The 61,531-nt window shown below is 38.1% G+C and overlaps 1 protein-coding gene across 2 annotated transcripts; it reads left to right on the top strand.

Moving 5' to 3' along the window:
• Positions 1-2,130: 2,130 nt before the first annotated feature.
• abcc6 (ATP binding cassette subfamily C member 6) lies at positions 2,131-58,526 on the top strand. Of its 2 annotated transcripts, none has more exons than XM_002932218.5 (32): positions 2,131-2,696; positions 16,458-16,772; positions 19,578-19,754; positions 23,311-23,436; positions 24,716-24,853; positions 27,183-27,308; positions 28,340-28,401; positions 29,690-29,821; positions 30,590-30,817; positions 33,039-33,216; positions 33,662-33,823; positions 36,044-36,136; positions 36,484-36,687; positions 38,366-38,512; positions 38,605-38,692; positions 40,588-40,654; positions 40,755-40,881; positions 42,188-42,364; positions 42,444-42,611; positions 43,894-44,080; positions 44,498-44,552; positions 44,642-44,735; positions 46,142-46,349; positions 46,573-46,883; positions 47,715-47,914; positions 48,900-49,026; positions 49,391-49,492; positions 50,594-50,740; positions 52,069-52,227; positions 52,346-52,512; positions 54,060-54,254; positions 56,220-58,526. In XM_002932218.5, the coding sequence occupies exons 2-32, from the start codon at positions 16,731-16,733 to the stop codon at positions 56,326-56,328; spliced, it is 4,503 nt and encodes a 1,500-aa protein (XP_002932264.3). In that variant the 5' UTR covers positions 2,131-2,696; positions 16,458-16,730; the 3' UTR covers positions 56,329-58,526. The 2 variants fall into 2 exon arrangements, with proteins under 2 accessions (XP_002932264.3, XP_012826371.2); XM_012970917.3 differs by lacking the exon at positions 2,131-2,696 and adding an exon at positions 8,737-8,891.
• Positions 58,527-61,531: the final 3,005 nt, after the last annotated feature.

Below are 61,531 nucleotides of genomic sequence, written 5' to 3'. Positions count from 1 at the left end.
GGCACTCTGCAGCTCCAACCCGGCCCAAGGAAAGTCTCCCATAGGGCTCAATGGTACTCTGCAGCTCCAACCTGGCCCAAGGAAAGTCTCCCATAGGGCTCAATGGCACTCTGCAGCTCCAACCTGGCCCAAGGAAAGTCTCCCATAGGGCTCAATGGTACTCTGCAGCTCCAACCTGGCCCAAGGAAAGTCTCCCATAGGGCTCAATGGTACTCTGCAGCTCCAACCTGGCCCAAGGAAAGTCTCCCATAGGGCTCAATGGTACTCTGCAGCTCCAACCTGGCCCAAGGAAAGCCTCCCATAGGACTCAATGGCACTCTGCAGCTCCAACCCGGCCCAAGGAAAGTCTCCCATAGGAATCAATGGCACTCTGCAGCTCCAACCCGGCCCAAGGAAAGTCTCCCATAGGGCTCAATGGCACTCTGCAGCTCCAACCCGGCCCAAGGAAAGTCTCCCATAGGGCTCAATGGCACTCTGCAGCTCCAACCCGGCCCAAGGAAAGTCTCCCATAGGGCTCAATGGCACTCTGCAGCTCCAACCCGGCCCAAGGAAAGTCTCCCATAGGGCTCAATGGCACTCTGCAGCTCCAACCCGGCCCAAGGAAAGTCTCCCATAGGGCTCAATGGCACTCTGCAGCTCCAACCTGGCCCAAGGAAAGTCTCCCATAGGACTCAATGGCACTCTGCAGCTCCAACCTGGCCCAAGGAAAGTCTCCCATAGGGCTCAATGGCACTCTGCAGCTCCAACCTGGCCCAAGGAAAGTCTCCCATAGGGCTCAATGGCACTCTGCAGCTCCAACCCGGCCCAAGGAATGTCTCCCATAGGACTCAATGGCACTCTGCAGCTCCAACCTGGCCCAAGGAAAGTCTCCCATAGGACTCAATGGCACTCTGCAGCTCCAACCCGGCCCAAGGAAAGTCTCCCATAGGGCTCAATGGCACTCTGCAGCGTTTTTTTTACGCACAGTATGAAAAAGTTGCGTTAAATAACTAAAAAATCGGCGAAAATACGCAAGGTACGAAAAAATCGCTGAAAATATGAACGGTCTGATCGACTGGATTGATAAATCTCCCCCATGGTGTTTCTGCACACTTTAAAAAGATACACAATTGTGATCCTTCCCTTCTCACATTTATAGGGATCTGTCAAAATAAACCCCAGCGGAGAGGAGGAAATATGATACAAATGATATCCAGGGAGGAGAATTTTTGGATACATAAATTACAGACACTGACACCTAAGGGGTTAAACATAGATACAGATTTACAATGCTTCCTAAAAGATTGATGTTTTATGCAACTCATGAAATCAAAGTTTAGAATATGGATGTAATATAGTTTAAACTATGCATGTATTTAATGTGAAGTATGTGTGTTTTTTGAGGTATACAATGAATTTATATAATTAATTGATGACAACCTAAAAGGGTGACAGAAGTGGCATCTGGTAACCCCCCTGATGAAGTACAGTATGTTGATATGAAATGCTTTGGGCCATTTTATGTAGTTAATAAATACTTGAGGGCTGATTCACTAAAGTGCGTTAAAACGTGCGCTATTTATAGCATGTGTTAAAATTTTTATCGCGTCTAATTTTTCGTGTCTTAGCGCACGATTCACTTAAAGCATACGTTAATTTACGCACGATGATGCTTGTGTTATTTTAGTCGCGAAGACTATTTTTGTGCAGTATTTGACGGAACAAGCGCTAATCAACGCACGCGCGCTAATTAACGCGTTTAACGATTTAGGTGCTTTTGTGAATCATGCGTTAGTATTCTTTTCATTCGCTAAATACCGTGTTGCGTTAAAATGAATGCATGCGGTTACGCGTAAAGGAACGCATGCGATACGTGACTTAATGCATGCGGTAATACTGTAGCGAATTGCGCGTTAATTTTCGCGTCTATTTTACCACAAAAAAGCGTGCGATAAAAATTAACGCACTTTAGTGAATCTGCCCGTTGGTTTTAAACAGATAGATTGAATCATTGAATCAGTCCTGCTTCTGCTTGCTAAAAACCTCCAGCTCCCCCCTCCCACCTCCTTGCTCTGTTGTGACTATCCTGGTAGGAAAAGGAACAGTGTGATTGGCTGTAGGTGATCACATGGTACCAGGAATCCCCAGGGCAGGAAGAGCTGAACTGCTGCACGGAGGTGAAAGTTACTGCTGACAGAACTGAACAGTGGAGAAGGGATGATATGCATGCAAGCTTGGACACACTGAGTTTAAGTGGAGGAGTGGATCCACGTTTTGCTGGTGCTACTGGGCTATTTTATTATTATTATAGTGCAGTGTTATATTAATCTTTTCCCTTTAGGCTTCTTTGTGAACAAAAGGGTGGTGCCATGTTGCCTGGCTCTTCCTATTGGCCACTATGTGCTTTCCTTAGCCTGTTTCAAAGCTCCTCCCTCTTCTCCTCCGCAAGAGTAGGATGTTCCCAGCTGCTTTATAAGTAATGGGTAAAATGTGGTCAATTTCTGGCTGTGCTCCATGATCAGGGGGTGGAGGGGTTTGTGGGAGCTTCCAAGGTTACCTCAAGGCTCTGGGATGTGAGTGACCTGCGGCTGATCCACAGACACGCGATACTGTCACCCAAGGGCGGACACAAGGCTGGAAGTTCTCCTATTTCATAGCAGCGACTTCTGCCTGCACTCATGGGACTCTCCAGCTGAGTGGCTAATATTGCACACACAGTAAGTGCATGATGTTATGGCATCTCCACAGCATGTGTCTTTGCTATAAGGGTAAATTAGAATCATGTACAACTCTTTGGAATTTGTTGGTGCTTTAGAAAGACTTGTTCATTATAATAATGACTTAGGGGCACATTTACAAAAGCACGAACACTCGAGCGTTCATGCGAACGCTCTGAGCACATTTTCGCCGATTTTTTCGGGCGTCCACACGATTTTTTCGTACGGCGCACGACTTTTTCGGACGTTTGCACGAAAAAATCAGAAAGGTTTTACCGCTGTTTACAATTGTTCGGTACGAAAATTTCGTGACTTTCGGATCGCCAATACGATATTATCGTGACTAATACGATTTTTCCGTAAGCATTTTCGTGATATTTTCGATCTTCCGAAATTTTCGTTTCCAATACGATTTTTTCCCATTCGTGATTCGGATTCGTGGATTAGTAAATGTGCCCCTTAGCATAGCTTTTCCTCTTTCCAGCTTGCAGTTTAATTTGTTTTGTAGTTGTACAAGTCACTGACCCTAGCAACCAAAAATGATTGCTCTGTAAGGCTTTGGTTGTGTTGTTAATTGTCTTTTGTTGCTTTTACTTCTGTTCAGGCACATTGCCATTCAGCTTCCAGTCTGTCATTAAAACCCATACATAGTTGCTAGGGAATGTGGAACTGTTTCCCAGTCTGCATGTTGTCATGCGACTTTGTGACATTACAGCATCACCATTAGAGCATAGTACTGTTGCTCTCTGGAATACAGTATTATAAAGAAATTGGTGTCTAGTTGTAGGTGTATCGATGGAATGCTGGGAACCTGTTTCAATGCTGTTGGTGCAGTAATAAAAATGTTATGAAGGTGTGTGTTATTTAAAGTTAACTGGATTTGGGCAACAATCAGAATTTTTAAAAAATTGTTACCCTTTTTCATAAAATGCTTGCATCCTATGGGGATCACCTCTGTTGCCTGAGGGCCCTTCATATACTGTAAGCAGAAAGATTCCCAAAATGTTAGATGAGAAGCAGTGATGTGCAGGTTGGCCCACAATCCGCAGGACTCACAAGTTTACCCTCAGGTCAGGCAGGTTAGGGATGAAATTAGCTTTTTGCCTTTAAAAGACCTCTGAGGAAGAAGGTGGCCATTATAGCAACCTAATAGATGGTCTCAGATTTCAATATGTCACACATTGAACATGCCTGGATACCCAGTCAAGGTTGTTTTACTCATGTGGATCCTAACTGGTTGTCATACTTGGTCCAGTTTGCAAAAGCAATTGAGATAAGAGAACCAAGCCAAAGGCACAAAGATATCTCTGCAGTTTTTCACTTTTCTTACAGTTTCTATGTTGATTAAGTCAGAATACTATAATTATTCTCATGGATGTTCTGTAGTATAATGGCTGACCTGCTCAAAGAATTGATGGCTGATATGATATGCGGCAAGTCAGACAACTGTGGCCCTTAAAGAGTGGGTTTGTTTATTTTTGCTGTGGAATAATGTATGTAAAGCTCTTCACATAAAGCCTCAGAAAAAACACCATTCTTGCTATGGAGTTCAAAACGCTATATTTTTCCACACAAATTCTATTTTACTAGCTATTATTCATATACTATAAAGGGCCACTAAAACAACTCTTGTTACTTTCCATATTATTTAACTAATATAATGGTCAAGAGAAAAATAGAATTAGTTTTTTGGAGGACTCCCCTAACTTCTGTAAAATCGAAGTGAAATACCTGCCACTAATATGGAACTATAGCAGTTTAAAGCATTGCCATCTAAGTTTATAGAACTGCCACTGTGAAAAAAAATAATAACCAGTTTTTTACCACTGTTAGCATAGCAATCAATTAAAAGTTGATGTATGAATGAAAACCGTACGCTTAATAATGGAGAACTACCCCTTTAATATCTCATGCCTGCTGTTTATTGTTACCTGCTCGACAGCACCATTGTACTCTACTCAAACCTGAGCTGATTAAAGGTGGCCATACACATTAAGAGGTCACCAAGTGAGTGGATTTTCTGGGGCCAAACGATCGAATTATAACGGCGGCAATGGGCACAGTCAGTTCGGGGACCGCATCAACGAGCCGTTATCATTTTTAGTGACAGAGAGGCATAGAAGGAGCTACATTTCCCATCTGGCCTAATTCTGTCATTGGTTAAGGGCAACATTTATGTTTGGAATAAAATGTTGCCGAGTCTCCTGCTGCCTGCAAAACATTTTCATGATTTAAACCATAAGTTTGGTCTTAAGGTGCTAGATAACTTTTGTACATCTTTTTTTTAATAGTCAACTTTTATTGATTTGCTTATAAACAAGGGAAATGATAGATAGAAGAAAGTGAGAAGGAGGGAGGAAGGTGGTGGGGGGGAGTATGGAATGTAGAGCGTATTATGGTGCTTTAGACAGCTGTTGCTGAAGACTCCAACCATGTGTGGGCATCCTCTGGCTAGATTTGTTAACTTTTATCCATCTTTAACAGGTAATTACTTATATGAAAAGAAGATGTATTTCTTCAGGTCTCTCCTGAACAGATTCATATTTTTTTCTCTTTTTCAAAAATGTCACTAGCTAGGTTGGGAGAATATGGTGATATATTACCTCGGTTAGACAAAATTTATTCTTAGGTTGAAACTATTTATTTTTTGCTAAGTTATATTATTCTTTAATCTCTTACAGAATGCTATTTTCTTTAGCAATTTGTTTTGTTTGTTTGTTTTTTGTAACTATATTGAATATAATAATGGTATTTGTAAAGAACTTTAAAAATAAAAGTTTTAAATTATAATGATTCCCCTGTTATAGTTTTGTGTATTTCCTTTGAAATTTATTAACAGTTGGTAATTTTTACTGAACCATAATGAAAAACTGTTTTGTTTTGGGTTTTTTTGAGCCACGATATCATTAGAAGTACTAAGATCTAACATCAGTTAAATATATAGGCACCTTTATTACCACACTCAGCAATACAAATGTATTCAACCAGTGATGGACTAGATCTGAGAGCCAAGAAAACCTGATACCCTGGGCCCACTCTCAAAGCAATTAGATATAGACAGTGCCAAATGATACAGGATTTAATATAGGCCCACAGTAAATATTCTCCTGGGCCCACCAGTACTGTCAGACCAGTCCAACCTTGATTGGCTTACTGTTATGGCAAATTCAACCCCCACAAAGGATGATGTTTTTCCCCATCACACTTAAGCATAATGCAGCCCCATACCTTAGTAACTTTCTGTTATGATAGTGGGCCTAAAATATACTCTTTATTCTCCACCAAACTCCTTCAGTACAGTACACGTACTTCTATACCCAAAAGGTGGTGCCAGAAAACTCCCATACTATAACCTAAATCTTAATTTCTAACAAGCTAAGATAATATATAACATTAATTGCTTTCAGGTGCAGTTATTCAACCAAAATGTCCTCTGTACCTTACAGAGGTTATTTTGGAGGAAAAATAGCAAACTGTTTGGTAACCTTACCAAACAAGTGGATCTTTTTAATCTATAACCAGCTTTAGATCTTATGTAATATTATTAAAGCTTTCCTGAATCTTAAGAACATTTTCCTTTTTCTAAGTCAAAAATTAACAAAAACGGAAACGGTTTGCTAGTTTGACTACTTGGAACAAACAAGCACCATTGAGCCGAATATTATACTAACTACTTCTACGCACTGACTGACAGAGTGAAGAAGTTATTGAATTGAGTTTCTGTGTAAACATTCTTCTTGTAAAAATCAGAATGGCTGTAAGTTTAAAGCCAACCTTACAGGGCAGGGAAATTCCTTCTGTATAATTTCCCCTTATTTTAAATATGTATCTTACAAGTAGGGATGAGCAAAACTTTTGGGCAAGTTTCGCCGCAGAAAAACGCCCATAGACTCATTTACAAATTCCTGCTAGGGGGGAAAAAAACATGCTATTTGCCCAGAGTGTAACTTGACACATTGATTTACATGGTGGTCATAGAATGTGAACTTCAGTCATATTCATTTGTCGATTTTAAAATAAATCTGCATTTTTTTGGGTTTATCCGGATGAAGGGAGGGTGTATCCCCCAAAACGTTGATCAGAGGTGGTCACAATAAATGGGGTAAGTTCCCCAACTGCATATATTGTGTGTGTGGCTCCTTTACAACTTTGTCTGCTGGGCATAGAATGTGCCCATCATGTAAGGGGCTGGAAACGAGGGTCCCCAAACGCAAGGCCCTTCAACTAAGCATGTAACCATGTTTGGGCCAAGGCTGTTTTGATAAATCAGCAAAGGGAGCATTTGCCTACAGCCCATTAGATCATTAGATTTTGTTCAGCTATAACCTGGGCAAAAAGCATCTCCCAAAAATGGCATATCCCTCATTTTAATTTACTGAGCTATAATAATTTATAAAATACTGTATTTTTCTTTTTATTTTGTTTTGAAATTTGGTAATTATGGTATTTTACACCCTTATGGCTGTTGGTGTCAGGTGGTACACCTGGACCCCACTTCTAATTTGGTAAACACAGAAAATAGGGGACATTTAGGAAACCCCTGAGCACAAGTGCAAGAGCATTAAGGGATGAAAGAGGGTGTCCCTTAGTTCTCATCTACGAATCACTTATGCCCAGGGGTGTGCTGTTCTTTGTATGGAGCACCGGACCCCAGCATCCAGACAGCATTTCCAGTTGCAGGCCGAAAGTTACAAAACAGAACAAAAAATCCTAAAGATAAAATAAAAAGTTGCTTAGTATTAGCCCATCTATAACATAGTAATGGTTAATATAAAGATTAAAACACAGAAGACCATATATTCCCACCTCCTATCAAGGGCTCCATGTATTTATACTGTACACTATTAGATGGGATAATATCCCTTTTAGTGCACATTGTAAAACCTGGTGGTGGGGTTATTTCCAAACATCACAAGAAAGAAGAGTTGGAGAACTTTTGTTTAGTGCATTTCCTTCTGGCATACAAATAATAGCTAAGAAACTATATTTTAGCTAAGTATAATCATTCTTACATCTCAGGGGAACAATACATTAACAATAGGTTATAAAATTCCGAATCACTACATTTTCCTTCCTTTTAAATTTGCTCTTTGTGTTTATTAGCCTTGGGAAAGATATTCCCGCAAATTGGGCCTACCAGCCTATGGTAAGTCAAACAAGTGACCAGTAGTAATTACAGGGCCAGCACTGTCACAAATGTTATATTAGTGGGCATCTAATATTTCAGTTCTATTCATGTAATTTATTGATCTGGTCCTGTTAGTTTATTGCAGTGCAGTAAACTGGAATCATTTTAGCATATTTTCATGTGTTGCTTTTAAAGTGTCAGTAACATTGAATCTGGATGTTTCATGCACATTTACTTATGTAAAGATTGCTTTTCTCTGTACACTTTGCCTCAGCAATCTTACTGCTGAACATAAAAATTATGCCTCAAGCCCTTCTTTTGATGGTGAAGGCAGGGCGGAAGGGTGCAGGGTTAGGGTCCTTACTCAGGTTCTGCTTATATGAAGTTGCACCCACTGCTGAAGGGTTTTGGTCCTGCTGCCCCGATGTTGCCTCCCGCTCGTCCCCCCTCTTACCTTAACTGCACGCAGAAAGGGTCAGACTGGGTGCATCTTTAGTAGAAACAGTGCCATTTTTATAGAACCACATTTCAGGAAAACTTTTGCATGTGGCTTCTTATTGTGAAAGCACCAGACTGACTATTATTTTTATATATTAACACTTTTTATCCACAAACTACAGTCAACAGAGATGTTTTTAAATATTAATATTGTCATTACATAATATGCCAAAGTGCAAAGACCCGATCAGCAGTGTTCCCAAATGGCACATAGAATAGTCTTATTAGATTCAAAGTTGCTTTAACTCTAAACCCCCCCCAAGAACTATTAGAAACCCCAGATTCTATTCCTAATAATGCAATGTTTGACTAGTTCTGCATTCTCTCACGCAAACACTGCCTTACATACACAGCAGGGGGCGGGCAGGAAAGTGCAATTCCTTCCCAGGAGAGACACTCAGTCACAGAGAAAAACACGAGGGTGAGATAGAGTTGCAGAGTACGGAGGATTCTACTAATACTGGGTTTGTCGGAAAGGAGGTGGCGCAGAGAATACCAGGTGTCCTCATATCAGAAGGTCAGAGTTTGCCAAGAAGTGCTTGTTACAAGCGGATACAACTTAAATAGCAGTAAGTATAGGTCTATACATACTCCAGCTGTTATTGCTTTCCCTACAACTGTGTCAAACTATTGACAAACTCCCGTTATATGTCAAGCTGGAATTCTGAAGTTCTTGTTTGTGTTAATATGTATATTATTCTATATTATTCTACATATTCGTGAGTAGTTATAAGCAGGTTACAGGTGCAGTTGTTTAACATGTAATCCAAAGGCTATTCCTTTGTTATTTTTGATGCTTCCACTTTGACTGTAACCTTTTTCACTTATATAGGGTGAAGATACACAGAGCTACTAGTAGCAGCTATTTGTCGTGGCTACTAAAAAAGATAATGCTGATCATTTACTGATAATTGTCTCTACGTGTGTTTTAGCAGAGGCAATTCTCCTTATTGTCTATGGCAGGGTTTTTCTTGAAAAAAAAGTAGCAGCTACTAGTAGCTCAGTGTGTCTTCCCCCTTAACAATGAACATGCAAGAGATATGGAGGCATGGCTGATAGAATTCCAAGTTATCCATTGAAACTGTATTAACATGTGACATGTGAACCTCTAATGTAACAAAATAAATGAATACCTTCATAAATGTTCAGTGATATTATAAGAAAAGGAGGTAAATATGTGATGACACTATCCCATCAGAGAAAAGGTTAACCTCTCCTCGGCATCCACCATTTGGTCTTTGTTTGAAGCAGGCCATACATTTAATTAGAACAGAATTATTTATCTTTCCCTGGTGTAAAGGAATAAAATGATGCAGAGCTCATTGGAAACCAAATGTAGCTTAACAATTCTGTGTCGCTCACTTAACTGAAATGAGCAGAAGTAGTGGTTCCAGAACAAAATACCAATAGAGCTTCACCCTAATAAACAAAAAAAAAAAATAATAATAAATAATTATTATTATTTATATAATTAGGGCTATGGGCAGGAACTGAATACCCTACATGGGACTAGATAGCATACAGATATAACAATGCTATTCCTGAATATCTGTCACTTTCTAGCACTTGGCTGTCTGATAATTACCTAGCTAAACCTGCTAAACCACATGGCGAGGGCTCTATGTTACAGCTTGGGATCTGCTTTCATTCTCATTTCTAGTGTAAGGTGCAGGGATTTAAAGTTTCAGACTGAAGGGTAATTATGATGCCAGTTGGTAGCAGAAAGCTGTGTGCTACTCATGGTTATACTATCAGTAACTATATGAGCCTACAGAAGGGTTGCATAACCAGCTTTTTAAAACTGCAGCTCCGAGAACCTCTTGACTGCTTTGAGCAGATGTTAGTAAATGCTGAGATAGTAGTTCATCAGCTGGTGGGCTGTCAGTTATACCATATTCTAAAATGTATTTTGATTTGTACAGGTATTGGATCCCTTATCCGAAAACCTGTTATCCAGAAAGCTCCAAATTACGGAAAGCCCATCTCCCATAGGCTCCATTTTAATCAAATAATTCAGAATTTTAAAACTGATTTCTTTTTTCTCTGTAATAATAAAACAGTACCTTGTAACTGATCCCACCTGAATGAACTGAAAATGCTTTAAAAGGTATTTGTAAATGTAATTGCTATTGAAACAGCATTTTCTGAACTCCTGGTTGTTACTTTTTAAACAATGTTGCAAAGGGCAGTCTTCTCCCGCAAGACAAGTTTGTCAATTTGCTGGTTTGTGTTACATTGTTTCAAATGCCAGAACCACCAGGGCAGAGAATAGAAAAGAACTGGCAAACGCTACTTCTAATAGCAATTATACCGCGAGGATAATGAGTACTGAAAACGTTAATGTTTTTCTCTGTAAATATATTTCTAATGGGGCTATTGACACAGCGTTTATACCAGTTGGTAACAACCCAGGTAATCCACATATACAAAGAAATCAAAATAAATAAATACATAAAATAAGTTATGTTTAGTAAAGTGGATTGACAGGGAATAAGTATTGTACACACTTACAGAAATGTATTTAATACTAAGTAGAAAAACCTTTGCTAGTCGCTTGTATTGTTCAGGTGTGATTTTGGCCCATTCTTCCACACAAACTGTCTTCAAATCTTGAAGGTTCCAGGGGCCTATTCTATGAACTCTGATCTTCAGTTCTTTCCATGAGCGTGCATAGAGGCCATGTCCGATGAGTACATTACTTATTGTTTTCTTTGAAAGAACTGAACCTGCTAATTCAAGGTCTTTCTCAAGCTCTCCACAAGTGATCCTTGGCTCTTGGACAACTGCTTTGATTATTCTTTTGGCTCTTCTGTCAGAAATCTTGCGAGGAGCACCTGGTTGTGGCCGGTTTAGGATGAAATTATGTTCTTTCCACTTCCGGATTATGGTCTCAAGGATGTAACCAATGCCATCAGCATGTTTTGCAACAATAAGGTTGCGAAGGTCTTTTCTTTTACCCATCATGAGATGCTTCTTGTGTGATACCTTGGTAATAAGAAACCTTTTTTATAAGCCATTAATTAGAAATAAATACTGACAGATTTCAGCAGGTTTCTTGGCTTTCCATGCCTTTTTGCACCTTTTCTTCATGTGTTCAATAATTATTCACTGTGTCATTCCACTTTATTACACATAACTAAATTTAAAAGTTATTTGTTTTGATTCCTTTGTATGTGCGGATTACTTTGGTTCTTACCGACATCAGGTGTAAAATTCATGTCAATAGCACCATTAGAAATATATTTACTGAGAAAAATGTTGACGTGCTCAATACTTATTTTACCCACTGTATAGACAAATAAATCAAAAACCATTGCAAATTTGTAATGAATATATTTTTATGTTTTCTTTTATTAGGCAAAAAATGATATTTTGGATCGACTTGTCCTTTAAATGGTTGCTTGTACGCACTGCTAAATACATTTCTAAAAAAAACACATAAAAATGAATAGAATAGTAGGTGAGTTTTTCTGTTGTAAACCATAATCTCACATTTTGATAAATCTGCCCATAAGTGTTCCAGAACTACAACTGTGACCTGCAGTGGGCCATAATTTTGTTTAGATTTCCCTAGTTCTCAATAAAAACTGAATATCATGCATGCTCGGTAAAAAAAGTGATAATATGATAGTATGCCTTCAAATGAAACCTTGGTTTTTAAGACTTCTTTAAACATTTGAAGAGCATCTGCCAAAACTTAACTGTTCAACACAAAAATTAACATGTAGCAACTTTATACCATACCTTTGTGTGCAACAGTGCACATGTACTTCAACAATGATGAATTGAGGAGCACACATTAAATTAAGAAGCCAGACATTTAAATCTGCTGAATCTTACAACAGCATTTTGCAGAGCTATAGCTATGTACATTATCTACACTATACAAACACAGACACCATTGCTTTATGTATAACTATAACTATAGTCATTCTTTTGTACTTTTGCTAGTATGAGATCAAAGTATTTTTATCATTTTAAAAGACTTCCTTGCCATAAAATGTTTCTTTATACCTCTGTGCTCAAGGGTAGTGCTTAAAGGTTTAGTGACCTGGGATAAAAAAAACTTTAGTTCTTGAGTGTGGAGCTTGCCACCTAGCCGGCCTGGCTGGTATTTTACTGACCTGGCAGTAATAATGATTCTTAAAGCCAATGTTATTAAGCGGGAAGGAAAACAACATATGTAGGTAGGCTTGTCATTTTTCAAGAAGAGGGGGATAGGGCTGCCATTTTCCATACACAACGGATGGTTACTTGCACCACTGAAGTATTGTTAGTATTTTGCCTTTTCCACTGATTATCTGACTCTATATCTGTTCATTTATATCAAGTTCTGTATACAAATGTATGGCATAAATTCCAAATCAGTCAGTGTTCCATCTGGTGCACGTGCATTGCATTGAATATAACAAAGGAAACTTTCGGTTTTGTTTCTTTTCTGATATTATAATCAGGGACAGGTATGCGACAAGGCAGGGTTTGGGCACAGGGATTTGCCTTCCAGCATTTTTCCAAAATGTCAATTTCCTAATGGCTCCCTAAGCTGAAGGTCTGGGGCATGAGCACCTGGACCCACCTAAACTAAGGGTAAGATTTCTACTTAAAATCTGCTTTAACTACAACCCTTTGGTGTGATTTGTAGGGTTTGGGCACAGGACTAATTCATTCAAACTACCAGACCCACAGATGGGGCACATTGAAAAAAAGAAAAAATATGGAAAATACTTTATCACATATTCATTTGCAAATGAAGAAACACAAGTGCCATGTGCGTCATTCCCTTTAATAACTAACTATACAGAAACTAAGAGCAGTCAGGACAGTCTCCTTTCTGCAGTACATTCTGTCCTGAATACTTTCTATAATTGTTTTACTTGTTTTTTGGCACATTTTGCTTTTTGTGGAAAAGTTACAGTTTTTCCATTCTGATAGTTATACACAATCTTTTTGGACCTCATTTCTCTAAATTGGACAAAAAAATCCAATCATCCACCAACAGCTTAAACTATAACAAACAGCATAAGTATATTACATTTAGCTGTAGAGAAAGTTGCTTGGACCTCTCCTGATCCCCAGTGCATCCCCCCATCCCTTTCTGTATATGTTCAGGCTTTCTGCAATATTATTTTAGTCACAGGTAATAAATAATCAGACCTGAAATCTTAAAGGGGCCATATACCCTATTTATCTGTATGAGGGCTTACTTATTATGTGCACATCTTTTTCTCCATTAATGCATTTCTAAATGTAAATATTCTCATAAAAAACTATATCTAAAGCTGACTTCTCTCTCCTTTGAATACTGGTAAGACGCTAAAGGAAGAGAAATTACTGCTTTGCACATCTTTTCTGGCTCTTTAGCCACAAGACTACTATTTCTTTTTGTAGGGTGTGTCATTTTTCCCTGTGACAGTCAGCCCTTCCTCTGTTAAGCAGGATATATTAGAATGGAGTGTAATATTTGCTGCAGTTAAACAGACACACAGCCTCTGTTCCCTTCTGAGACTGCTTAACACACTTGCTATGAATGCACAGCTCAACTGTAGTTGCTCTGTTTGGAAAGATCTTCAGACCATTTCTACAGAAAAAAATGTATCTGTAGAATTACAGTATAGCTTAAAGTGGCAAAAGTTATGTGTATATAGTTGATCACCCGGATAAAGCATACTAGGTCATGTGTAATTGACAAAAATCTAGCAACAGTCTACTACAAGATGAAACAATTTTCCATTGCAATTGCTACATAAATGTTGAATACAAAATATTGTTGAGGTAAGTATATACACATTATAGAAGTAAATACTTGGTAGCTATGCATAAAAACGTGTTTTAGTGTAATTAGCTGCCAGTGGCATAAAAATAGGGGGAGCAGCTATCAGTGCTGCTGTACTTACTTTTCTCTCAATATATGACTACTCTGCTGACTGAATCTGCTGTTAATTTCATCACACAATTACCTACTTTTATTAAAATGCACTTTCATTATTTTAACAAAAAACGTTTAAACGTTTAACAGTGTTTATGTTCTTACACAGGTTTCAATTTAATATCTTTATATTGTTTATAAATTGTATATCAATTACCTCAGCTAAGCTCTTGCACTGGGCACTCACATTCAAAGCAGAGGTGTACAAAAGGCTAAAGAGCCATTTAGCAGGATTAATTAATCTCCCTTTTATTCTGAGACAGTGATTTTATGTATATTTAGTTTTCCTAACAGTCATATTCCTTGAAAGGAGACTTAAGACTTTGTTTCAAAGTGTAAGGACCCCCACACATGCCCCCTGCCCCACCCCAGCACATCACTGTGACAGGCTATACCTCAGTGGGCCCCTTTTACTGGTCTTTAAATACACTAACCAGTGGTCCTGCTAACACTAGATGTGACTTAACCAAACATGGTGCCCCCAGCCACACTCTGCAGCTCTGCATTTGCAGAGTAAAGTAGAACTTAAATTTTGAGTACGACTGGAACTAAAAAATCAAGGGTGGGAGTGGTTTAGATCCCCTGTAATAATGGCCAAACTAGTTGGCTGTTTATTTTCTATTAAGATAATTTAAAAAAGGATTGGGTGTATCTAGAAATTCTAGTTGCAAGGAAGTAATTAACAGTATGCAAAGTTAGCAAATGTGACCATTAGCCACCTGCTAGGTACAAATATAGCAGGTGGATCATTTAAGCAACAATACACAATTTTCAAGTCATCCTGGGCCAATGGCCAAAATGATGCAACATGATTCTCAAATGAGAATTTTACCAGATCTGTTTCATATTCCTGGTTTTATAGATGATTATTGAAGGCATGTTTCCCCGTGAACACGGGGAAACCTAGCAGCACTATATTCACCATCCTCAACTTACAGTGTGATATAAGTAAATTAACCCTTTTTCTTATATGTGGATATGTTTTTTCATCATGGTGAAACAGATCTGTAATTGTGGAATTGTCCCCTGATGGTTTGGAAGTCACGTTGGGAGATAAATTGATGAATTTGCACCTGAGCCTCTTTGCTGCCTTGCAACAGAACTAACCACTTGAGACTAAAGAACCTAGATAGCCTCATTTGAGCTTTATAGGTGAATTTTAAGTTGGAATAAGATAGCTTATTGTAGCACAATCCAGATGTTGTTCTTGCATAGCTTTATGAAAACTGATTTCTTAAATATCTATAAACCTGAAGCCTCAAATGAAACTAAAGGAATAAGTTGGCTTAGTATGCTGAATCCCTTTGGGAGTATAAATGAAGCTAATAATAAGCCTTGCTGCTCATCTGAAGCTAAATCGTGTATTCTGAAGCGAAGATTCCATTCAAAATATACACACAGCTTGGCTGTACCAACAGGCTACTGGGCAAGGTAAGTTCAAGCTAACAGGTGGTATCCAAAGGCAATGCAACATTATTAGGGGGTTACTTAATCACTCTTTTTAAGTATGTTTTCTAGTTAGGAAGAAGGGAAATGTTAATGTATTCATTAACATATATACAACATTTAATATCATATATATCTTACATTATTTTGCTTGTGGGTTTTTTTGTGCCACACAAATTACATGAATCATTGTCTAATACGCATTTACCTCTCTCAAGAAATCAGGCTGCAATTACTTACAATGCTATAATGAACCTAGCAGCATTAATTAACACGTAGGGGGAGATTTACCAAGATACGAACGCTCTGAGCGAATTCTCTGCGATTTTTTCACACTTGCGTGACTTTTTCAAGCGCCTGTGTTGTTGGGTTTATTTAAATTATTTCATAGCAGATATTTATCATGCTGTGTAAAAAGTGGAGTGAAAATTTACTGGTGATGTTGCTCATAGCATCCATAGCAGCCATGTCATGGGCAAAGGCCCGCTGTGGCCGGCCTTGGTCACCCGTATATCTTAGACTTGCTCAGGAAATACTGTGCACACGTTGTGCGCTCTTTGTGTGAATAAAAATAGCTGAATATATGTTATATTGTGCATAATGGCACACTAAAAAATGTTTCTGAATGCTATTTATTGCTCTTTTACCTATGAACTTTGCTTTGCTTTTACTCTAAATTTTTCTTTTAACTTTGTTTCTGTAACTAAACAATACCTGCCATATGGCCTTTTAATTAACATACTGTATGTTTGTTTTTTCATAGGGTACATTTAGCAGCTGTGTTCTGGTTGAATCAGGGAAGGAGGAAGCTTAAGCCTATGGAATGAACAATGAGAGGAAAACTTGGAATTTAATTGAAGTCTGAAGAAGGAATTGTTCTGCACTGTAGAACATATTTCACATTCTCTGTGACTCCTGCTCAAGACCCCAGTCTTTGAGTTTATATCTTTATGTAACGTTTGTGTGTTCTATAAAACCCGGTGTTCATTGGTATTTCTGCATGGCTTGCATTTAAGCCTGGCTACATTCTGTCAGCATGAGGTGGATCTGTAGACTCAATGAAACAGAGAAGTTCTGGGTAAGAATTTATTTTTTTAACCTTCTTTGGGTGGGACTCAAACTAAGTCTGGGAGTCATCTTTGTGACCTATAGTTTGGCTTCAGATGAATGAATATTTTTGCAGTTGCATTTCTAGAAGGGGAAATTTCACAGATTTACATTGGGTAATGGCAGAGACAGCAAGTACAAATAGCAGACCCTGTTGCTTTCATTGTATCTAGTTGTTGGGGACCTGTATTGATAAATAATTTCAGATTATCTTCTTGAAGATCCCTAAACTGAAGTATTCCATACAAGATTCTTTTTGTAATAAACTAGGTGATGTTAGCGTACAATAAGCAATACAAAAGCTAGTAAATTAGGAACAGCAGTAGTGTCAGAACTGCACACACAAAATAGTGGCACCGCTGGGTCCCTCATAGGCAGTGCACTTATACACGCAAATTAATCCCTACTACAGACACACATTTGGGTCATTTTCATAAAGCTCCAAGTCGGTAAATGTAGCTCCTAGTGTATTTGAGCAATTGGGCTTTTTTTTGGATGGGGTCTGTGATATCAAATCCATGAACAGATTTTAAAAGATCTGATTTGTTGCTATGGGCGATATCACCAGTGGTGTTGGCTAACACACACTATAATAAATATGCTCCCAAATGTTTTTAGATAATTATTTTGAGCAGTTTCCTCTGCTGGTGGATGTCACATTTTAAATAATAATGTAGAATACAATTTATAAGCCACATAAGTGGGTTGATCCAGTGTCCAAAAAGTGGCCCTCCTGTTTTGCCAGCCTTTAAGATATTATAGGCAACTTTCAAGCAGATTTTCACTGCATTTTTTTGTGCAATGTGCTGTTTACCCTATGGTCAGTGCTGAAACCTGGAACCCTGAAACCTGAAATGATATGTAACCTTATTTATTGGTATGCATCTGCTTGATGCCCCACAAGGCTAGAGAATCCTGGGTATATAATCACTATTCTAAAGTTAATGGAGTCTGTTATTTTTGTTGATACTGTCTAAGTTTATACAAAAAGAGTGAATAAGGGAAAAGGTGGTAGATTTGGAATCAAATCTTGTAAAGACCATTGTGTGGCAGCCTCAGTAACGCACTTCTGTTTATTTTAAAGTTAAAATTACGATGTGTCCCTAGAAATTCTGCATTGTCTAACTTCTCACTCAGGAAGCAGTGGCTGGTGATTCAGAGGAAATCACATTCAATCATGAAAATAATTAGGGTTTTGTGTATTAAAACATGAAGGCACACTCCTAAAAAAAAAAAAAATGCAACCCACATTCAAAGGATTAATTAAATTTCATTTCTGTCAGGAAACTCTGGGCGACTTCAGAAAAGGAAGGGCCACATATGCTTTCCTATGTGCAATTTATTTTATTGCTGGTGGGAAAGCATTTTGGAAGATTTCTTGCTCACAGTTAGCCGCAAGCGACAAATCTCCCCATGTGCTATAAGCTTAAAACAGTTAACAATGCTTTTGGATCTAACAACTTATTTTCCACGCTGGGATACATAATTGGAAGGTATTTGGCCAAAACCTTTCTGCCAACATGCAATTTGAATTTGACATCACGGATATTGTTGATAGTGCTGAACACTTTCATTCCTTGAGCTGTGTGACACTTCTGGCGGATTGACACAAATATCAGGTTTCATTATAAATGTATATAAACCTTTGATTTTCAGATCATATCCTATTGACAGAAACCTTTATTAAGCAGTGTTTTTTAAATTAGGGTTGGTAAAATGCTTGTTATTAGGAATTTTAATAGAACTTAAAGGGCACCTATCACCTAAAATTGTTTTCCCCACTGGAGGAACGTACTAGCAGAGCCTTTACTCTCCTCAATATAATGCTCTGGCCTGCAAACTGGGAGGAAGCTCCCTGGGCGGGTGGGGGTACATACATGTGCGTAATGTGAAAGTACTCCAGCTTGCTTGTTATGCTCATGCTTACCATGTAGCATTGGGGGATGTGCCAACAGATTTGTATCATATTCATATTCATAGCAAGTGAATTGGGGCACTCGCACAATGTGTACATGTATGTGCTCCATGCACCAGAGCTCTTTATAGGGGGCTTGGATTACATTAAATACATTTGGTATGGAGATAATTGTAAGGTGATGAGTGCCCTTTAACCAGCATGTTAGGTGGGAGGCTTGGACTGTTTTTTTCATAGCTGGCCATACTCCCATATAATGATAAGTCATACTTTCTAACCACACCTTTTGCTGGTTTCTTGTAAAAGTTTTATCACACTACTGGAGGCCTGAGGGAGGTAGATAAAGAAGGTGGTGTAAGTGTGCTAGCTTATGTGCCGGTCACACATGTTAATTAGCTGGATTGTCTGATAGGCTATTGTAATAACTCTCACACTGGGGGACCTGTGGGCTAAGGTACAGACCTAAATAAATATCACTTATATTACTGCATTTAACACTTGCAGTGTTCCCGCAATTTAGTAAATAAATGCTTGGACCCAGTATTAAATATGTGGAATTGCTCCCTGCAATTAAAGAGAGATTTGTGATGAATACTTATTTACTATCCTACATATTCTTGAAAATACACCAATGTTTTTTTATATGGAAATTTGTTATGGGCATAATAGGCAGGCTACAAAGGAGCAAATAACCAGAGTATGCAGGGTATAGTAAAACAGGAAATATTAACTGTGTAGCTGAATAAATATTCAGTATTTATTTAAGTAAACAACGGTTGTTTCTGGTGGCACAACATTGTTTTTTTCTCTCTCCGCTAATATAAAGTAGTATTTATAAAAGCATGTATTTCTTTCTACCAGGATATTAACCAGACTTGGCACACGGATAATCCTGACTTCTCACAGTGCTTTCACAACTCTGTCTTGAACTGGATCCCTAGTATCTTTCTCTTTATCTGCTCACCATTTTATGTTCTCTACTTACGGCGTCATGGGCGCGGGTATATCCGGATGTCAGCCCTCAGCAAAGCGAAAACTGTAAGATTTTTTTATTATAACAGATTTATTAAAGTTAAAAGTTTGTTTGGACATAACTTCTAATTAAATCTAGACTCCAGACATTTAGAAACATGCTTTTTGTTATTTTTACTATACAGTGGTGTGAAAAACTATTTGCCCCCTTCCTGATTTCTTATTCTTTTGCATGTTTGTCACACTTAAATGTTTCTGCTCATCAAAAACCGTTAACTATTAGTCAAAGATAACATAATTGAACACAAAATGCAGTTTTTAAATGAAGGTTCACGTTATTAAGGGAGAAAAAAAACTCCAAATCTACATGGCCCTGTGTGAAAAAGTGATTGCCCCCCTTGTTAAAAAATAACTTAACTGTGGTTTATCAATTTCAATTTTCAATTTCAATATCAATTTCTGTAGTCACCCCCAGGCCTGATTACTGCCACACCTGTTTCAATCAAGAAATCACTTAAATAGGAGCTACCTGACACAGAGAAGTAGACCAAAAGCACCTCAAAAGCTAGACATCATGCCAAGATCCAAAGAAATTCAGGAACAAATGAGAACAAAAGTAATTGAGATCTATCAGTCTGGTAAAGGTTATAAAGCCATTTCTAAAGCTTTGGGACTCCAGCGAACCACAGTGAGAGCCATTATCCACAAATGGCAAAAACATGGAACAGTGGTGAACCTTCCCAGGAGTGGCGGGCCGACCAAAATTACCCCAAGAGCGCAGAGACAACTCATCCGAGAGGCCACAAAAGACCCCAGGACAACATCTAAAGAACTGCAGGCCTCACTTGCCTCAATTAAGGTCAGTGTTCACGACTCCACCATAAGAAAGAGACTGGGCAAAAACGGCCTGCATGGCAGATTTCCAAGGCGCAAACCACTTTTAAGCAAAAAGAACATTAAGGCTCGTCTCAATTTTGCTAAAAAAACATCTCAATGATTGCCAAGACTTTTGGGAAAATACCTTGTGGATCGACGAGACAAAAGTTGAACTTTTTGGAAGGTGCGTGTCCCGTTACATCTGGCGTAAAAGTAACACAGCATTTCAGAAAAAGAACATCATACCAACAGTAAAATATGGTGGTGGTAGTGTGATGGTCTGGGGTTGTTTTGCTGCTTCAGGACCTGGAAGGCTTGCTGTGATAGATGGAACTATGAATTCTACTGTCTACCAAAAAATCCTGAAGGAGAATGTCCGGCCATCTGTTCGTCAACTCAAGCTGAAGCGATCTTGGGTGCTGCAGCAGGACAATGACCCAAAACAAACCAGCAAATCCACCTCTGAATGGCTGAAGAAAAACAAAATGAAGACTTTGGAGTGGCCTAGTCAAAGTCCTGACCTGAATCCTATTGAGATGTTGTGGCATGACCTTAAAAAGGCGGTTCATGCTAGAAAACCCTCAAATAAAGCTGAATTACAACAATTCTGCAAAGATGAGTGGGCCAAAATTCCTCCAGAGCGATGTAAAAGACTCGTTGCAAGTTATCGCAAACGCTTGATTGCAGTTATTGCTGCTAAGGGTGGCCCAACCAGTTATTAGGTTCAGGGGGCAATTACTTTTTCACACAGAGCCATGTAGGTTTGGATTTTTTTTCTCCCTAAATAATAAAAACCCTCATTTAAAAACTGCATTTTGTGTTTACTTGTGTTATCTTTGACTAATAGTTAAATGTGTTTGATGATCAGAAACATTTTGTGTGACAAACATGCAAAAGAATAAGAAATCAGGAAGGGGGCAAATAGTTTTTCACACCACTGTATACTGTATTACGTAATGTATTAAGTGCCTTCAACACACCTCTTTAATTTTTAAAATTCTAAATTATTTGATTAAAATGGAGTCTATGGAAGAAGGGCTTTCCGTAATTTGGAGCTTTCTGGATAACAGGTTTCCTGTATTTCCCTTTAGGGTTTTTAATTCCAGGGAATTCCCTACCACTCAGTTTTACTGAAGGAGTTCTGAACGTTTTCAGAAAAACTGAGAAAGTCCAGACTTATTTCTACTAGCTATTGTCTCAAAACATTTTGTAGCAAACACATTGTTTGTTTGTAGGTGTTAAATTAACAAATACAAACTTGAAATGTGGGAAAAACTGGTAATACGTCAACCAGTACTTGAAAATCCGTCAATGTCTTGTTTTTAAAATCAGCTTCTTAATTTAACTGTAGATCAGTGAGTCTGTGGAAAGTGGAATTATATTGTTAGCTTTTGGCACTGCCTTTGTATTCTTTTAACTGCAAGAAAATGATTCTTGTCTTTCCATACAATGGAATTCCAGATAACAAAGGCTTAGAGAAAGGAAATGTCCTGATGGTTCCAAGATTTTTTTTCTATTAAGTTAAAATAATGCCACAAACCATGGGTTTCTCCAACTGCCTTTCCTGTTTCTGTAATAACTGTGCATCTTACACCCAGTTTTCCTTTTCCTTATGACCTTTTGTACTTTATAAATACTCTCTTTTTCACAGAATTACTCTGTGAAAGTTATATAAACCTAATCTTTTCTACTCTTTCTTTGATTATTTTAATATACAGGCAAATAATTGGTATCTATTCAAAAATTTTGACCAAATCGACCTGATGATGGTGCCTGCGTGACAAAAAAATAATCACTATTCTTGTTCAGGAATGGGGGAATATTCAGTGTTCAATGGTTTTTTATACTTATCATATTAAAGTTAGTAAGAATTTCCTTTTTGTAGAAAAACCCAAATTGGGTTAGCCCCACCCCCATCAGAAGGACCACCTCCTAAACATTAAAAGGTCATGACCACTTCCTGTGTCTAAAGGTGGGCATACATGGGCTGATGAAAGATGGTGAGTGGAAGCTTATTGTCCTGTGTATGGAGTCCTCCAATGGCTTACTCGACCTATGTCTGGTCAAAAATCAGGCAGATCTCGATCAGGCAGGTTAAAAAAAATTGCGTTGGAGTGAGGAACACATTGGCCAATCGATGCGGGATGTCCTCGTTTATGTGTGCATTATCACTAATGCTGGTAAATGACACGCGCATATTAGCATATGCTGTTTGGTGGGTGTTTGCTATTATGCTGAAATTCTGGAGGGGGAGAAGCTGCATTGTGGGTGAAAACATGGTAAACTGCAATTTAATTTAATTTTTTTTTTGCAGTTTGCACACAATACTTACATTTGTAAATTAGGGTTTTTTAGCTCTGTATGCAATACAAACATTTTATTGATAAATGTTTTATTATACAAGAATAAATATTGCTTGTACAGGTATGGGATCCGCCGAATTATGGAAAGGCCATCTCCCATAGACTTCATTATAAGAAAATAATTTTTAAAAATGATTCCCTTTTTCTCTGTAATAATAACACTGTACCTTGTACTTGATCCCAACTAAGATATAATTAATCCTTATTGGAGGTAAAACCAGCCTTTGGCTTTATTCAATATTTAAATGATTTTTAGCAGACTTAAGTTATGGAGATCCAAATTATGAAAAGATCCCTTATCCGGAAAACCCCAGGTCCTGAGCATTCTGGAAAGTAGGTCCCATACCTGTACTTAATAAGAACTTTTGATTGTGCTGTTTCAGTGTCTTGGAGCTTTGCTGGTGTTGGTCTGCTACACGGAACTGTTCTACACTGTCTGGAACATGACTCACAATGTTCGCCAAGCTCCAGTTTTCCTCATAAGCCCTCTGATTCTTGGATCGTCAATGGTAATGTTTATATCAAAAGAGTTCAGTTTCTTTTTAGTTATACCCTTATTTTGTATCACTATTTTAATAGCCTGCGGCTAGATTACATCCTTGATTTTCTTTTATATATATGTCACTCAGTTTTATATATTTTTTATTGTTTATTATTTACGGACTGTCCCAGTACATTCTCTTGCATCCTTTCCTTAAGCCACAGCATTGATTTATCCACTCCTAACCATTTCCTGCTAGAACGCGTGTGCATGATCCAGTTTCATATTTGATAGCTTCCTTTTATATGTTTCATTTCTCTTTAAAAAAATGCCAATTCACCAGTAGTTACTAAGCATTCTAAATGCAGACTTTTATTAGCATTATTTTCCATTGTTATTCTGACAACCTATGAGACCAACAGGCTTTTACATGTATTGCATGTATTCTGTGCACAAGCCTATTCACATCAGCATACACTCTATAAGTAATGATGCTATAAAAATCTTACCCTGATCTTTATTAGGTCCACTTAGGTCTACAATTTAAACCTTTGTTGAATTTTCATGGTAAAACTGACTGTAACATCTTCTGTGTCCTTCACAGTATGCTTGTACGACACTGTTTGTACAGACTTGCTGAAGGAATGTCTGTAATATAACAGTACTTTCCAGATATTCTATACTCCATACAAACAAATGAATTCCAGATAACAAAGGCAATGAGAACTTCCTAACAATAGTAAATTGTAGTACCAGGAATTTTTATTTTTTCTTTTACAAAGTAAATGTAATATGCCTTGATGCCAACAAAAGAAAGTATACCATAAAAACTCAATGAAAGGAATAAATAATACAACACACATTCCCTGGATCAATAATGCAAAATGCCAACAAAAAACAGAACCTGTAAAAAATCCAGCAACAGAGATTACCGCACAAATCCATTCACATAAATGCCTAGAAAATTGCTCTGGGATGCACTCTTATGATGTTTGGTATAGTATGTTTGATTTTCTGTTTTTTTGTAATTAACTAGAACCATTAAATGTTTGCATATTTCACTGCTAACTTGTTGCATAGTGTATGTGTGTATGTATGTATGTATGTGTGTGTGTATATTCAGGACCTTAGTGGTGAAGTAAAAGCACTAGATGGTTTCTCTCTCTATTGTTTATTGTCTTGTGCCCCTATGATACCACTGGGGAGTCCTGCCTAGAGTCTGAGAAAGGTTGTTTTAAGCTGTTGGGTATCAAAGAGCACCAGTTCTGTTTATAACCATTTACTTTTTATTTCCATACAACTGGCAGCTTCTTGCAACATGCATCATCCAGTATGAACGAATGCAAGGTGTACGGTCTTCAGCCCTCCTTCTGTTTTTTTGGCTATTGGCGTTGCTTTGTGCAACTTTCCAGCTACGTACGAAAATTACCACAGCCATTTCAGAGGTGAGTTTTTTTCCCCCAGAGATTCTGGTAATGTATATCAGCTGTGAATATCAGCACAACACACAAATGTGTTTTTGGGAGGTGGATACAATGGTTCTTTTCTGTATATATAACCTGTACACCTAAAAATTCTCTTTTATGAGTTAAGTTTTATTGTGTTGGTACATTCTAGTAAATAAAAAATCAGATTTTGCTCATCCTTTAATGAACAATCTTTTTCTAATAAAAACTGAATTTTTATAAATGGCTATCCCCAGCCTTTTAAACCTTTACTTGACTTCAGGACATCAATTGATGTAATTTTATCAGTGTCATCCCTCCAAGTAAATTCCAGACACTTGTAGAATTAATGCTGTGGTTTTTAGTGTTCCAGTGGCCTGTGGTGTACCACTGCCCCATAAAGATGCTTTGGGGCTTATCATGCTGTGCAAAATGATTTACAAGAGAAAATCTGTGCAAAATATTAAGGTATTTTAATGAAAAACAGTATTGTGCCAATGAAATATACTCATCTAAATACAGAATGAATATGCTTTAAAAAAGTAGTGTTGAAAATGTCTCCAACTCCTACTAGTTCTGCCCATCTGTTCCAATTCCTGCTGCCTCCTTTTGCAGGCTGGTGGCACTCAGCACACTGCACTGTAGAACAGAAACCAATCAGTAGATAGGCCGACCTGATAGGGAACTGAAAAGCCGGTCTTTGCTTGTGCGACTGCAGGGCTGTGATTGGCTATCCCCCCACCCACTGTGCTTATGGCAGGGACTGTTAGGATACATCCATCACTCATTGGAAACACTCAAAGGGTCCTGAGAGAATCTATAGGGAGCGTCAGTAAAGGGGACATTTTATAGATTGTATGAATTTTTGACCAAAGTGAAGCCAGCACCATATATTATTCATAATTGATTACAAGATTAGAGTTTTTTTCGTTTATCCTATATGTTCCTTGAAAAAGCATAAACTGACATGCATGGTCTAGCCTCACAGAGCAATAGTCTTTTGGGTCAGGGGTCAGTGACCCCCATTTGAAAGCTGCAAAAAAGAAGAAAGCAAATAATTTAAAAATTATGAAAATCAAATAATGAAGACTAATAGAAGAGTTGCTTAGAACTGGCCTTTCTATAACATACTAAAGGGTAACTTAAAGGTGAACCACCCCTGTGTTTGGTTGATTTTTTTTTAATATATTGTAGTTTTTTTTTGTAGATGTTTAGCGTTGATAAGAAAATAGGGTAACAAAAAATAAGCAGTGTAAATTAGGGATGCACCGAATGCATTATTTTTGGGTATGGAAACTCAAATCCTTCGTGACAACATCAGTATCCTAATTTACATATGGAAATTAGACTACGGAAGGGGAAAATAGAAGCGCGCATTCGAAAAACTTTCCATGTCCATGTAATCAAAAGTCATGTGATTTTCAAGGATTTGGATTCGGTTTGGTCAGACACTTGCATTCGGTTGAATCCTGAAACGAATCCTGTATGCGGTACATCTCTAATGTAATTCCATATACTTTGCAATAAACTTGTATTTCAACTGAAGAGGAGTTACAGGGGTATAGGAAGATAGAGGGGGAGAGGTGGACAAGAAGGGAAAATGCCCTTCTGGTCTTTTAGAAGGTTGTTTGCTTTTTTTTAACTTTTTTTTCATACCAATCATGTAATGTTGGGGTTGTGGTTTGTTTCCACTTTTGTGTGATCAATACTTTGACTGCGTTGAGTAAATAAGGTTTAAATGTTGATGTACATGGAATAGCAAAGCGTATGCTGGATCATAGGTTAAAATATGATGTTCCGCTTGTCTAACAAAGGGGCATGTCCAGAATATATGGAACAAAGAGCCCATGTCTCTGCCACACCTCCATCAGTGGTATGTAATAGATAGGTTTTAATTTAGAAGTAGTGTAATACCATCTTGAGGTGTGATTTTGTAATTCGTTTCTTGGATTTACAACACCTGGAACTCTTGAAGAGTTTATTTATTAAGCTGCCGAATTGCTCACCTTGGAGCTGAATGCCTAGGTCTTTGGCCTATGATTCTAGGTACTTAGGTCTAATGAATGTATGTGAGTGAAGCAACAGTTGAAATAGTATGGATGGGGGGGAGTTTAGTAGCGCAGAGGGGAATATGTTTTAAAATGATTAATTATTTGATTAATATGGAGTCTGTGGGAGATATACTTCCCATAATTCAGCGCATCCTGGATAGTGGGTTTCCTGATAACGTATCCCTTACCTGTACTAGTGACATATATGTATATTTATACCTTTAAAACTTGAGAATAATTGTCTTTAATGCTTTTTTAATTTTCTTCTTTATTCTAAGGCTCCACAGATTGACAAACTGCGATACACCCTTTTTGTCCTATATTTTGTATTTGTGTTGGCCCAGTCAGTACTCTGCACATTTAATGATGACCCTCCATTCTTCTCCAACCTAAAGAAGGAATCGGTATGCTTTTCGTTTCATCATCATAGTTTTGTGTTGTAAGCCTTTCTGAAAACAGAATTAGGCAAGATTAAACTCCACTTGTCCTGTAAGTGATCATATGTCTATTGGTAATAGAGTGTGTTTGAGCCCATGTACTATAATGCTAATAACATTGCTGAAAGTCACTATACAGTTTGCAAACTTTTGAAACCTGGAACTGCTGCCACCTTCGTGGGGATTAGCACCAGGGCTCCCCTGCGTTAATAGGTGCTCTGTGCGCAATTCACAAAAGGGGCGGTTGGGCATACTGAATTTAACTATGTGCAGGGAGTGCAATTACCTTTAATTAATGGATATTTTTGCAAATGTTGAGGCAGGTTACCGAGAGAAACAAGCAAGGCATTGCACATGTTATGGACAATTACTTGTAATACCTCATGCTTGAGGGCCAGATTATATTAAATTGATGATGTAATACAGAAAAGTCTCTCTGGAAGTATCTTGGAGGGTCACATCAGGAATAAGGACCTCTGCTTGGACAGCCGTGTTATAAAGAATCATGGTGACCCATCGATATATACATGGGGGCCAGTATTTGGGCAGCACAAATGTAATTACTAAGGATTCTTAAATGAGTGCTATGCCAGCCATTTAAATTTTATTTTACACAATTACTGTGCATGTTTAACTTTTTAAAAGCAGATCATCCCAACTTTTTGCATTATAAAAGAAAATGTAATTAAAAGCATCTGCCAAATATACATTAATTAAAAATCTCACTGATTTTGAAGTATTTCTAATGATGCAGGTTGTAGTTTTTGCTGTTTTCTTAGTCTGTTATTCTTTTCTTAGCACCAAGTAGTCCCTGTTTAGTTGAATAAAAGGATTTAGGACAGGCAGCAGTAAGACAGCATTCCTTTCCTGAGAACATTTTTTCCACCGGCTTAAAATGTTCCAAAGGTCACGGCTTTAGTTTTAGCTCACAGTGAAACAATTTATGAATGTATGAATGAAAGTAAAAATGTTATTTGTATGTTTTTTTTGATTTACAGAATCCATGCCCAGTGTCTGAGTCTTCCTTTCTTTCCAAAGTTACATTCAGCTGGTTTACAGAGTAAGTGTTGCACATTGTGGCATTGGACCCCTAGCAATAGTCCATATAGCTTATTTCAGAGATTGCAATGCTGCAGGAGTTGGGGATCAGCATCGGCTGTGTGGCTTCTGTTCAGTGAACCCCTGTTTTATAAATAGAAAATGTGTAAAAGATGTTTAAATCAGCTCTTTGTCATGGTATATGGCAATATATGGTGCAGTAACCCAAAGCAGCCTATCAGCAGGTAGCATTAACTTGTCAATGAAAGAACGGAAACCTCAGCAGACAGAAGATCCTACATTATATTCAGCCCCCCGACAATTGCTGCAGCCATGACAAGCTCTTGGCCAATGAAGGTAGTGATTTTGCGAGCAACAAATGTTTTTTAAAGGGGAAATAGAGAGATTCTTGTCTGTGCCTAGTACTACAAGGTCTTAGGGTGGCACCACAGTACGTCCCAGTTCAGTATGCTGTAGGGCAGGAGTTCTTACCTACAAATTCAGACCTAATGCTGTGTAGGGTAGGTGACCATGATCCCTGTGAATACAGTGAGATTTACAATTAATTATAAACAAGGTACATAGACCAGTTTTTGGCTCACAAAGCTAATTCTCTAACATAATATGGTTTCCTGTAGTAAAAGCAAAAATGAAAATGCACTTCATCTCACTAAAAAAAAATATAATTAAATATTCTTTGTGTTTTCTGAATTAATCAAGTTATTTTCACTATCCCCTCTCAGCAATCTATCTCTCTACTTACAGCAGTGAGATTTAAATTTTGATTGACAGGTCTAATACATCAATGGAGAAGATGGGGGTCCCTCTGTCTAGAAGATTACACCTAACTGTCAATCAAAATCTGACTTGGGATCTTCATATAGAGAGACAGATTGTTGAGAGAAGATAGTAAAGAGTAATTTTATTATTTCAGGGACCATACATCGTGTATCATTTTTTTATTTCCATGAAATAAAGTCCATATTAAAATTTGATTTTCATGATAGTTCCCCCTGTTGTAGACAATACAATGTAGTTTGAGAGTGACACATTGAAGGATGAATCGAAGAATGCCTGAATAGAAATAATAAATTCAAATTTCAAATAGTGGCAAGAAATATTTAGCCTTAGAATTAATCTGATTTTTGGTTTCTGGGCATCCCTTACCCCAGCAACCAGATATATCAGTCTGTCTATCTGAACCAGAATAAAAAGACCAAGTATTCCTTAAATGATTTCTGTAAAATGTTTAAAGAACCTTATATAGACAAGTGCTGTATAAACTTCCCTTTTGTGTTTGTCTCCTAAAGAATAATGTTTAGAGGCTACAAACAGCCCCTAAAGGCTGAAGATGTATGGTCCTTGAGGAAATCCGACACAGCTGAAGAAATTCTAACCTTATTTTCAAAAGGAGTAGAGAAAGAATGTAAAAAGGCAAATCTGTGAGTATTTATTGTAAAATCAGAATTCAATGACATAAAAGGTCCATGGAATGCATGCATATTTCAAACCCCTTTTTTAGCCATGATGTGTAGGTATAGTCTTATTGGCAGATTTTGGGTAGTGAGTTGCGCAGAGATTCTAAAAGATCAGTTTTCTGTAAATTGATGTCAGGTTGTCCTTTACACTCAGTTTTCCTGTTAATGGTTATCTCTGTAGCAACTGGGACACAATTCTTGTAAATTCGTTTTACTCACTTGCTTTTTTTCTTGACCTAATAAACTCAGACTAGTTAATGCATTTCTACCTATCAGAGCTTATTTATTAACCAGTGCCCATGATAATGTTAAAATTACTTTACATGAATTTGCCAATAGAAAACAAAAGTTATTTGTGCAGTAGGCTATTTGGTTAACAAAAGGGCAAACTGGCAACCCTGCATGATTTTGTTGAAAAGTCGTCATGACCAGTGCAAAATTTACATTTTGTTTCCCAGAATTCTATTTATGTAGCCAAAATAAACTTATTGTAGCTGCTGAAAGCTTGGGCCTAGGTTTGCCTAGAGAAATATGGTCATTAGTACAATTCTTTTTATGGGTGGGGAGTGTTAATGGCAGATCATGGTGTCCACAAAGATTGTGCTTAACCAGGCCTAACAGCAAGAGCCAATGCAGCAAAAGGGCTTACAGTCTAGGACCACCCTATGTACAGCATTGTACCCACTGTAGTGTTCATATGCCAACAAGATGTTTAAATTCATGTACTGACAGGTTAAAGGAGCCAACAAGATTCTCTCCATCAACCCTGGATAATGATATGTGGATATCCCAGACAGAGAAGAGTGAAATAGAACTTCTTTTGAAAAATCAGCACATTCAGCTAAGCCAAAAAACCTTGCTGAAAGTCATCATGCGATCCTTTGGCCTATATTTCCTCTTGTCAGCTTTGCTGATGACATTCTACACAGCTTTTCTGTTCATAAGCCCTCTGCTAGTAAGGTATTTACACTGATTGTCATATATATACACAGACTAAAGCCATGCTCAGCCATAAAGTTGTGTTCCCTGCATAAAGGTGAAGAGTCACATTCCTAATTAAACATTTCCCATATGTGGCTAAGATTTCTGTGTTCTTGTATAAAATATTTTATTATGTCAGGCCAAGGTTTCAGAACCACACCTTATGCTTTAAAATTGTGATCTTGGTTGACCTTATGGTAAAGCAATATGATAGATGTGAATGAATGTAAGTTTATTGATAGAAGGAGAAATTATATTTAACATACCACTGGAGCTGGTTGCTGTGGAGTCTTTACAAGTACTGGGGCTCAGGGTCAACTAGTTAGATGCAGTATCTCTATTGCAATAGATGGGCTGAGAGAGTCACAGATACCAAGAATTTCTTGTTTCTATTGCTTTGACCTCTCATTCCCACCACCCCCTTTCTCTGTCTTGAAGGAAAGCCTTTACCTAGCATTCTTTATGCTCAGACAAAAAGTGTCAGCCAACTAGCAATGTCATGCTATTTTTATTTCTTGTAAAATTGGACATTGTAGTAGTAGCATATTGGACTGGACGGCTACTAGTAATGATTAAAAAAAGGTAGAAGAAATTAACAATTTATTTCACGGTTCAATGTGCAGAATTAATTGTTGTTCTCCTGATGTTCTGTGTTCAATATAATCCAAGTTAATGATTTAAGTTAATGAATGTTCAGAATTAGTTCGAAGCAGGTATTAGAGAAGTTGGCATTTGGTGGACACATTGTATAATTTAAAAGTATGCTTATACCTAATTATCTATAGCAGTGCTGTCTAACTTCTGTGGTGCAGAGGGCTGGTATTTTTCTGGCTTACATGGTAGAGGGCCGATAATGCAAGCCTGTTTTGACCACTCCACTTTTTAAAACCACACCTACTTCAAATCACACCCATGTTATCACAAGGGCTTTTAAGACCATGCCCATATTAATGGTGGTAGCACACCAAAAAAACACAAATATTTGGTGCTCACTGCAGGGATATCACCCTTGTAATAATTTTGTGTCTTCAACAAATTTGTATAAATTCTATGATCAACAGATGCCACTCACCAGGTTGATATTTTAAATATATTTTATGTGTGGAAATAATGTTACAGAATAATCCATACAAATTATAAAATATTTAGTCTGTCCGATATATCATTGACAGCCTACCAAAACCATAAAACAAAATATTTGAATGTATGAATATGATGTTTAAAAAGGGTATTATGTGGATGAACTTGAGCCTTAGCTGTGTGTGTGAGTGTCTGAATATGTAGTATGTGTGTCTTTGTTCTTGAATATATACCCCCTCAATGGGATACACTTCCCCCACCTTATTCATAGGGCATTTCATATGTTTCTTATGGACATTGCAGATGTAAGGAACAAAGGAATATATAAATTGATTTGTCAGTCAATATGTGTATGGCTGAGACAGGAGTGCATAAATGACCATAGCTATTGAATCATTAAAACCTAATGTATAACCAGTTTTCAAAATCTTATATTTTACACTCCTTCCCCCTGTGAATAGCACAGCAACCCCCCATCACATAATTACACACCTTAGGGACCCACTAACAACTATTTCCAAATGCTAACAAACTCCCAGAACAACCCCCCTCCAGGTTCACCTCCCAGAGCCAACATAGGGCAGGCAGAGGATGGCATACACAAGCAGCATAAGGCAGGCAGAGTATGGCACACACAGGCAGCATAGGGCAGGCAGAGTATGCAGAAGGAAGGAGAGTGGGAAACCTATCATGTCTATGTAAGTAACTGATCATGACCACTAATGCAGTATATACAATACCAGCACTGCTCATTCAGTCTGAGGTGTGAACAGGGAAACAATGTGGGAGCCTATAGTCTCAGTCTGAGGTCTCACCAGTGTGCACAATACAGGGGATTACAAGTGTGGACAATGCAGGAACTGACAGGTATAAACAATACAGGGGTTTACAGCCCGAATCTGAGGTGTGAACAATGCAGGGGCCAGTTAATCTCAGTACTGATACCATTTAAAGCTTACAGAAAGATAAGCAGTTAGAGCAGCCAGACATATGCCTGTGGGCCACCAGTTGGACAGCTCTGATCTATGGGATTCAATTAATTCACTAGTTAGGTGGTGATGGAAAAGTACCATGAACAATCATTATTTCATTACAATACATTTCTGTTTGTGTTTACCAGGTTACTGTTGCAGTTGCTAAAGGATCCTTCTGCCCCATCATGGCAAGGCTTTCTGGTTGCTGTTTTCCTGTTCATCTGTCCATGCTGTCAGTCCCTTTTTCTTCACCAGCACGATTACATTTGCTATGTAATTGGGATGCGGCTCAGGGCAGCCATTGTGGGCACTGTCTACAAAAAGGTAATATTTTATTGTAGTAGTTAGTGGTCCGTGTGTCTAGTTATACAGAATAGTATATCTTTATTAGGGGTTGGATTCTCAAGTTGGTTTCTTATGATGAGATTGGGGGAGACAGAGTCACCATTGGGAGAAGCTGGAAAATGGACAATAAAGGGTTAAAACTGACCCTCCTTTTGCCCAGAGCTTTATCCCCTGCCCACCTCTGTCAGTTCCTCTGTCAGCTTATTTCTTTAATATATAACCACAACCCTGAGGTCTCACCCAAATGAGTAGCTTTGGGATGTCTCCATGGTCCCTGTGTCCCCCAATCTAGGCAAGGGAATAGGGGTTTGTACACAGGGCATTGCACATTCCTTTGCCTATTGCATCAGATATGAGGATAGTTAGTATGGTCCACATATATTAGTTTATTTTTGTATTTTTGACCATGTGCTTCTTTCAACAGGCTTTGATGATCTCCAGTGCTGGACGGAAGGAGTCTTCTGCTGGGGAGATTGTGAACCTAATCTCTACAGATGTACAGAAATTGATGGATTTGGCAACATGTGTAAATTATATGTGGTCGGCACCAGTTACAATCATTGTGGCTATGTACTTCTTGTGGCAGGTAACAATCTTTCTTTTCTGTACTTTGCTATTTTTTAAATTGTTGGTCTCAATTGAATGTACCATTAAAACAATGTTCTAGTAGTCCACTTCCCTCCAGTCATGATCCCCTTTTCCCACAAAGCTTTTCCCACTTTTGTGATTCTCTTTCTTTCCAGGTCTGTTAATCTTAGAAAATCCAAGTCTTGCCTGGGTCGGAGCTGACTACTGTTACATTAATTGTACATGGCCACTATACCATCATTTTTCCCTTTGTTTTCTTTGAATAAAAATATTGAGCTGAATGTATATACAGTATATTTTTTTTGTCTACCAGGTTATTAGTTGTTCAGATATTTATATTTAATAATTTATTAAAGGTTTTAGATTTTTGTATATTCCACAGAGATGAGCACAAGCACACACAGGTGTATCCTAAGGGGTTGCACAAAGTGTGAGTATGATAGGAATATGATGTGATTTTAAATTGTAAGCTCCTCTAGGACAGGGTCTTATGTAAATGATGTATAATCACTGTAAAGTGCTGCAAAATATGTTGGTGCTATAAAAAAAAATAATAGCGCAAACTAGACCCTCCCATAGGGTAGAAAGCCACACAGTTCAGGAAATATATGTGATTGTCACTATTCACTCTATTCACACTTTTATTGTCAGCCAGTTCAGTTCAGAAAGTACAAACCTGGCCAACCTGATAACTTTGCGTATGACTAGCTTTAGAGTGTCTGTTGAAACTTGACATTTTTCAGATGTTTTATTCTTATCCCCATTAATCTATTAGTAACCCTAGATAACTGTTTGACTGGTGTATCATTATGCAGTGGGAAAGGAAAATAGATTCAGTGTTCATTCAGTGTACCTAAATCTTGTTTTCTTGGAAATGAGGGAATATTGTTGAGTATGTGTGAAAATGTCATATTTAGGCAGGAAAACATCTGTTTTCTTACTTAGGTGCAGATTTATCAAAGAGTGAGTTAGAGCTCATTACCCACTCTCTGTACATTCCTATGGGATTTTGGAGGTTTATTTATTCATAGGTGAAAGTTAGAGTTTGATAAATACACCTCTAAAAAGTCCATAGGAATGAACAGAGAGTGGCAGAATTCAATGCACTTCATGTCTTCAACAAGCCAGGCTCTTTACCAGGCCAACTGCACAGATAACACCATGTAGGTGCCTTGTTAGGATTATGTCACTAGGCTTGGCTGTCATAGCTTCTCTTTCCTAGTGCCCCCAACCCCAAGGCCAGCCTTCCACCAGGCACTCCTGATTTTATTAAAGGGACAGTAACACCAAAAAATGAAAGTGTATAAAAGTAATTACTATATAATGTAATGCTGCCCTGTACTGGTACAACTGGTGTGTTTTCCTTAGAAAGACTACTATAGTTTATATAATAAAGCTTCTGTGTAGCCACAGGGGCAGCCATTTACAGGAGAAAAGGCACAGGTTACATAGCAGATAACAGATAAAACCCCATTATATTCTACAAAGCTTATCTGTTATCTGCTATGTGCCTGTGCCTTTTCTCCTTTTTCCCAGCTTCAATGGCTGCCCCCGTGTTGACATAGCAGCTCATTTATATAAACTATAGTAGCGTTTCTGTTGCAAACTTACCAGTTTCACCAGTTCAGGGCAACTGTACATTATATTTTAATTACTTTAAAACACTTTCATTTTTTTGCTGTTACTGTTCCTTTAAATCGCTTAAGAGTATCCCTCGCTATAAAAGCAAGTTTAATATTGGGAATGATGTGGTTGACCAGGTGTGTCCAATTATTAGAGTTGGGCATGATGTGTAGCGAAGGCCTGAAATATGTCTTCAGATGGGGTGCAAATAGCTGCAGATGGTGAGTGACTGTTGGCCATGTACACCAGCATTTTTAGAGGACTGTTTGGGCTATAAGTTGCTCCTCAGCAGTTTTACCACTGATTTGGTCTCTTTCCTACCAAAACCTGCGGCTATTGCCTTTGATAGGATTCCTCTTCTCTGCATGTTCAATTTGGGTATGCCAACCAGTTCTGCTGCATTCCAGTCATAGCTTTAATACCTAGTTATAATCAGTTATCAACTGTAGCTAACATTGCTTACGCAATACTTTTTATGTAGTTTTCTTTATGTAATTCTATAATTAGGGTTGTTCCGTTCTTGTATAATTAAAATGCACACATACTGCAAGATGCATTCTGGCTAAATGAGTGATACTTCTCCCTTTCATTTCAGACTCTGGGCATAGCAGTTCTTGCAGGAGTGGCTGTGTTCATATTGAACCTGCCTTTTATGACTGTGTTTGCCGTGATAATTAAAAGAGTTCAGGTAAAGAGAATAATTATACATTTGATAATTCAATAATGATTGAAAGTTTGTAGTCCTGGTGCTTTGCAGCAATCACTCCATATTTTCTTACTAGCTCTGTTATGTCAATCTGGTAAAGACATCCTTCTCTTTCCATTTTCTGGCCAAAATCTGCCTCATGTTTATAGTGACAGGCAGATCACATTTAATGCTGTCACTTTGCACAGGGGATGAATGCAGGATGGCCTTTTCTCCTCCACAGTTTTTTACTGCCTATTGATACTACCTGTCTCTTTAACACAAGTAACATTTTCCCAGAGACCAAGTTATGTGAACTAAATCCTCTTGCTCATTTTCATGGTATAAAGGAACAGCAAATGAAGCAGAAAGATGGTCGGATAAAGATTATTTCAGAGATCCTCCAAGGCATAAAAGTCCTGAAGCTCTATGCATGGGAAAACGCTTTCATGAAGAAAGTCACAGAATTCAGACTAATGGAGTTGAAAGCTGTGAAAACAGGTGCTTTGCTGTTGTCTGGAGCACTGGCTGTATTCGTAGCCTCACCATTTTGGGTAATTTAAGAAAAGAAAATTATTGTTCACTCTGTGAATACAGGTATGGGATAGTTTATCTGGAGACCCATTATCCAGAAAGTTCCGAATTACGGAAGGCCATCTCCCATAGACTCCATTATAAGCAAATAATTCTAATTTTTAAAAATGATTTCCTTTTTCTCTGTAATAATAAAACAGTACCTTGTACTTGATCCCAACTAAGATAAAAATAATCCTTAATGGAGGCAAAACAAGCCTATTGGGTTTATTCATTATTTAAATAATTTTTAGCAGACTTAAATAATGGAGATCCAAATTATGGAAAGATCCCTTATCCAGAAAACCCCAGGTCCCGAGCATTCTGGATATCAGATCCCATACCTGTACTTCACTTATTTCCCTAACAGAAAAACATGTAGTAGAAATATTTGTTTCGTTAAAAGTTCTTGTAGTCTCGCCCATGGCGATTGGTTATGTATAGCTTACAGTAGCATATAAAGCTATGTCTATAGACAAATAAGGCCACACTCTCACAATTTTTGAAACATTTATACAAAATGCTATGTTGTCAGGATGAAGGCCTCAGTGTAGGTGTTTGTACAGACACAGTATAAACATATATCAGCTTAATTCAGTAAAATATGTTCTGTTTTATTGGTGGAATATCTACTGTATATTCATTGGGGGACAGTGCATGGAGGCCAGCAACTGTTATACATTATATGCATGCCATGGATTGGCTGGAGCACAGCTGTTCAGCATGTTGTGCACCTCTCCATGCCCCACTCATGCATACATTATAGAAAATAATATAACCCCTACTTTGCTATGAAGTTTAAGGCACATGGACTAAAGTTGGTCCTTTGAGAGGATTTATAGCTGCCAGCCTCCTCAAGCAGCCCATAGACATTTTGTAAGACATCATGATATAGCTAAAAAATGGTACATAGAAGAAGTTGTAGAGCCCTGACCTATATAAAAGCACTTGATCTGGAACCTTGCATCTTTATATGATCTCTAAAGTGATCTTGACTTCCAATAAATAAGCCTTTCAGGAGCAAGTCAGGAGCAATGCTGAGCAATGTGAACCCTTAGGCCTGGTCACACAGAGCGTTGGCTCTGCTTCTCTCAGCCTGTTTTTTTTTTTTGGTAGGCAGAGAGAAGTGGATTTGTTTATGATTGATAACACCTATTATTAACACACACTCCCAATAACTAAGAGCAGTTAGCTCTGGCATGCAGAACTATATTTGGTGCTTATGCAAGGCAAGTTTGTGCATCTAGAATAACACCATTTGCCTGAAAGTAATAGAATGCACTCTATTTACTGTAAATAATGCTGCTCCACCGGTAACTGGTTATATGCATGCCAAAGTCACTAAATAGAATTGAAAGTGAATGTTATAGAAGCATTGTGCCACCTACTGGAGATTAAAAAAACAGATGAATTATAAATGTATTGTAGTGTAGAATGTAATGTAGAATTTGGATTTTAACAAAAGTTCATCGCTAAGAAAAAATATTTGTGTGACTGATGGCTGTTTCAGTACCTGGAAAAAAAGTATGTGACAAAATGTTCAATTAGATTTATTAGCAGCTGATTTGCTGCCTTTTGCTCATGATTAGATATCACTGCTAGAATACAGTTCAGTTCTATAAAAGAAAACAATTTCTCTTTTTTAATGTGGATTTCTAGGTGTCCTTGACCATGTTTGGAGTGTTCCTGGCATTAGACGAGAAGAATATTCTGGATGCGGAAAAAGCATTTGTTACTATTATTTTACTTAACATTCTCCGTATCCCCCTACGCATGTTCCCAATGGCAATCACCCTATTTGCACAGGTACTAAATATACTGCTATAGTATGAAAGACGTGCATGGTATTTAAAATAATTGCTTTCACTAATTTATTGTCATTGTTTGTTTTTGTTAAGTCCTCTGTTTCACTGAAACGTATGGTGAAGTTTTTCTCTGCAGAGGAACTGGAGCCAGAAAGTGTTGACATTAATGATTCCCTAAGTAGTAAGTATCTGACATTAAATTGCTTCTTATCTGTTACTGTATTGGTAAGCTGAGCGCACACCGGGTACCTTTTTGCTGTAGTGAGTTCTTACCTGATAATATATGCCAAAGGTAGCACCACTGTTATGTCTGTGTGTGGCGAAAGCAGGCTGCTGCTTGCTCTATGTAGCTGCATGCAGGCAGAAGTGGAGTTAATGCTGCATGTGACGTTAAAATCACTGGGGGGGGGGGTGCCAAGTGTTAGGCACCCCCAATGATTGTATTCACTTACCTGATACCTCGGGCTTGTGCTCCTTCTAGCAGGTTACACCAGCCCGGAGTTATTTGGATTTCTCTTCAGCAGCTTTCCAGTTTGGAATTTCAGCAGCTATCTGGTTGCTAGGGTCTAGTTTACCTTAGCAACCAGGCAGTGGTTGAATGAGAGACTGGAATATGAATTGGATAGGATATGAATATAAAGAGGAAAAGGAATAAAAAGTAACAATAATAATAAAATGGTAAGTTCAAGAGCAATAGTGTTTTGACTGCTGGGGAAGGCAAATAATTAAAAAATAGTAAAAACTAAATAGTGAAGACCAATTGCAAAGTCGCATATAGGAATAGGACATTCTATAACATACTACAAGTTAACTCTTTTAAGCTCAGTATATGCTGGGTGCAGGCTCATAAACATCCCACTGATGATTGGCAGAATATTAAAAGGCTACTTATTGTGGGTTAAACTATTCTCAAAATAAAATACTTGGAAATTAATAATAGTGATTAATTGTTGGTCTATGTTGCCCCCAAAAATATATATAGGGTGTTTAATCAATAAGTCAAATGTCATGCCCCCCTTAAATATTACTAGAGATGTGCCAGCTGCCCACCTTGCCAATCCAACAGCACTACCTTCAAATGAGAGCTATAAAGTTTATATTTGGTAGTAAATCTTATTTTTATTCAATTAAAACTTGCCACCAAGTCAGGAATTCAAAAATAACTACCTGCTTTTGGGGCAATGAGAGCAACATGCAATGGGCTGGTGAGCAACATATTGTTCAGAAGCAACTGGTTGGGGATCACTGCAGTAGAAGATACTCTGATGCAAAATATGTGCCATAGATGCAGTGTTGTGGGCCCATGGATAGCAAAGCATAGAGAGCAGTGTTGTGAGCTTGTGGATAGCAAAGCATAGAGAGCAGTGTTGTGAGCTTGTGGATAGCAAAGCATAGAGAGCAGTCTTGTGAGCTTGTGGATAGCAAAGCATAGAGAGCAGTGTTGTGAGCTTGTGGATAGCAAAGCATACGGAGCAGCATTGTAACAGTAGAGAGAGCAATTCAAGGGATTCCCGATAGACCTCTACCTAATCAGTAGCATTAAATGTTTTCAAAGCACAGTGTTCAAGGTTTAAGAGGAAAGGGGCTTTAAAATGATTTTGCTGTCTGGCCCTTAGCTTTTATTAATATTGGTCCACATATTGGTTCATCAATTTCATCCTCAGATGCGCAGATTTGTTACTGATTTGCCTGCCCTTTGGCATCTGTCATCTTTCTTCTTCCAGATTTGGCTGGCCAGATCTAGATCCCAGTTTAGTTGAAATTGAATAAACTAGCCAGTTACATGGGTTAGGGTGGGGTACCCCAAACTGGTATTTCATCACCATTATAATCACCATTAATCAGTGTTGACTGAAGCATGCTTTTGCACTTGCAAAATTAGGGGGCTTCTACCATGAAATATTCAATGGAATATTGACGAGAGAACAATGTACCTGGGGAATTATAGGTGCTCATATTATTCAAAGCAATATAGCAGAGAATCTATTCTTGTTATGGTGTAAAGTGTGCTATTAAGTGTAGGGTATTATCTATCTATCTATTTATCTATCATCATCAATCTTTTTTGCATCTTAGAACATGCCATAACCATCCGACACGGCACATTCACTTGGTCTTCTTCAGAACCACCTTGTCTTCAAAGGTAAGAAAATATAATTGTGTTTGTGTAAAATAGCTTTTACAAGAGTGCATCACGCCTCAATGTTTTTTTCTTTGTTTTCCATTCACCTGTTTCTTTACAGCATCAATATAGGCATCCCTCAAGGCACCCTTGTGGCAGTTGTTGGCCAGGTTGGATGCGGGAAGACTTCCCTGCTTTCCGCATTGCTGGGAGAGATGGAGAAGGTAGAAGGGCAGGTTTCCCTAATGGTAAGATGGGTGATGCTTATACAAATGGATTATTTACTGCAATGCACAAGAAATTTGAACAGGTATGGGATCCCTTATCCAGAAACCCGTTATCCAGAAAGCTCAGAATTACGGAAAGCCCGTCTCCCATAGACTCCATTTTAATCAAATAATTTAGAATTTTAAAGGTGATTTTCTTTTTCTCTGTAGTAATAAAACTGTACCTTGTAACTGATCCCAATTAAGATATAAATAATCCTTATTGGATGCAAAACAATCCTATTGGGTTTAATGAAAGTTTTATTGATTTTTTAGTAGAATGAAATTATGGAGATCCAAATTATGGAAAGACCCCTTATCCGGAATACTCTTGGTCACAAGCATTCTGGGTAAAGGGTTCTAAACCTGTAGAGAATTTTGAAGTGAAAACTGGCCTTTTTTACTCTTTATCTGAGGAGATGACTGTTTTTAAAATTTCCTGTTTGGTGCTCAACTTACCTTAGTTTGTTTATGTATTTATTTAAAAAGTCAACAAAATACAATGACAATCAAAACGTATTGCTCATACCAGTTCTATTTAAAGGCCTTACAGAGAAGTAGTTTTCATTGTAGATAGAAGAGCAGTTAGGGGATACCCTAGAAACCCAAAAGTATTCATGCTTTTTATACTTAGTTTTCATTCCAGGTGGGTTCTCTGCCATTTACAATAACTCTAGAACTACACAGGATAGTTCTGTGCACCTCAACAAAGCTTAAAAAGTAATTAGAGACAACTGGTTCCTGTGAAATTAAAACAAAACCTCACTTTTCTTTCTTTTTTTTATTTCCTTACTAATAAAAATACTTAAACATGAAAATGGGGGCAGTTATATTTATTGTAGGAGCAAATATTATATAAAAAAAGCTTTTGTATGTAAAAAAAAGTTTTGTATGTAAATATAACTATACAGTACAGGTATGGGATCTCTTATCCGGAAACCCGTTATCCAGAAAGTTCCGAATTATGGAAAGGCCATCTCCCATAGACTCCATTATAAGCAAATAATTCTAATATTTAAAAACGATTCCCTTTTTCCCTGTAATTATAAAACAGTACCTTGTACTTGATCCCAACTAAGATATAATTAATCCTTATTGGAAGCAAAACAATCCAATTGGGTTTATTCAATATTCAAGATCCCTTATCCGGAAAACCCCAGGTCCCAAGCATTCTGGATAATAGGTCCCATACCTGTATATACATCTGCATAGTACAAGCAATTATGACCTGTATCTGCTGCCTTTTTTGTATTTTAGATATATTAATTCCACATTTTTTCTCTTGCAGAGTTCTGTAGCCTATGTCCCACAACAAACCTGGATTCCTAATGCAACATTCAAGGAAAATGTCCTGTTTGGAAGAAAAATGGAAAAATGTTGGTATGATCAAGTGGTTCAAGCTTGTGCATTGCTGCCAGATCTAAAAATTTTATCCGGGGGCGAAAACACAGAAATTGGAGAAAAAGTAAGAAATACAAACATTTTCTCAAAGACATGGTTGTACCTTGATAGACCACTCATGTACTTAACTCTCCATTTTTTAGGGAGTGAACCTGTCAGGGGGACAGAAGCAGAGGATAAGCATTGCCCGAGCCGTCTACAGGAACTGTGATGTCTACTTGCTGGATGACCCACTCTCTGCAGTGGATGCCCATGTTGGACAACATCTTTTTGAACAAGTCATTGGACCCAGTGGTTTGCTCAAGGACAAAGTAAGTTTATGGAAAGTATAAGGCTAATGGCCAACAGAGTGATTTAGTCGCCCAAGATAGATCTCTGCTACTGCTGGCAACTAGCCGCTCGTCGGTGGAAAGGCTTACGCATCACTTACCCAAATTGCATGAAGTTGACTGCAGGAGGGAACTTTGCCTTTCCACTGGCGACTCCTGTTGTTTTTGGTGGAAAGGCATTTCGGAGAGGTTAGTTGCCCATGGTAGCAGAGCTATATCGCGGGTGACTAAATCGAACCAACAACATTCTTCCACAGTTCCAGCTTGATACATGCTACTTGCAACTTGTGGATACTTGCCCCAATGCACCTGTGTACCGTTAGCCTAGACATGATCATAATCCCAGGGTTCCCTTAGTGGTCTATGTCGGTCTATGCCACAACTGACTAAGTGAATAGAAGCCTAATGTCGCTATTAATAGCATGCACTGGAAGTGTCACCATTCCAACATAAATACTTGGGAAATAGATGAAATAGTGAAGTATACTGATGTTATTTGTGTCCCATAGAACACAGGCTTAAAGTACTTACTGTGTGTTCCTTACCTGACTGGACTACTGTAACCTGCTACTAACTGGACTCCCATCTCTCCTCCCTACAGTCTGTACTAACACTGCTGCCAGAATTATCCTCCCCTTATAGAAGAGAGTACAGGACCCTAATCCCTGCTGAAGTCCTTATCATGGCTTCCCAATAAACAAAGAATAACTTACAAACTCCTTCTCATAACCTTCAAAGCCCTTCATTCCTCTGCACTTCACTACATTTTTTCTCTTGTGTCTCCATTCCTCTCTTCTAATGCTGTTTTTCAATGGAGTACATGCTCCACCTCAGATAATTGTGAGGAGAAAAAAGCACACTCTATTTTTGGGTGCTGGAAAATGCAGCAGGCATGATTCTTGAGATTTACTCTGTTGGCCTTCCTAAAGCTGTCATATTCCTTGGTTAAGGCATAAATAACAATACAGTGTCAATTGCTGTGCTTTATATAGATTATAGGGGTTTTGCACCCCTTGGACACTGCCCTCTGCACTGAGCACTAGATGAATAATCCGGCAAGTTAGAGGTGGGAGGGGAGGATGCCTACGTGCCTCCCTGCCCGCATCTCTTGAATGAAAGTTCTGCCTAACGCAGGCAGTGTTTTATTCAAAAAGCAGTCTGCATGTCTCTGGGCAAAGGGCACTTTGCACGCTGCATTTCAGTTTGCAAATGAGCCTTTAATGGTCTTTAATTGATCCAGATTAATAACAGGGTTTTTTTTCAGACACGGGTCCTTGTTACCCATGGAGTCAGCTTCCTGCCACAAATGGACATGATTATCGTTATGTCTGACGGGAGAGTGTCCGAAGTGGGAACTTATAATGAGTTGCTGCAGAAAAATGGAGCTTTCTCCGAATTCCTTAACACATATGCACGGAAATCAGTGGTCTTTGAAGAGTCATACGAAGAGCGTGAGTTTTGTAAATTCTAAAATAAGTTTTAGTGTTCCCTTTTCCTGTCATACAGGATATTGTTAACCTGATACCCTAAGCCGATGCTCCTGCTCCTTAAAACAGCACCAGCCCAGGGTACAGCCCAGGAGCATTACACTACCATATACTTCTTTCTGGATCATATCTAAGTTCTGGTCCAGGTGTGAATGCACAGTAGAATGTAAAATTGTACTTAGCTAGAAAACAACTTTTTGCTCTACTGCGCATGCACACCTAGGCCCACAAATGTGTGTACAGGCAGCTTTAGGTGAAGCTGAAACTGTGCAGCAAGTAACTAATCCCTTCATAAAACAACAACTCCAAACTGAGAGTATTGTAGCCCAGATAACCGTTTTCTTTTTCTCATTATTTATTTGTTGTCAAAAATCTCTGCAGAAACCCCCAACAGCATACAAGGAGCCATGAAAATGAAGGGCAAACATTCAGCACGGTAAGGTTCAATGTGTTGTCTTTACACACTTCTTTATCAGTACACATTCCAATAATTCTTTACTGGATTCACCTTATTTTCACTTGCAGGAATGATACTGATAATGAGACTGACGATGTTGCTAATGAGATAGAGGCAGATGCTGGTAAACTGACGGAAGCAGATGTTGCACTCACTGGCAGGGTAAATTGCACTGATACAACACTTTATTAATACTACGTGATTGCTTGTTTTTCTTTAGTTGAATTTGGTGCTATTGCAATATAACTGATACAGCAATGTTTTTATGTATCTGAAACCATGTTATAAGCTAAAAGGGCCCAGATCCAATCTTTGGCCACAACGCTATTCATCAGTCTCACTAGAAATAAATACAGGTATTGGACCTGTTATCCAGAATGCTTGGCACCTAAGGTTTTCCAGATAAGGGGGGGTCGTCTATAATTTTACTAATAATTTTACTAAGAGATAATCTAAACCTTAAATAAACAAATATATACCCACCAACAAGGATTAGTTAGGATTAGGTACCGTTTTGTTAATATAGAGAAAAAGGCAATATGTTTTAAAATGTTAAATTATTTGATAAAATGGACTCTATGGAAGATGACCCCCTGCAATCTGAATCTGTCTAGATTCAGAGTTTCCAGATAACAGATCTCATATGTAATTGTAGGAGACATGCACATTTAAGGCGCACACAAACACACACACAGTAGAATCATTTAAACACAAACATCTGTTTGCCTTTTTTACTTACATTGCATATAAATAAATGTAGATCACATTTTAAAGGCCATGGCAATAAAGTTATTTCAGTTATTTTAGGAATTTTGGTATCCAAAAAATATCAGTCACTCAGAAGATTCACTACAGGTGAATGCTGTAGAACTAAATGGTAGGGTAGGGATATTGGCTATTTTAGTCCTGAACTAATAAAAAAATCATGGGTTCTAAAACTCTCATAATATCCTTGTGTTCCATTGCTCTAAATGTATTAATTCCAAAGTTATGGTTCTGTATTTGCATTTAAAACCACATAATTCACAGTGACATACAGAACATTTTCTGTGCTGGTGTAAATGTTGATCAGCTGCCTTCCATTCCCTTTATGCATGTGCACTGGCACACCAAAGAAAATTTAGGTGCAAAAATTCACACTGTAGGGTTCAGGTAGCCCTGATATGTATTTGAAGGGGTGTGGTTACAAAGAATTACATCAGTTTTCTGGGATCTATGGAATTTGGTATATAATTATAGTTGGTAACTGTGGGTTATAGTTTCACATTGATAGTATTTATTTAGCTAGGAGGAAAGAGTGTAAACTAAATAGGTTCTTTTTAAGAGATTACATAATGCTGAAAAACTGTATATTGTTTTAATGAATCTAATAAGTCTAAAAAAGAGGTACTTCAGTGTTAAGTAGACGGTCACTGGTAGAGCTTACACAGCATTAGCACTGATACATTTGCAAATGTTATGGGTGCTGGGCTTACAATATAAAGAACTAAGAACTAAAGTTGAGGGATACAGAGTTTGCGGTTTTAGAGTACATTATATGACTTGCTGCTAATTTTATTTATTTGTAGGTCAAACTTTCTGTATATTTAGAGTACTGCAAAATAATGGGAAAATGGTATCTGCTCATCAGTGCTTTATTCTTCATTGTCCAACAAGCAGCCTCTTTAAGCTATAACTACTGGATTGGGTTGTGGGCAGATGACCCACCAGTGAATGGAACGCAGCAACACACAAGCCTGCGACTAGGAGTCTACAGCTTTCTGGGTGTGATGCAAGGTAAGCAGCAGTAGGACTGTAGTAATTCATTCCTATCCAGTGTACATCTTTGATAAATATATTAAGTTTGAGCATTTGTTAGAACCTTGTCTGACGCTGATTTTGGTTCCTTATTGGTGCCTGGCACCAACATTGCCTTGTGTGCTCTATGTACATTTGCATTATCAGTAAATCTGTATACAGGTTTCTCAAACCAATTTATTGTGTGTCATCTTCTCTACAGCGCTGAGCATCTTTGCCGCCTCTTCCACTATTATAGTAGGTGGAGTGTCTGTTTCTCGGCAGCTCCACTCCCGGCTTCTTTACAGCATCCTAAGGTGCCCACTCAGTTTTTTTGAACGTACTCCAAGTGGAAATCTCACAAACAGATTTGCCAAAGAAATGGACATCATAGATAACACCGTTCCCCAAGTATTAATGTTGTTTATCATTATGATGCTAACTATAGCGGAGATTTTGCTGGTAATTTCAATAGCAACACCCCTTGCTGCAGTTGCTTTCATTCCTTTGGGATTACTGTACTTTTTCCTACAGGTGAGTGCTTTGTTAATAAGTTTTTCATTATTGACACGTGTTTAATAAAGATATATAGATGATGGATGCTTTTTATAAAGCATTAATAACACATAACTACTGTTAATTGTAATGCTATCACACTGCTGCCCCTGCAGCCAATCCACAGTAGAGATAAGTAGAGAACTGATGCACTGTACAGCCCTATAGCTCAATGGATGATGGTGTGATATGTGTGATATTATACTGTGTGATGTACCTTAAGCCGAAGCACACAAGGGCAAAAGCAGAAAGTCTTCACAGAATCAGACCTGTGGCTACTTTTCAGCAAAAGGTCCTTTCCTATTTCACACAATTATACCCTCAGGTACAAAGTAAAGTCCATACAAAATTGGTTAGAAGAAAGGGGTGTGGAAGAACTATGTTAACCTTTACAGAACCCCCCTGACCTCAAACACAATTAAACACCTATGAGTTGAATTAGAATGCCACTGCAAGTGGGACCTGATGAATAATTATCACTACCTCATATGTATGAATGGAAGCAAATCCCACCAACAATATTGCAAATCTAATGGAAATCCTTCCAAGAAAAGTGGAGGGTAAAGGCAGCAAAGAGAGGACCAAATTCATATTTATACCCTGGGTTTGGAATGAGATCTTGGACAGGCAGGTGTTCACAATGTAGTGTATTTAGTTTGATGATGATGATAAAGAGGTGTACAAATGTAAGGCTGAGTCATAGATGAGGAAGTAATTAACTTCTGATACTTCATTTCCATTCATAATGTATACAGTACATTTTAATATCATCAGTAAAAATTTCATCATACTTCTTTTTTTCCTTTGAAGAGATTTTATGTAGCTTCATCTCGCCAGCTAAAACGCCTGGACGCTGTCAGTAAATCCCCTCTGTATACCCATTTCAATGAAAGTCTCCAAGGAGTGTATGTTATCAGAGCCTTCCGAGAACAAGAACGCTTCATTCAAGATAACAATATGCGCCTAAACATGAACCAGCGGTTTTACTTCTGCAGTTTTGTTGCCAACAGGTATTTTCAGATTCAGGTTTGTTTTTGGTGAAAAGTTTGTTCAGACAACTGCAACTTCATTAAATGTAACTAAATTTTAAATATGCTAAAATCTAGTACTGCCTGAAATCCATAATTTGTGGGCTGGCTGAATATCCATTCTTTCACAAAAGATTTGTCTGCATTCCAAATTCTAATTTGCATTTTTTGAGCCAAATCCAAAATGTCTGCTCCCTAGGCACAGACCCTTGAGTGCCTTTATGGTAAATACACCTCTGCCCTCACCTCTGGGGGGGGGGGGAATATTCCCTCTGCTCTAGGTAAAATTCCAGTTTACACATAATTTCAGCTTTTAAAGTTACAAGGAGTGGCTTTTTGCTGCCCCTGGAAACCTGCCATCTGCAGTAAGTTCCTCAACTTGCCTAATGGCTGAAGCACCCCTGACAGATCTGTTAATTGGAAGGCCCTTATGAAGAACATTTACTGTATATACTCGAGTATAAGCCTAGTTTTACAGCACCCAAAATGTGCTGAAAAAGTCACCCTCGGCTTATACTCGAGTCTGGTGCCATGGGTCCCTCTAGACTAGCACCCTCTCTCCTTTGTGTGCAAATTAGGCCCCCTGCAACCAGACCCTCCAGTTGCTGATTGAGCTAAGGGGGTAGTACTCTTAAGGTTTCATTGTTGATACCATATTGTTTTTATTGACCCTCTACTCCACTTTCAGAGTTAGTTTACTGTTTTTCTTTGAAATAAATATTCAAAAACATATACCCCACTAGTGCCTCATTTAATGTAATTTTATTGGTATTTATTTTGATTATTGAAACTTAGCAGTAGCGGCTGCATTTCCCACCCTAGGCTTATACTTGAGTCGGTAAGTTTTTCTAGTTTTATTAGGTATAATTAGGTACCTTGGCTTATAGATATCAGATCGGCTTATACTTGGGTATATACGGGTAGATGTTTTATATCAACATACAATAACTTCTCTTATTATTTGTAGGTGGCTAAGTGTTCGATGTGATTTCCTCAGTAACTTCATCGTATTTACAGTAGCTATTGTTGGTGTCCTGTTCAGAGACAATATTACGCCTGGACTTGTGGGTCTTGCTGTGGTTAACTCATTACGGGTAACTATGCTTTATCCATCACAAATAACATTTTACTAGATTTTAAATGGTGATCCTGCTAGTGAAGCTGAAGTTATACATTAGCAAGTCACAATATAGTTTACTTTCCACAGTGCACTCTATGACAAGGAGAAGAGCTAGAATATTTTCAGATTTCTCTCGGCATGTTTTAACTGGAGGTGAAAGGCTTAGTGCTGGGCACAAAAGTGCAAAAAATGTGGCTAAAAGTAAGACAATGTCCCAGTTGCAGTTTAAAAAAAAATGAGCAAATTCTGATCAAACATCTTGGCTCCCTCAAGCCTGTGTACCCTCTCTGCCTCCAGACTTATTTAATCTTTGCATTAATAATCATTGCACTTCTTAGTTAACAGGTGTTTTAAAGGAAGCAGTTCATGTGGCGACTGATATGGAGACTAACTCTGTGTCTGTGGAGAGAGTGAAGGAATATTGTGATGCAGAGCCTGAGGTAAGTGCCAAATGCACTGCTCCCCATCCAGTCATTTAAAGGGTGCTTTAATGGGTTGTTTACAATCATTTCTGACCACATATGATGCATTTTTGTAATATGTATGCATTATTTAAGATAGATTCAGAGATACTTAACCCGAAAAATATGACTAATAAGTACTAATTAGTGATGGGTGAAATGTTTCGCCAGGCATGGATTTGCGGCGAATTTCAGTGTTTCGCCATTGACGGATTGTTTCGCCAAACGGATGAAAAAATTCGCCGCACGTCCAAAAATTGTTTTTCTGTTGCACGATATTTTCGCCATTTCGCTAATTTTTTGCCGTTTCGCGGATCTTTTGAAAGATTCGCAAATTTTTCTGCAAAGCGAAACAGAACAGATTCGCTCACCACTAGTACTAATTACAAACCTTCACATGAAGTGGATCACCAAAACCTTTTGCAAATCTTTCCCCTGCTGCTCAGCTCCTCCTACATGGGCACCGGCTCCTCCAACACTATTGTGCGTGTAACCGCATGTCCTCATTAATCTAAACAGAGTGCAATAACCTAACTGACAACCAGTCGGCAGCATCTAAGGAAAAGTGGCTGGACAATGACGCAAAAACACTTCCATGTGTCCAGCTTTGCAGGAGAAATTTGCCTCTGCCTATGTGTTAAATAATCAGCACTGTGAATTGAGCAGTCACTCACAAGAGATTAAAAAAGTATTTTAGTGAAACTAAAGGTTTTTTTTAGCATAAAAATACTGAAATGTATGTGTTTACAAGGAAGTTAATAACCCTTGCCTGATTTATTTATAGTTGTGATTTTAGGCCTGGATAGGGGTATTTACTAGTACTCTTATATTCTGTATGCTTCTACCTTTTTGTTTATTTAAAGTAAAAGAAATCTAAGACCTATATTATAAATGGTATATCTGCCCTTAATGCACTAAAAAGCTATCATGCTATTAGGTGCAGTCATATTCTACTATATACGGCTACATGGTGTAATCTGATAACTGAGACCTTTGTATGGGAAATAGTACTAGATGATAAATGCATACAAACGTCTTGAAAAAATGTAACTAATAATAACTAAATGTTGTGTGTTATAGGCACCTTGGACTTCAGATAATGCTTCTGATCTTTCTAATTGGCCGAGTAAGGGTAAAATTGAGTTCCAAAATTATGGCCTGAGGTACAGACCAGACTTAGATTTGGCTTTGAAGAATGTTACTGCATCCATTCAACAAGGAGAAAAGGTTTGGACATTGTGTCTGCTTTTTTGCAGTTTTTCTTTAGTTTATACTATTCTTCTTTGTATATCACAGTGCCAAGAGAAAGTTTAGTAAAATTGTTGTTAAGCCACTTCTTATCTCAAGAGGCTTCACCTTGACTCACTGTACTTGGAGAGGTTAGTTCAATTATTGCCTCACAGTGCAGTGTGCGCAGTGCATTCTTTTTTTGTGTTCCCAGAAGTAGTAATGCTAAATGCTTCCTGCTGTCTAGGAGACAGTTAGTTTAATGCTTTCTCTTGTCTAACTGTGCCATGAGCAGTGTAGTGTAATGCTGCTTCTTGTCTCACAGTGGAAGGAGTACTTGTAGTAGTGATGTGTAGTTTCGATCTTGATTGGGCAGGTTTGATTTTTACGTCGGATCGGTAAGCGCATCATCTTGTTGATGTTGTCCTGGAACCGGCAGCGCCTATGCATGTCGTTTAATTTTTTAAGGGCCGTAGGTGGGCATCTTGGGAGAAGATCTGCTTGCTTGCGGATCTTACAGGCCACCTTTAGGGTCATCTGCAGGTTAAGGTTTTTTTGGTTAGGGTTGAATACGAGTTAAGGTTTTGTGGGTTAGGGTCAGGTATGGGTTAGGGTAGGGTGCAGTTTAGGGTCAGGTATGGGTTAGGGTTGGGTGCAGGTTAAGGTTTTGTGGGTTAGGGTCAGGTATGGGTTAGGGTAGGGTGCAGTTTAGGGTCAGGTATGGGTTAGGGTTGGGTGCAGGTTAAAGGTTTTGTGGGTTAGCGTCAGGTATGGGTTAGGGTTGGGTGCTGGTTAAAGGTTTTGTGGGTGAGGGTTAGGTATGGGTTAGAGTTGGGTGTTAATTAAAGGTTTTGTGGGTGAGGGTTAGGTATGGGTTAGAGTTGGCTACGGGTTAAGGTTTTGTGGGTTAGGAGCAGATGTGGGACATAGTTGTTCAGTTAGTTTTCTTTTGATCCTGAGCATACAGATTAGATTCAAAAGCAAACCGTTATGTCCCATATGCCCCCTCTGAATCAGATTGGTTACTGACTAGTAACAGGTTAAATAGCTGTAAAGGAAGAAGTTGTGTTCTGGCTATTAAGTTAGACATCCACTCACACCAGCTTTTATATATTACATTTTTTACTTAATGCAATGCTTCCTCTTGTCTCACTATGTTAGGAAAAGGGTTGTGCACAACTTGCTCTTGTCTCATTGCCAGGAGAAGTTTAGTGCATACATCCTTTATGGCAAGGCTTCCTTTTATGTGGAGGAAGTTAATTCATTATTTACTTTTGTAGTTTCACAATGAAAAAGTGGAATTTTGACATGTTAATATTTCCTGACAGGTTGGTATAGTTGGAAGAACTGGAGCTGGAAAGTCATCACTAACCCTGGGTCTATTCAGAATTCTTGAACCTGCAACAGGAAGGATCTGCATTGATGAAAAGGACATTTCAGAACTAGGTCTCCACGAACTTAGATCAAAAATTACTATTATTCCACAGGCAAGAAAAGGTTTTATTACAGAATGCCCTAGAAGCACAAAAACTTTTTTAAACCCATAATTAACTTGTCTTATTTAAGTATTTTATATTTGTTTTTGCTTTTTTTTTTGCTTCACAGGACCCTGTTTTGTTTTCTGGAACATTAAGAATGAACCTGGATCCTTTTGATAACTATTCAGACAATGATATTTGGGTGGCTTTGCAGTTGGCACACTTAAAAGTATTTGCTTCGGGTTTACCAGAAGGACTCAGTTACATTTGCACAGAAGGAGGAGAGAACTTAAGGTATAAAAAAAGCTGGTACCAAACAGGTAACAAAGAATAGGACAGAGATTTCAGGGCAATAACACAGAGCTATGCTGCATCAAATTTTTAACTTATTATATTGTTACATACAGGTGGCTTAGTAGCAGATTAAAAACATTCTAATGTTCAAACAGCTTAAGATGACCATACATGTACCAGCTAAATAGTTTTGTACAATTATAGGTATGTATATGGTTGCTCACCAATCCCGACCAATATCTATGTACTATGGATGTCTGTTGGTTAGGAAATTGGTCCGGTTTTAAAATGGTATCTGTTATTTTTTTTTTTTCTGTCTATGGTGCTACTATAGCTGTCCACACTTCCTTTTATGTTTGCGTGTGCTTTTTGTGCAAACTATTGGGACAATAGGAAGTCGGACCTAACATGGAATATGATTGCCCCATGGATCAATTGGGAAGAATACTCAGTTGGCTTGTGTATGGCGACCTTTAGGGCATGCAGTACATGGCTAGATAAGTGTGCTGATGTCCTGGGAGGTATTCTTGCAAACTATTAGCCAGAAAGTATGCTGTTGCTATAGGCCATCTCCATTCCTGGATTTACATACTTAAAAACTAGATGGGCTGTCAGTGTAGGAATAGTTCCTGCATTGTTTGTTGTGTCTGCAGGCAACCAGGATCTGTACACATGTACACACATTTTTTTATTTATTTGTTAGGCAAAGTGAAAACATTAAGAAATCCCCCACACTGTAAGAAGAAAAATAGCTTTACAATATTTTGCTTGTTTTAGCCGGTGAGAATACCCTGTTTCTATGCAAAGATATTCTTCGACATCATAACCAAACTACAATAGTGAGCTACAGTGTAGGTGCTATTTAATTTTTACTACAAAAGCATGAAGATAAACAACCTTCATAAAATCATCCTTCTTTATAAAACTTGAACTTAAATTCTAAACTAACTTATGTTAACTATACTCTGTATAAAATAATGTTGTGAGCAACTAGTTATATGGGTTGTTGGTTGTTTCATTCAAAAAATTTAATTCTCTCACCGAGAGAGAAGAGTTGATTGTTTGGTGCTTTAGTGTTAGCTGGTGTCACGGTACAAATTATAATTAATTTACTCCCCCAGTTATTAGGATTTTAAAAGGAATAATATTTCCCTTACACTACATCACAGGAATGGTTGAAGTCATTTCAGAGTCTCTGTGCCTGTATAAAATATATATTTACAGAACTCCTCTGTTAGTTTTAATATACTAATAATGTATTGTTGGGGATATTTTAACCTCCATATGTTATATAACTGTGGACATATAGTATTTACCATGCACATTTAATTCTAGGTAGTAAAATGTAATCCTAGGGGTATTGAAGTATTTACCTTACTGAGATGGGTTTGCACAATAAATAACAATGTTATAATGCAGTTATATAATAACTCACATTGTTGACTAGGTTTAGAGGGAGATTTCCCCCACCTTGTTATCTTGCAGGATTTACTGCTGAGTCTTTTATATCTACTTACATATATCACTCCAAATATGTTTAATCCCAGTGTTGGCCAACGGCAGCTTGTGTGTTTGGCTCGGGCTCTACTTCGAAAGACAAAAATCCTGGTTCTAGATGAAGCGACAGCAGCCGTGGATCTGGAAACTGATGATCTCATCCAGAACACCATTAGGAAGGAGTTTGAAGACTGCACCATTATAACAATTGCTCATCGGCTCAACACCATTATGGATTACACAAGGTTAGAACTACATTTTAACCCTTGTTTAAAGTAACAGCTAGTGCAGTGTGTACACTAAGGGGCACATTTACTAATCCACGAATGTCCGAAAAGCGTCTGAATGCGTTTTTTCCGTAATGATCGGTACTGTTTTTGCATGCCGTCGCGACTTTTTCGAGAATTGTAGCGACTTTTACATCGCCGTTGTGAAAAAATCGTATTGGTTTTTCCGCCGTTTACAATTGCTCAATACGAAAAAATTGCGACGGCAACGAAAAAGTCGCGCAAAATACGGAAAGAACACAACGGCGATGAAAAAGGCACATAATTTTTGTTTCCAATCGGGATTCGGATTCGTGGATTAGTAAATGTGCCCCTAAGTATACAGAAAAAGTGAGCTAAGGAAAACAAATACACAGGAATGAGTGATACTTATACAAGGGTTATTGTCGCAGCTAATAAAATGTCATACAAATGGAGTGGCTAATCTTGCTCAGGTCTGTCTTTTTCAGCAACCCTTCTCCTGTGGCTGAACTGAGCATCCAGGTAGTGGTGCAGGGTTTGAGAGCAGCTCAAGGCCAGACCCAATAGAAGGAAGGAGCAATGTAAATAGCCAATCAGATCTTTGAATCCCCATCTAGGAACTTAAATAGGTTGACTCTATGTTAAAAAAAAAAAAGCGTTGTAAAGATAGTTTATTCTATAGTAAATGTTTGCTTCCTAGGGGGACCTGTGGTATTACACAGTAACATTGTTCTGTGCACCAAACGTTATAACTGCAGGCTGGGTAAGCTAAAATGACAGCTGCCAGTATGGTCTAGCTCTAGCCTATTCTGCTATTTAATTTTATTCCAGATTCATTTCAGTTACTTGATGCTATTTTGTTAATCTCTACAACAGTGGTTTCGAAATTGTGGTACTACCTCGCCAGGGGGTCTTACAGACATATGAGAAGTGATAAGTCTGGAGGCCTGTAAGGGAGTAATTAGTAGCAGCTACTTGATGTGGCTACTAAAATAGACAGTGTTGGTCATTTACTGATAACTGTCTCTACATGTGTTTTAGCAGAGGCAATTCTCAGTATTGTCGGAGGCAAGTTATTTTCTGGAGTTTAGTAGCTGCTACTAGTAGCTCAGTGTGTCTTCACCCTAAGGGGCTGATTTACTAAGACACGAATTCGAATTGGAAAAATTCCGATTGGAAAACGAACATTTTGCGACTTTTTCGTATTTTTTGCGATTTTTTCGGCGTCTTTACGATTTGCGCGAAAAAACGCGAGTTTTTCGTAGCCACTCCGAAAGTTGCGTAAAGTCGCGATTTTTTCGTAGCGTTAAAACTTGCGCGAAAAGTCGCGCCTTTTTCGTAGCGTTAAAACTTAAAAGGCGCAACGTTTCGCGCAAGTTTTAACGCTACGAAAAAATCGCGACTTTTCGCGCAAGTTTTAACGCTACGAAAAAATTGCGACTTTGCGCAACTTTCAGAATGGCTACGAAAAACTCGCATTTTTTCACAAAAATCGTATTGGTAACGAAAAAGTCGCGATAATTTCCGAAAAAATCGCAAAATACCGATCATTGCGAAAAAAACGCAATCGGACGCATTCGGCCCGTTCGTGGGTTAGTAAATGTGCCCCTAAGGGTCAATGTTATTTAACGACCTAGATACTCCCTAAAACGATGAGGGAGACTCTCAGATTCTTTAACCTTATTATGTGCATATAATAAACTGAATGGGATAAAATCAGTGTCTAACAGCAAAGCAACTATTGCAATAATTTATATAGTGGAACTAAAGTTTATTTTGCTTGACTTACAAGATAATATATGATTTGGAAATATTTCTTACGATGAAAGGGCCACTTTAAAAGCTCTTTGTGTACAGTTAAACATAAGTAGAGAGACACAATAGGTAGGGTTCACCTTTAATGTTTGATTTTGTTCTTACCTTATCCTGCCACATTAATATCACTTTGTTGTTTCTATACAGAGTCGTGGTTTTTGACAAGGGTGAAATTGTGGAGTTTGACACACCTGCAACACTACTGGAAAATAAAGGACTATTTTATTCAATGGCCAGAGATGCTAATATAATTTAACATAAGTGATGTCTGCAGGTTCATGTCCGAAAAAGAACACCAAAAGGGAGACCCATATTATTTGACTGAACGGTTTTTGGCAACAGGAATTGCCACGCTATCAGCAAAGGCACCACTACTTAGCAAAGATGCTTTAGTATTTATTAAGGTTTTTTTTAAAGATACAGTGCTGTCTGTAATCAGCATCTTGTATGTTTTTTTTATATAAATCACTCTTTTTATTTTTGTATTCCAAATCATGCTGATTGGGGGAGTGGAAATCATTGTCTTTAGTATTAACATCAAACTTTGAGGAGCAGGTGGAGGTAGAATTTGTTTTGCTTTTCTACCTGGTGCTATACGGAGGTGTTTCAAACCTTTCATAAAGATTTCACTCAAATAATCTGGCCTTAGTAAATGTCACATATACAGGACTTCATCATACCAGGCGCAGAGACAATTGCACTGACGATGCAAATGATCATTGTATCAGCCAGTAGGTTAGACTGAGAACAAAAAAGAAAATGGTTCTAACGGCATTTACTATTTTTTAGAAAAAGCTAAACAAACAAAGCTACCTTCATTTTATATTTCAGTTCTTCAAAATACCTTATGTTTGTGTAGTGTAACCTTAAGGTATGGGGCTGATTTATTAATGAATAGTACATTTTCCTGAGAGTCAGGAAAGTTTTGATAAATTGTAAAAATATATTGAATAGTTGGGAATCCTTCTAGATTCCACTGCTAGATCTTTAATTAATCTGCTCCAAAATCTTTATAGCACTTAATATATCTGAGATAATGTAACAAAAATAGTTAGGGAGGGTCTAACGAACTGTGGCAGTGAATTCAAATGACAAATGGGAGCTCAAGAGTTGCTGAAAAAGAAAAAGAATGCATCATCTCTGGGATAAATGTTACATAGCTCTCTGCTACCATATTACATACCTTTCCAGGCATCCATAGCAAGTATTAGACTTGTGCATCTGCAGTTGAGTAGAATCTGGAAATGTTATACTTTGCATGAGCCCATGTGTTCAGCTAGTTAATTATTGATTTATCTTAATTGATTGTATGAGGTTAGAATTATTAATTAGCTAATTGTAGTTGCCCTGGGTAACGGTAAGGGAAAAAGCACCCCAATGGTTATAGTTTTTTTAAAACTGTGGAAGCTGCTATATGGGATTCTGTAATTCTCTAGTGCTCACCTTGCATAGGAGAGTTAATTAGAGATAAATGCCATTCTTTGAATGATACTTATAGCTTAGGCACAACATACTTAAATACTTCATGTATAACAAGACATTTTATTTATTGGTATTCTTGGCTGTTTACCAATATAATTGGTGAACTCAGAGAATTCCAGAAGGCCTTGACTATGTGGCAATAGGGATAGACAAATTTCAACCCTCCAGATATTGTTATACTGGAACTCGAAGCATTGCAATTGGCTGATGGTCCATGATTGCCATTACTTCTATTGAAAATCTTTACTTGGCTAAGGGCTCTGGTACACGGGGAGATTTAGTCGCCCGCGGCAAAACTCCCTGCTCGCGGGCGACTAATCTCCCCGTGTACCAGAGCCCTAAGGCTTGCTGGGAGTTATAGTGAAACGTTTGGCATACCAAAGGTTATTAGTCTGCTTTATCATTTTGTATAACAATGTGAGGGATTGAAGGTCCATTAGGAAAAATTGTGAAACCAGCCAGTGCTTACAACTGTTGTTACTCTCAGGAATATTTGTATGTTGTGTTTCTTGCTCTTAGGCCACCTACCTCATTATGTAATCACAGCTCAATAGACTGTGTTTCTTATTAGCAAAGTATATGCAAAAATGGTACACACAACTCCCTGTTTTACCTGGAGATTCATCATGCATATTATTGGCCAGTTTAAACCCAGCTGGCCAATAAAAATCCTTATCTGATCTTCAACACTCCCATTAATCTATTCCACAAATGATGGTATATAAGTCCCAATACAATCACTGATGGGCTTAGCAACATGAATGATCTGAATCTGCCATTGGTTGCCTTTGTGTACCTGACTTAAGAAAATACCTCATGACTGTCATACATAATTTTTATATTGTCATTGTATGCCTGTCTTAAAGCAACATGTATATTTAAAGTTTTGTATGTTTAATGCATTAGGCTAAATATAATTTAGCGCTTGAAAAACCTACATGTAAACTCTATTAAATACAAAAATATACAAAACTGGTGTATTTGCGCTTTTATTTTTGAGCAAATGTAAATTGTATAAATAGTGTGCAGTCTCTTACAGAGGTGTTTCAGGGCTCCTCTGCCCCACTATTTTTAAAATAACATTCATGTTTTAAAACAGGAAAAGATGGCAGCTCTGTAGTAGGTGACAGCATCACATTTCTCTTTTGTATATGACTTTCAAAAAGTGGAAGTATGGGTACAGTATGGAAAGTATGGGTACAGTATGGGCTCTATTATCCAGAATGCTTGTGACCTGGGGTTTTCCAGATAAAGCTTCTTTCTGTAATTTGGATCACCATACTCTGTATATTAAAAAATACCGTACATACTCGAGTATAAGCCGATCCGAATATAAGCCGAGGTACCTAATTTTACCTGAGAAAACTGGAAAAACTTATTAACTCGAGTATAAGCCTAGGGTGGGAAAGGCACTACTGCTAAGATTCAATAATCAAAATAAAAACCAGTAAATGACATAAATTGAGGCATCAGTGGGGTATATGTTTTTAAATATTTATTTAAAAGAAAAACTGTAAACTAGCTCTGTAAGTGGAGAAGAGGGTCAACAAAAACAATATGAGTACTACCCCACGCTCATTGCACATTGGCAAACTGGCAGCAGACCCAGTCCCGGAGGATACGTAAGGGGGAATAAGTATTGTGACTGGGAGCAGGCCAGGGCACTGGAGGGCCTGGTTGCGGGTGGCCTAATTCACAAACAAAGGACAGAGGGTGCTAGTCTGGAGGGACCCATGGCACCCTACTTGAGTATAAGCCGAGGGTGACTTTTTCAGCACATTTTGGGTGCTGAAAAACTAGTCTTATACTCGAGTATATACAGTAATTAAAATATTAATTAAACCCAGTTGGATTGTTTTTCCTCCAATAAATCTTATTTGGGACCAAGTACAAGGTACTGTTTTATTATCACAGAGAAAAAGGAAACCATAATTTAAAATTTTAATCATTTGCTTATAATATAATCTAGGGGAGAAGGCCCCTGCCATTGTGCAGAACTGCACCTCTTAGTAACCAATGCATGATCCTTTTTAGGCTTCGTAAAATGCCTGGCCTCATACTCATCTTATTCTTCAAAACTGCACAGCAATTTCATAGAACTGAATTTTTGTTAAATGGACACACTTTTAATGCTATTAATATGAAGCCCAAAGTCTAAACATCTGCATACAAATGATTGTGACAGATAGTTGAGATGTGGTTTTACACTACTAAAAACCCAGTAAAAGCTTGTTCTAAATATTGAGGTGGCTACATAAAAAATCAGGCACTTGGCACAAAAGAACATATACAGGTATGGGACCTGTTATCCAGAATGCTCGGGACCTGGGGTTTTCCGGATAAGGGGTCTTTCTGTAATTTGGATCTCCTACCTTAAGTCTAATAAAAAAATTATTGAAACACTAATTAAACCCAATGGGATTGTTTTGGCTCCAATAAGGATTAAATATATCTTAGTTGGGATCAAGCACAAGGTACAGTTTTATTATTACAGAGAAAAAGGAAACCATTTTAAAAATATGAATTATTTGATTACAGTGGATTCTATGGGAGATGGACTGTAATTCGGAACTTTCTGGATAATGTGTTTCTGGATAAGGGGTCCCATACCTGTAGTATTCTTACAAACAGACATTCGCACCCACAGTCTCACAATTGGTTGAATTAGCACGTGGTTACCCATGTGAGCAGTAACGCCAGGTCAAGGCTTCAACCTTGTTGAGTTTTGTAGCTCTGCTATGAAAGATGCCTGCCATAAAAGTGCACCACACACTGTTACAAAATACCAGGCAATGCTTTACACTGTCCCATGCAACATTACTCCAAGAGTGCTGCCACTTGGGTGAGCAGGCTGTGTGTTCACTCCATGTTAGCTTTTACATGGGGTTTCAGACATTCAGACACCCCTCTCTTACCTGGGAGTAAGCAAGCTGGGCCACACATTTCCTATATACACAAGAAATAGGCTGCAGAAATTCATTGCTGAGAATAAGTTGCTAAAGGCAAATGCTGAATTTGTATAGTTAAGGTGCATCACTGTACATTAAACCACAGCCACGCAGACACAAAGATACAGTACTAAGTGGAAGTACAGGTATTTCGCCTTATACTCTTCTACCTCACACCCTAACTGGAATATGTGAGGTTATGTAATAAAAGGTGCAGAAATCTCCGTAAAACTATAAATATTTGATATCTATGTATTTAGGAGGCATTGAACAGTCCTTATTGTAGTTTCATGGATTTTCAGACCAAACTTGTTCAGGTCAAAACAGAACATATTGCAACCCTATCTGTGGACACAAAGCAGCCCTGCCAGACATTTTCCATTCTTGTGTTTCAGATGCAAACCTCAGGGGAGGTTGAAAAGTGCAAACAACATGGTTTTTTATGCCCACATTTTGTACCCTGCTCCATGTTTTATAAATTAGGCCTTGCTAGGGCACCTTCAGGGTTTAGTAAGTCCAAGTGGGGGTGGGGTAAGGTGATGTCAAGGGGGCTGGGCCGGTGACTTCAGTAGCAGTGTTGGTGATTTAATAGGTGCCAATCAGTGCATGGATGAACACTGTGTCAATCTAATAGAGCCCTGGCTGGTTTTCCTAATTTGGAAAATTGGGCAGGCAGTTTTGACCTGGACAATCCTCCCAAAAACTAGGCTATCCAGGTCAAAACTGGGCAGGTAAATCATACCTCCAACTTTCACAGGACAGTCCTGATTTTATCAGCTCAGCCCACAGTCCCGGATTCTTACTGAAAAGCCCCTCATTTCCCTTTGATCTCCTGCACTACATGCTAAAAAAGATACAATGTTTTCTAAACTTAATTAAATAAGTAGGTTTTTAGCAACTTAAAAAGCAACACCTGCACTAAGATACAATTGTAACTAATAAGCTAAACAGGTCTCTTGGGGGAACTAAAGACTTGCAGCTTAAAGAGCAATTTCACCTTTTTTTTAATCAAAACTGTAATAACACAAA

This window comes from Xenopus tropicalis, chromosome 9, assembly GCF_000004195.4.
Source record: "Xenopus tropicalis strain Nigerian chromosome 9, UCB_Xtro_10.0, whole genome shotgun sequence".
Taxonomy (NCBI): Eukaryota; Metazoa; Chordata; class Amphibia; order Anura; family Pipidae; genus Xenopus; species Xenopus tropicalis.
This window is presented reverse-complemented; position numbering and strand designations above follow the sequence as displayed.

Bases quoted from the DNA above. Each gene is read 5' to 3' on its own strand.
- abcc6 (XM_002932218.5), top strand. From the start codon at position 16,731: ATGAGGTGGATCTGTAGACTCAATGAAACAGAGAAGTTCTGG. The intron at 19,755-23,310 runs GTAAGATTTTTT...GTGCTGTTTCAG, and splicing joins CCCTCAGCAAAGCGAAAACT to TGTCTTGGAGCTTTGCTGGT. The intron at 42,612-43,893 runs GTAAGTTTATGG...GTTTTTTTTCAG, and splicing joins GTGGTTTGCTCAAGGACAAA to ACACGGGTCCTTGTTACCCA.